At 38.3% G+C, this 72,089-nt stretch overlaps 4 protein-coding genes across 5 annotated transcripts; 2 read left to right on the top strand and 2 right to left on the bottom strand.

Moving 5' to 3' along the window:
- The first annotated feature begins 15,727 nt into the window (after positions 1–15,727).
- On the top strand, positions 15,728–20,919 carry LOC107832095 (O-methyltransferase 1, chloroplastic). The gene is made up of 7 exons (XM_075219174.1): positions 15,728–16,017; positions 16,887–17,038; positions 17,129–17,249; positions 19,055–19,179; positions 19,905–20,033; positions 20,124–20,297; positions 20,563–20,919. Exons 1-7 carry the CDS (start codon positions 15,840–15,842, stop codon positions 20,632–20,634), a joined length of 951 nt encoding a protein of 316 aa, XP_075075275.1. The 5' UTR covers positions 15,728–15,839; the 3' UTR covers positions 20,635–20,919.
- Positions 20,920–21,566: 647 nt separating this feature from the next.
- LOC107773703 (pentatricopeptide repeat-containing protein At4g20770-like) lies at positions 21,567–25,425 on the bottom strand. Of its 2 annotated transcripts, XR_012693921.1 has the most exons (3): positions 22,384–22,851; positions 22,202–22,269; positions 21,988–22,125 (listed from the first exon to the last, which is right to left on the bottom strand). XR_012693921.1 is itself a non-coding variant. In XM_016593120.2 (2 exons), exon 1 carries the CDS (start codon positions 25,281–25,283, stop codon positions 22,986–22,988), a length of 2,298 nt encoding a protein of 765 aa, XP_016448606.2. In that variant the 5' UTR covers positions 25,284–25,425; the 3' UTR covers positions 21,567–22,125; positions 22,202–22,985. The 2 variants fall into 2 exon arrangements, 1 of the variants encoding a protein (XP_016448606.2); XM_016593120.2 differs by having other exon boundaries at positions 21,567–22,125; positions 22,202–25,425.
- A 6,264-nt stretch (positions 25,426–31,689) lies between these two features.
- Positions 31,690–33,008, top strand: LOC107768264 (protein SENESCENCE-ASSOCIATED GENE 21, mitochondrial). Its single transcript, XM_016587378.2, has 2 exons — positions 31,690–31,909; positions 32,508–33,008. Exons 1-2 carry the CDS (start codon positions 31,836–31,838, stop codon positions 32,728–32,730), a joined length of 297 nt encoding a protein of 98 aa, XP_016442864.1. The 5' UTR covers positions 31,690–31,835; the 3' UTR covers positions 32,731–33,008.
- Positions 33,009–64,519: 31,511 nt separating this feature from the next.
- LOC107793045 (putative pectinesterase/pectinesterase inhibitor 7) lies at positions 64,520–67,095 on the bottom strand. The gene is made up of 2 exons (XM_016615324.2): positions 65,975–67,095; positions 64,520–65,882 (listed from the first exon to the last, which is right to left on the bottom strand). The coding sequence occupies exons 1-2, from the start codon at positions 66,993–66,995 to the stop codon at positions 65,191–65,193; spliced, it is 1,713 nt and encodes a 570-aa protein (XP_016470810.1). The 5' UTR covers positions 66,996–67,095; the 3' UTR covers positions 64,520–65,190.
- Positions 67,096–72,089: the final 4,994 nt, after the last annotated feature.

Genomic DNA, 72,089 nt, shown 5'->3' on the forward strand with positions numbered 1-72,089 from the left:
ATAGTACAACAATCATATTCTATAAAAGCTATACGATAAAGCAATTAGAAGAGTACCAGCCTCATAAGATGTTAATACGAAGCTCCCACTAGATTGTGTATGCACAAGGGTTGCAAGTATTATAGTAGAGCTTTAAGGTATGGATGTGAATTCCACCAATGTAGAAGGAAGGTTATGAAATCGATAGAAGATACGATACGAGATTTAAAGGTAAGTATGGTAAATGTGAGTGAGAAGGTGACAATAATAGGCAAGTCTCAAGATTAAACCCGTCAAAACAAGAGAGCTGATGCTTTCCATAAGCTATAGAAAGCTCGGTACACTCTGAATGAACTCAAAGGAGTCTAAGAACAGGAGCAATTAGAAGAGATGGAATACTGCCCGGGTAGTAGAATAAAGGTGTAATTGTGATAGTTAAGAGAATGATGTTTGGGCCTTCGATTGAGTAATGATTTAAAGAAAAGGGATTTCATGGATGACACAGTATTAGAATGCCCCCGTAAGATGAATACATTGGGATGTTATGAAAATGTAGTTATTGAAGTATAGTATCGTCCCTAGGTGCATCAAGAAAATCACTTCAGATGTTCCCAGATGAGATGCGAGCCTTAGTGACAATGTATTACATCTGAGGCGATGGTTGGACTTAGTGAAAGACTATGATGTTTATATTTTATATCATCTAGGGAAGAAGAATGTAGTAGTTCAACACCCTCAATCGTAGATCTATGTGTAGCCTATCATATTTACAGGCATAGAAGAGTGAGATAGCTTGTGAGATTCATCTGCTAGCTAATCTTGGAATTCGATTACTATATGCAGGTTGTACCAGAGTTACTACTTAGGATATGGAAACCTCCTTTTTAGTAACTGAAGTGAAGGAATGCCAGTATGAAGATCATGTGCTAGATCATTAAAGAGATACAACCCCTCAAAAGGAGAAGGCACTACTTAAGATTACATGAGATGGAGTCCTCAGATATCGAGGTCGATTATATGTTCCTAATATGGCAGGGTGAGATGGAGTACTCAGATATCGAGGTCGATTATATGTTCCTAATGTGGCAGGGTTGCGCCGACAGGTTATGGGACAAGCAATGAGAAAGTAACCTAGAGTTGTGTAGCACACCTCGGTAATAATACCAAGGCTATAAAATGAAATATAGCAATAGTCGTACATTCAGCAAAGTACCAAGCGAAGAGCTTAAATATATCTATATATGTCCAGAGGGACATCATGTCATAGTTCTATGTATGTATTCACAAAGTGAAGCCAAGAGATTGGCAAAAAGCTGGAGGAAAAAAAGAGAGAAGAGTCCTGCATAAAAGGACATAGTCATATAGGATACATCATAGAAGGTAGTCGAAGTTACGAGATTGGAAGAACTCCGGCCATAATTCGCGAGGTGAGAATAGGAGTAAAGAGGGGAATGCCCTGGTTTTTAAATTTATTCACAAACAATTGCCTAGATGACGAAGGACAATATTAAAGTATTCATAAGAGCCATATAGTATGAGAATGAGAAGTACATCAGTCAACATTCGAGGACAAATGTTCCAAAGGGGGGGAATAATGTTACAACCCATGTTTTTGTACCTGAAAGTACATCGTGAGTCAATTGATGTAAGCTCAAAAAGGATGAAATCCTTCTACGAGGATAAGAAAGGTTTGCCGAAGTGTTAAGCAAGTTAAGATGAATATGAGACTTATTAATCATAATTTAAATGATTTTAAAGCCATGATATGACTATATATGATGTTTGTATATGAACTATAAAGTTTGAGAAAAATCGGATTTAAGTTGCGGAAAAACCGACAAAGGATTTGCCTTGTAATGGAGCTTTTTGAGTAATAAATTTCATGTTCTATATGAGGTATTTTGGGACATATTATATAACAAATTGAAGGTCTTGAAATGTAGTTTCCAACGCTCTTAACCGTTTATTCATACAACATCCGGATAAAAAGATATGAGTGTTTAAAAAAAGGGCCAATGAAATGGTGCCAAGTAGCACCTTTTGACTTCTCAACAAAATGGAGATTATCTCCTTTATCTCGTCTCTTTCTGCATATTTCCAGAGAGCACGACCAAATAAGACCCCTAACATCACCCTTAATCTCTCTACAAGGGTTTCAAACACTACCATCATCCCGAGAACGAAATCAAGAAGCAATAACACTAGAATGATCCCTACAGCGTAAGTATTGCTATATTGCCTCTCTTTTTCTTTGTAGTTTGAGTTTTGGAAGGTATTTTGAAGTTAATAAAAATTCCTAATTTCTAGTTTTAAGATTTTAAATATCAAGTAAGGTTGATTAATTCATTTCATAATAGTTAGAACTCACGGGACGGCGATCGGAAGCCGTGAGTTCGAGTTATTTGATTTGTAATGGATTGTTTTGTGTAGCTTTTGGGATGTATATTTTTCTGCTATTTAATGGAGTTTTTGGAGATAAATTGTGTGGAGAAACACAATTTAATGGCAAAATAATGGATTAGTCACTCTTTATATAATATTTTCGGGGTGTTTGACACTACTATAGTTGTCATTTTGGGTATGAATCGATTGGGGTGTGTTGGGCTATTGTAAGCTAAATATAACATGGATTTAGACTTGCATCTACTGTAGGAGATAATTATATTTTGTTCCTACAGATGCTTAAGGTTATATTGACATCAGTTAAGTTAAATGGATGAACTAAACATGAACTAGTGAATAAAGTTGCTAATTAAGAATAATTGGAGTTGTGGATCATTTTCTTTGTTATGAATATATAGTATAAGGCTGATATTATTGATGAATGACTTCATTATCATGTTAATGATACTATTAAGTTAAAGTAAAAAGTCTATAAGGGATGATATGGGGTATACGAATTCCAATTGGAGCTTGTCGCTCGTCGTAAAATAGTTATGACTTGTTGTTGTTTTATGGTGTCTTGTTATTGATAATTATGTATTGCTGGATTTCTCTGGTAATTGTTGTTGGTATATGATATTGGAGGAGGCTCTTGTTACAGGGGAGATGCTGCCCGAATTTATATAAACGAGCTACAAGTTTAAGTTGCAGACTTAGCCTTTATTCAACACTGATTTTGAATCTCCTTATGCAATGGTAGATTGAGTTGAGTTGTTTGAAGAGTAGCTTGGGAGGTATTAAGGACTCACCATGGTTAAGGTATGTTAAGTTACTTCCCTCTTTCTTTTGGCATGATCTAAAGTGAAATGAATATTCTATTTCATAACAGATCTACTCCTAGAAACTAAGGTTGCCCATGTTGTTCTTTCCTTATTAAGTTATTTTAAGAAAGTATATATGATCCTTGAATCCTATAGAAGCTCATATCGATAGTATGATGCCCATAATGTTAATCAAAGGTGCAACGACCTTAAGTCACTCCAAAAGGTTTAGAACGTGATTCCATGAGTCTAGCATGCATTATATATAGTATATATTTTACTCTACCGAGCCGCGCTATAGTAGGCCGGGTACGACACCTATTGTGCAACCACTGATCAGTTGGATTTACTGAGCTCCACGTGGCCGGGTACGATTCTACCGAGCCTTATGATGGCTGAGTACGTTTTTATCGAGTCCTCTTTGAGGCCGGGTACGATATGATGATGATGATGATGCCTACAGAGGCTTATGTTTTTAAAGTTTATGTATATATATATATATATATATATATATATATATATATATATATATATATATTTATTATGCATTTCATGTTAGTAGCCCCTAGAGGCACTCATATGTTACAGGTTGTATCTCCTCTATCTCTCTTTACATTAATGTTCTTGTTTATGCTTTCCTGCTTTACATACTCGGTACTTTATTTGTACTGATGTTCCTTTTGCCTGGGGATGCTACGTTTCATGCCCGGAGGTCCCGATTGATAGGTTTGACAGTCTTCCTAGTAGGCTATCAGCTCAGCGGAGGTGTTGGTGCACTCTACTTGCTCCGGAGTTGCCTATTTGGTCAGTATGCTTTGGATATGTATTGATTGGTATGGCGGGCCCTGTCCCGACCTTTATGATTTTATGTACTCTTAGAGGTTTGTAGACTGATGTCGGGTTTATGGATACTTGTATGGCCTTGTTGGCCTATGTGTTGAGTTTACAAATGGTCATGTCAGCCTTATAGGCCCGTATGTTACATGTATAAGTTTGTATATCATGTTGGGTCGTCATATGTTGAGTATTCCCCTACATTTTATTCTTGTTATCTCATGACGGATTTTTAGCTCATTTACTCAAGATAGTATAATAATAAAGATATGTTATGTTGGTACTCGGTTGAGTAAGGCACCGGGTGCCCATCGCGGCCCTTCGGTTTGGGTCGTGACACACATAGAAGAGGTACACAATCAATGTATACACCAAAATCTTCCAATTGTTGCTTGACCCACAGTGATTGAGCACGAGGCAGCTGTAACATATTCTGCTTCAGCTGTTGAGAGAGCTATTGAGCTTTGTTTCCTTGTACCCCATGAGATAAAACATGATCCAAGGAAATGAGCCATTTTAGATGTGCTTTTCTTGTTCACCAGATAGTCTGCATATTCAGTGTCAGCATAACCAATAAGGTTAAAATTGTCACCTGACGAATAGTACAGAACCAGGTTCTGTGTCCCCTTAAAATATCTCAGAATTCTCTTAGCAGCCTTCAGATGAGATTCCTTAGAATTTGATTGGAACTTTCCATATAATCCCAAACTAAATACACTGTCTGACCTGTTGACAGTAAGATAGAGTAGAGATCCAATGATTCCCCTTTCATGCTTCCATATCAAAACTTTTCAAGAGTTCTTTGATGCATTTCTGCTGACTGATACACGTTCCCTTTATGGACTTCTTCACTTGAAGACCCAGGAAGACATTTAGTTCCCCCAACATACTCATTTCAAACTCACTTCCCATGAGTTTAGCAAATTCTTCACATAATGAGTCAGTTGTAGCTCCAGATATGATTCCATCAGCATAGATCTGCACAATGAGTAGGTTCCTTCCTGATTTCTTTCACACCAAGCACAGGGAGCCTCACTCCTATAACAATTTTGTCAGCTGGTCGTGGAACCAGGTTCCACACACTGTTCCTCTCAAGTTGACGGAGCTCTTCTTGCATAGTTGTAATCCAGTCAGCATCTTTCAATGCTTCCTTGATATTCTTAGGCTCTATTTGAGAGAGAAAGGCTGAGAAGGCAAGTGAGTTTCTTGTCTTTGATCTGGTTTGAATTTCTCAGCAGCTGGAGTTCCATGTACGACATCCATAACTCTGTTTTCTGCTTCAGATATTGTGATTAAGGAACCAGGTTCCTCTATGTCGGCTGGAGTCTCATCTTCAGTTCTAAGGAACAAGGTTCATGCAAATCTGGAGTAATCATCCATACTGAAGAGAATATGTACCTTTTTCCTCCTCTACTTGGCATCCTCATAGGTTCACATAGATCCATATGGAGGAGATCAATTGGCCTTGAGATACTAACTTCCTTTTTGGGCTTGAAAGAGGAACTGACTTGTATTCTTTTTACACATGCATCACACACCCTGTGATCCTTGAAGCTTGATTTGGCAGACCATGAACCAGGTCCTTCTTGACTAATTTGTCTAGCAGCGTGAAACTTGCATGACCTAGCCTTCTGTGCCATAGATCAGCATTATCATTAACAACACTTAGATATCCAAGATCCCTTTGTCACAGATTTGGGAAATACCCAGCAGAATCTCGTAGAGGACCAGGTACTCTACTGTTAAATGGACTCATATTGTTCCCGATCTCTCCATCTTCCAAAATGTATCCCTTCTTGCCATTTTCAAAGGATACACTCCTTCCTTGCAAGGCCTTCAGTGAAAGGAAATTATTTGTTCTTCCAGTCATGAGCTTCAAGCAGTCGCTATCCATATACCACTATTGACTGCTTCCTTTCACTGTTCCCTACACACTTATGTCAATGATTAGACTTAGGAACCCAAGCCAGCTTGGGTCCCTTATAATGATAGAATGGGCAAATCAAACTTCTTTTTGCCCATGCAGGCAACACCTATTTTCTTTTCAGGGAACCAAGTTCCTCATCAGTATGCCTCTTTTCAACAAAAACTCTGTTTTTCTATAAAGACTGAATTTTAACTTAACAACCAGTTTGACCACAATGAGTGCACAACCTATTATCAGCCATAGTTACATACTTCCTATGGGGATTATAGGAGGTTTTAGCCTTTGAGAACCTGATGCCTTGCCTGTTTCCACCATTACTCATGTATATAGATGTTATCACCTCAGAGGACCGAGTCCATTTTAGTGACTTATCAAGATCATTTTTAACCCTTTTGTAAATCCTCCTGAAGTTGTTTATTCTTTTCAAGCTCAGCAACAAGACATGTTTTAATTTTCTTAAGCTCACTCTCAAGCTCAAGTTGAGCCTTTCTAAGCACTTCCTCTCCCTCAGTGTTGTCCATCCATTTTTTTGTTTGTTTTTTCAACAAGTTGTGTTCTCTAGTTACTTCTTCCATTTATTCCCTTAAATCTTCAAAGGAAACTACGATACAATCCCTTTCTTGCTCAGTAGCTGCAATTTTTTCTACTAGAGTGTTCTTTTCTTTGCTAAGGTTCTCTATGGTTTCTTTCAAGTCATCAACCACTACCATCACATCATTTCTGGACTATTCATCATTTTCTAGCTCTATGATTAAGGCATATTTATCATTAACAAAACTATAATATGTATCAATTAGAACATTTGCTAATGACATCAATTCTTTCGAAGAGAAGGACTTCAGATTTCTATCCCTGAAAGTTACCTCATCATTGTCATCCTCTTCATCCTCATCGGACTGGGCCGTCAATGCAAACACTGAATCAAATTCCTTTGCTTCATTTTGCACTGCCATCATGGAGCTGATTTCTGTATGTGGTTCCTCTTCTGATTCACTGGAGGAGTCTCCCCATGCAGCGAGAGCTTGCTTCACAATATTGTCAGCTACACTTTTTTGGCTGAATCTTTTGTCAGGAACCAGGTTTCTTTTTGCTAATTTGTCAGAGTTGTGTTTGTGATGCTCTTGTTTTAGAAATGGGCAGTCTTTGATGAAGTGTCCAGGCTTTCCACACTTATGACAACAATCATTTCCTTTGGAATTCCTGCTGGAACTTCCTTTCTTTGGGATCCCACCATTTTTGTGAACCATCTTCTGAAATCTTTGTGGTCTATTGGTTGATTGACTTTCCTCAAGGTTTGGTGGAGCAGCCATGTAGATCCTTTCTAGGTGTTAACCTTTTAGAAAGAACCAGCTCTGATACCAATTATTAGAAACTATGCGTCCATCAGACTGTATAGAGAACCAGGTTCTCTATGAGTTTCCTCTAAAAATACTAATGAACCAAATTGTATAGCGATCTGGTCCTATATCAGTTTGGTACAGTGATAAATACTGAACAAGTATGTAAATGATACACAGGATAATTTCCCACTGTATAGAAAACCAGATTCTCTATAAGTTCTCATTGTAAGCAACAGATTGTAGAACCAACCAATATAGGGAATTAAGTTCTCTAATCATTTCCACAGTAGCTCGGCAGAAAGTAAAGAACACAGAGGATTTTTACGTGGAAAAATCCCAACTTAAGGGGACAAAAACCACGACCTACACTTGTAGGCTTTCAACTTCACTAACTTGTAAACACCTATTACAAGACACTTTGTAATGACTCTATTACAAAGAATTCAACTAACTTGTGGTACTCTTATCACAAGCCACTTTGTGACTCCCTAGTTACAAAGAATTTAACTAACTTGTTATGCTCTCACCACAAGCCACTTTGTCACTCTACAGTTATAAAGGCTTTTACACACTCTAACTTGTAATAACACTTATTACAAGCCACTTTGAAACTCTCTAGTTACAAAGACTTTAGCTTATGACTAAACCTAGTCACAACGTAAACTGAAGAGTTTACGGATTTTGGGTTTCCTAAAAACGGCTTCTAAGAAAGCAAGATAGGAGTTACAATGAAGAACAAATAACAAAGACTCAACAAACCTAAGGACTTAAGATATCTTCGATCTTGGATCAGGTCCTTGAGGTTGAAGCAACTTTGTTCTTGAGAGAGGTTGTTGCAAACACTTGAGAGAGAATTTTCGTTTCTGATTTTGCAAGTCTTGGAACCCGAATCTTGTGCCTTGCATGAGGTTTATACTACAAAAGACATCCTTAGTGATGTCCAATCTCAATAGGAAGTGACTGTTGTACTGTCTGCTGTAATGTTGCAGGCAGTCACTTTCTGCAGTTGCTTTCCAGTTGTACTGTTGACTTGTTCTTCTGTCAGGGGAACACCAATGTATCAGGTCCCTAATCTGGTTCCTGTGAATCTAAAGACACATTGCCCAGATTATCTTGAGTCGGCTAACTTGAATGATTGTACCAGGCATGCTTCAGGTCCTTCATCTAGTTCTCTCATAAAGTAAGATATTTTACCTTCCTTGATTGTGTTTATGTATGTGTGATATCACTTATAATGATGTAACCAAGGTAGGTAAAGAGCCTTCCACAGAAAGTTGATCGATGCACTGTTCCTGTGCAGTAGCGTATGCAGGCAGCAACTTTCCTGCTGGAGAGTTAACTTCATACAGTCTCCTCGGGAACTGGTAGGGACCTGTTACCTAAGCTGTTCCTTCTACTCTTCCTCACTTGAGTCATTGCTATCAGCTTTGAGTACCAGGTTCTTTTCTTTCTTTGGTTCTCCTTTTTCACTGTCTATCTTCCTCTTCATCTCGTAAGTCTTCAGATTTCCAACCAGCTCTTCTATAGTCATCTCCTGTAGGTCCTTTGATTTAGTAATAGCATTCACCTTGCTTTCCCAAGGGCTGGATCCAACCTGAAACTTTGTGATCTCAAGGTCTTGTAGATGTGTAGCAGGTTCCTTATCTGGTTGTGAATGGTAAGTTTGTTAGATCATCAAAACATAAAGTAAAATACTTGTGCCCAAGGAACTTGTAACCTATCAAAAGATGCATGACTGCCCAACTGGCCATAGCATGGTGTTAAATACATGACTGTCCGACCAACCGTAGCTCGATGGTAAATGCATATGCATGAAGATATATGTATTACTATATTATAAACGTTAATATCTTTATCATATGCCTTAATAGGAAACTATAAACATACTTAGATATGCTTGAATATCATTTTACAAGAATAAATAACGTAAACATCCTTAGTTGCTAAGAGTAGAACCATTTATGGAATAACATTACGTTTACGTATCGTTGCTTGGATCATGCCAAAAGAAACAAGGGATAGCCTTAACATACCTCGATTAGGAAAAAATCTGTGTGATATTCTTGCTCGAATTCTTGTTGAAGTAGAAATATCACGTTACTAAGTTGCCTACCATTTTAGAAGAAGATCAAGCCATTTTAATAAGTGTTATCTAGGAGTAGAGCTTTTGAGGCAGATGCCTTTATATTTATCATACTCTCTCACTGTTCACTGAAAAAGGCCAGTTCTAATACCTACACTTTCTAATTGGAAGTTTTGAAATATTATTTTAGCCATTTCTTACCCAAAAAGGAAGAAAATAAGAGGAAGAAGTTGAAAAGAAGGATAAAAATGACAATGGTCAAGTGTGGTCTAGCATTTCTATCACAACTTCTGTGTATGACTTGAGTTCAATAGTGAAATTTAATTTAATCTCCACTTTGCTAAACTAGCATCTTTTCTCTTTTTCTGTGTTAAAGAACTCCAAGAGCATTTTTGATATTGACGTAAAATATGTTAGAATTCCTATTAGAATTGTCTAAAGTGATGACTTAGGTATCAAACCCTCTCAAAGTGCGATCTTGCAAATTTTCATTTAAGAATCATCTAATAAGTATTATAAGGCTGCCACGTTGTGGGGGGGGGGGGGGGCTCTAGACTTATCCAAAATTTTATAATTAACTAACTAATCTTCCAGAAAAATTATTAATTAACCAATTATCCACATAATTAAGAATTATCTCAAACTACTTAAAATACTACTTGCTTTTAACACACTTTATATAACTTACTATCATGGTCATATGGTACCATATAAAATAAATACATACACTATTATTTCATTAAAACATCCATGTAAAAATACATATATTTTCTCAACTTATAATTTTCCTAATCTTATATAAAGAGTAAAATTTTCGTATGCTTAACTCTTAAAATGGTAAAAAGATAACCTTCTTTTCTTGTGAGAAAATAATTTCTATCTTTGCAATAAAGAAAATCTCATAAACATTCTCATATTTTCTGTATAATTTAGAGTAGTAATATTAATAACTATATAAAATCTTTTTTTTAACTGTTTTACAAAAATGTTCCACTCAAAATACCATGTCTATATATATATAACGGTATCAAAGTTGTTAAACTTACGGGGTCTTACAATAACATAGTCACAAATCATTTATAACCTCATGAATGGTCTTAATCCCTTCAAGCTCATATAGATTACTACGACTCATCCTAATATTAAAGTACGGGATGTAACATCACCCTCTTTATAAGACATCAAATGAGTAAACTCACTCTTCTCATAGTTTATGTTGATGACATAGTAATGACAGAAGATGACAAATATGAGTTGTCTTGATTGAAGAAGTTGTTAGCACATGAATTTGAGATCAAAGATCTAGGAAAATTATAGTACTTCTTGGGAATTGAGGATGTTAGATCCAAAAGAGGAATCTTTATTACTCAAAGGAAGTATATTCTGGATCTCTTGAAAGAAACCGGTATGATAGGTTGCATACCCACATAATCGTCCATTGAAAACAATCACGAGTTACAAAACAGAGTTGGAAAATCAATTGATAAGGAGATATATTTGAGGCCGGTTGGAAGACTCATTTATCTCTCCCACATTAGACCAGGCATAGCTTATTTTGTTATCCTGGTGAGTCAGTTCATGCATGATACTCGAGATCCTCATATGGAAGTTGTCTTTAATATTTTGCGGTATCTGAAGTCTGCTTTAGGGAAAGGTCTACTTTTCTCCAAACATGGTGACCTCCAAATAGAAGCCTTTATAGACGCGGGTTAGGCTGGATCTCTAGATGACAGAAGATCAACATCCGGTTATTGTACACTAGTAAGAGGAAACTTGGTTACTTGAAGAAGCAAGAAGCAAAGTGTAGTTGCTAAATAAGTACGGAGGTAGAATATAGAGCTATGGCCCAGGGTGTTTGCGAACTGCTTTGGATACAAAAGCTACTACAAGAATTGAGGCTGTCTGAAAAAGAAAAACTTTCCTTGTACCATAACAATAAGGCTGCAACCAGTATAGCTCATAATCCAATCTAGCATGACCAAACAAAGCATGTGAAAATTGATCAACACTTCATTAAAGAAAAAGTTACAACTGGTGTCTTGAGGTTGATTCATGTGTGATCAGAAAAACAGTTAGGTGATGTGTTTATCAAAGGTCTCAACAAGCAAACTTCTCATACTTTGAGTTGCAAGTTGGGCATGTGCGACATCTTTCCACCAACTTGATGGGGAGTGTTGATTAGCATGATTCAAGAAGACTTGATTTAGGAGTGTTGATTAGTATGATTTTAGGATATTTGATTATATTTAAGAGATCTAATTTTATTCTAATTTGATTTGATAGTTGGATTGATTGTATAGATTTATTTTATTTTCTTAATTATTATTAGGATTGTTGTATAAATTCTCTTGCTCATGTTGTATAAATTCATTTTCTCATGGATATAAACGCACAAAAATACAAAAAGCCTTTTCTTCATCTCAAAATCTACAAGTTGTTTATCATTTTTTAGCATTTTAGGACCGTAAAACAGGAATTCAACATGATTTTTGATTTTTCAAGTGCTAATGTCCATGTCATCTTCATGATTTCGGAGGACCAGCTCCTAATTGCCTAAAATTTCTTGGGCCTTTCAGAAACGACCTAATGATCAATAGTCATTGCTTTTCCATAACTATTCCTCATTTTTGTGTGTTTAGGGCCATAAAATAGGAATTCAATACGATTTTTGATTTTAGTGTGCTAATATCCACGCCATCTTCATGAATTCGGGCGATCGACCCCGAATGGACTTGCTTTTCCATAGGTGTTCCTCGTTTTTTGGCATTTTAGGACTATAAAACAAGAATTCAACACGATTTTTTATTTTTTATGTGTGAATTCCCACGCCAACATTATGAATTCGGGCGGTTGGTCCCGAATTACCTAAAATTTTATGAGCCTATTAGAAATGAGCTAATAAATAATAGTTATTGCTTCTGTATAACCGTTGCTCATTTTTTGACGTTTAGGGCCATAAAATAGAGATTCGACCCGATTTTTGATTTTTGATTTTTCACGTGCTAATGTCCATGTCATCTTCACTATATAGGGCGACTAGCTCCGAATCCCTTAAAATTTTGTGGTCCCATCAGGAATGACCTAATGAACAATGATCATTGATTCGTCATAAATGTTCCTTGTTTGTTGGCTTTTTAGGACCATAACACAGGAATTCATAATGGTTTTTAATTTTTTGTGTGCTCATGTCCACGCCATCTTTATGAATTTGGGCAACTGGTTCTGAATCGCCTAAAATTTTGTGGGCGCATCAGAAATAACCTAATAAATAATAGTCATCGCTTTGCCATGAACGTTCCTCCTTTTTGGTATTTTAGGGCCATAAAAATAGGAATTCAGGATGATTTTTAATTTACATGTGCTAATGTCCATGCCATCTTTATGAATTCGTGCGACGGGCTTCGAATCGCCTAAAATTTTGTTGTCTCATCAGAAATGACCTAATGAATAATAGTCATAGCTTCGCTTTGACCGTTCCTCCTTTTTTGGCATTTTAAGGCTATAAAACAGAAATTCAAGATGATTTTCAAATTTTCGTGTGCTAGTGTCCTTCATGAATTTAGGCGACGGACTCTGAATCGCCTAAAATTTTATGGCCCATTAGATATGACCTAACTAATTATATCGCTTCACCATGATCATTCCTCATTTTTTGGCATTTTAGTACCATAAAATAGGGATTCGAGACAACTTCTAATTTTTCGTGTGCTAATGTCTACGCCATCTTTATGAACTCGGCGACGGGCTCCGATTTACCTAAAAATTTATGGCGCATCAAAAATGACCTAATGATCATTTTTTGGTGTCTTATGGCCACAACACAGGAATTCAGGATGATTTTAATTTTATTGTATGCTAATGTCCACGTAATCTTCATGAATTCGGGCGACGAGCTACGATTCGCTTAAAATTTTATGGGTCCATCAGAAATGACCTAATAAATAATAGATAGACAAAAAAATAGAAGAAATTATAAAAACTCCACCTCCAAATGTGAGTTCCCACTAAATTGTTCCTACCAATAAGAATTTATAAAATATTTGATGCAAACTAAACAATTCATATTTGGCAAACATAAAAGATTGTCAAAAGTTGTTGCACAAAAGAATGTCAAAAGTATATTTAGGTACTATTTTAAATACGGAAAAGGGCTTAAATACCCCTATGATTTGATAAATGGTTTACAAATACCCCCCCCGTCCACCTATTCGTACGAAAAAGCACACGCTGTTAATTCTATTAATAAAAATACCCTCGCATTTAACGGCAGAATTTATGGGTCTTTCATTTAATGACCTGACAATTTTTAACTGGGCCACATGACATTATTGACCAAAATCAAACATGGATCTTATTTTTACCCATTTACCTGGTCCGACCCTATGGTTTGTTACCCGGGTCAAAAAATGCCCCATTTTCCCTTTTCTTCTTCCAATCTTAAAATGATAATTAACAACAATGGTAGCTTCCTTAAATTCACTATCCTTCTTTATTATTTTCAGTTCACTTCTCTCATTTCTCACTTCACAAACCACCTTCCTACCAACACTGTCACCGTTGTGATCCCTCTTTTCTCTCTTCCCTTCAATCCCTCCCTTTCCTCCAAAATTCCTACTCTCCCCTTCCAGCTCCCTTTACATCAAAAGCTCAGCTACCGATTTCTAAATTTTTAATAAATAACATCAAAATTTTCGGGTCTTCTATTTATGATGACGAGTATGTCATCGTTTTTGCAATAAAAAAATTCTTCAACCAAAATTTCACCCACCAGAATTCAAATTGAAACTTGAATTTCATATCGAGTCCTCAATGTATCACCAACAATTATTTTTGAGGCATTAAGTGTCGTGTGTGTTTTACTGAAGTGATTTGAATGAGTTGAATAAGAATCGGACCGAGTTTGGGAATTACGTAATGGGCTTAGTTTGAATATTATAAAGGTTAATGTTGTTGGGTTTGTTAATGGGATTGAAATTACTATCCAGATTTTTTGTCTTATAATGAATGGCTTGTGGTTCATAGGTTTCAGAGTGTGATTCTATTGTCCGATGAGATTGATGACGAAATGGGTGAGAATTTTAGGAAAGTTTGAGAGTAATAATGCAATGAAATTTGATGTTTCTATGGTTTGTTTTTCGGGTCATAAAGGTTACATTAGCCCAGCTAATTATTACTTTATGTCATAGGGTCGGATCAGGTAAATGTAGGGGTGTCAATGGTTCGGTTTAACCGATTATTTTATAAAATTTGTATCATACCAATTTTTCGGTTATTCTATTATATATAACCAAAATTAGACAACCGTCCCAATCATGTTGGTTTCTCTTCGGTATCGGTACGGTTCAGTTAATTTTCGGTATTTTTTTTATATCATGTAAAATTCACCAGTAGAAGTAGAATGCAATAACATACGTTCTTTTATAGGACTTAGCAAAACTCTCTAGACACTTTTACTGTTTAAAGGATGATGAATTAAAAAAAAGAGATGGCTAGAGAGTAGATCTATCAACTATTCTACAACAGCGTAAAAGAAATCAAACAAAGGCAAAGAAAATATAAATCAGACGAGTTGAAAGATATACCAAGCTGGGACTCAAGAATAAAGTCTATAGAAGATTAAATATTCAAAAAGATAAATCCAAATTATATGAAAGGAAACATATTTAGTACATTGTAGTTTGCTACTCATAATCGCTAGAATACTTTGTGTCTTGCTAATAAAGATACTTAAAATAACTTAGTTTAAGTAGAAGTAGCAGGTTTTAGGAATTGGTATTTTGAGTTTAATTACTTGTTGCTTGTAGTAGTTTTCATAATTTCAAGGCCCAAAGAAAATTCAATACATTATTACTTTTAAACTTACTAAATAAATATATTTTTTACATGTAAAATTTATTCGTTATGGTTCGGTATTTTTTCGATTTATTTTTATAAAATAAAAAACCTACCCTAATTATCGGTGCAATTATAGATTTATATAAAAACCTACGGTTTCTTAAAAAGAAACCTAAAAATCGGTTCGGTACGGTACGGTTCGGTCGGTTTAGTCAGTTTCAAATATCCATTAACACCCCTAGGTAAATGGGTAAAAATAAGACCCATATTTGATTCTTGGTCAATAATGTCACGTGGCCCGATTAAAAATTGTCACGTCATTAAATGAAAGATCCACAAAATCTGCCGTTAGACCGGAGGTATTTTTATTAATAAAATTAACGTCGTGTGCTTTTTTGAACGGATAGGTGGACGGAGAATATTTGTAAACCATCTAGCAAACTAAAGGGGTAGTTTAGTCCCTTTTCCGTTTTAAATATATCCCAAAGATAAGTGACCTTTTTGTTAATTTCTCCACCATATATAAACACAGAGAAGTGTGGGACAGGTAAGGAGAGACTGTATTGTTGACTATCTAATGAAGTGAAAAAGGACTGAGGATATCGGATTAGTTTTACCGGCGGCTTCTGTGGGACGGGATGGAAGTCTTATTGGGCTTGAGACCAAGTATTCTTTGTTGCCCGTTATCGACATGCCAATCCAAGAGGAGATATTTTAACCTTAGACCTCGAGCTAGCCTCAATGAAGGAAATGACTCTTTTTACCAGGCCGCCATTGAACGAGCTTCCCTTCGTCTCCGGGAGTCTCACTCTCCAGGCAAATTCCCTCCATTTTACTCTATTCTTGTGCATACCGTACATGTATTCGTATATGCATTACCTTTACTTCTATTTCGCCTGCTATCCTTTGAGCTTCTTCAATGGCTGGGGTGATTTTTCCTTATTGTCGAATTGTTTCTATGAAGCCTAGTTATCATTTTATTTGCTAACTGATCACTCGCCTAAGTGATGCCAGTGTAGAAATAGTCACACTTTAATGAATGCTCTCAACATTCGTTGGGACAAGCTTACTTAGGCATGCGCTTTATTGAGTAAAGGTTTGTTGAAACTAGCTTGAATAAATAAAGAGGACTCGTATAACAGACTCCGCTAATTTGGGAGTGAAGTGTACTTGGTTGTTGATTGAATCACTTGTAGGAGTGCTTGTAAATCAGAAAATTCAAAAAACTTGTATCTCTCGCCAAATGCCAACTATGATGAAGCACGCTGAGCTGAAAGGTGCTATGTATTAAAATTTGATTGGAAAAGTACAGTCAGCTTCGAAACGTAACACCAGTCAGCTTTCTTTCTTGTCATATTGTGAGGCTTCTACTTCCCGTTCTTCATCGTCTTATACTGTAAAGTGCTTTTATCTTCAACTAGAATTCATAATCCTTTTATCAGCATAGCATATACGCGTAAATCAGGAACTTAGAAACTTTTGCGAAATGTGCCAAACATAACTCACTGACAGGGTAAGATAATAAGATAGTTTTTATGCATACAACTCAATGCACTCCAAGTTGAATTTCCTCACAGACATCTTCTATGACAGATATTGACTCCAAATCCTGCTTATTGTTTGTTCAAAAGTGGTTAATATTAGGCACCAGTTCTCTGAAGGATGTCTACCTCTTGCTTTTGCAGATCCTCTCCTCGTTGACCCATATGTTGGCTGCCTTCTTCCTTCTAACAGTCTGAAAGACATGAACCAACAGCTGCATCCCTACTGTCTTGCAACTAAGTTTATTGATGACAAGTTGCTAGAGACAATACAATCTTCTGATGGGCTGAAACAGGTATGAAACCATTGCTTACTAGGATCTAATTGATCAGTTCTCACAACATCTTTGAGTTAGATGGGCAACTACTCTACTGACATGCTGCAGGTTGTTTTGTTAACAGATGGCCTGGATACACGGTCTTACAGGCTCAATTGGCCAACATCAACCCTAATATTTGACATATGCCCTACACAAGTATTCAGAGGAGCGGTTCAGAAGCTTCAAGGTATTAACATCCTTCTCCCTTTTTGTGTTGTTCTCTCCCTTATTTATGGAAGTTGCGTCTGGGGACAAGTAAGTCCAGGGGAACCCATGCACGGCTTACACCATTCTCCATGTCCTCTAGATTGCTATTTATGAGATAAGGTTTACCATTCTATATTAACTGTGCTGATATTTGGTTCTAATCCTGCAAATGAAGCTTTCCAAAAGTTTAGACCAGCTATAGAATTTGTTCTTCGTTTTTCTTATTTGCATTAGGGGTTTGTGGGAGGGGGGTGGGGGGGGAGGGGGGTTATGTTTGTTTAGAATCTTGGACCTGATAGTTTATAGTCAAACCAGACAGACAATGGTATCCTGTTTGCCTTTCAAAGCTACCTTTTGGTGGTAGAGCAGAGATGTGTTCTTTATCTAGTTTCGTTGCCTGTAGATTCAATTCCATAACAGCAGTAGATGAAAATTTCATCATCCAGCTCTAATTTTATTCCGTTTTTTCCAGTTTCCTCCAGCTGAATGCTTTAAAAGAACTCTTTTGTTTTCGTTTTCGTTTTTTCATTTTGGTAGAAATTATATCCTTATGTTGATCAGTGTTTCCTTCTTTATCTTTACTCTTTAAAATAATTACATGCTCATTGGGTGTGCCATGATATCCAATTTGAAAAATTACCTTGCAGCACACAATGATATCATGGGGGAATGGGAGGTGTAAATAGAAAGATTGGTCATTTGTCTCAAAGGAGCATGTGGATGAGATCTCATTGTCCTGCAAGGTGAAAATCAAAAACAAAATATAGTAGAAAGAAACTCAGAGATTGCTTATTCGCTCTAAGTAATGGAATTAGAACAAGGAAAGTTTAATTTCAGGTCTTGTCAAGAAATATTCTTTTTTTCTGGCTTCAAATAGACATGGATGTAGTTCATAAAAGATATTATTATCACTATTTCCTATCCTCATCTGCGCTTTGGTTTTTATTTTATTTATGTTGTTGCTTCTGGTTAGAAATCAATTAATCACTCAATCATCTCAATTCCAAATTGGCTGACGCAGTCTTCTAGTTAGATATGATAAGGAAAACAGTGATAGTGATACCTCTAATGAACTCTAGTACTCTGTTTGGAAGAGTGGAAATCAATCAATCAATCAATCAATCATCTCAATTCCAAATTGGCTGACGCCGTCTTCTAGTTAGATATGATAAGGAAAACAGTGATAATGATACCTCTAATGAACTCTAGTACTCTGTTTGGAAGAGGGGAATTCTTTTGTATTTACATGAGAACTGTAAACGGTTGATATTTCTCTTCTCAAGAGTAAAGGTGACAAGCAAAATTATGATGTCGAGATAGTGGGTTCGTGCTTAACGTTTTTCTTACAAGTGATGCTAGTACATTTGTGAATGTATTACACTGAGAAGTAATTATTTCTATGAACCATGCCAACCATTGGCATCTCTTAAGTTGGCCAACTATCATGCTATCCATTCTTTATACCAAAAATACAAGATAATAGGAAGGATCTTTCAATACCCTCAATGATTTCTCACTATTTTGGAAAAATGATATAGTTCCTTCATTCCACAAGCATCAAAGTAGACATAGTGAGCTGAAATATTTCTGAGCTCAGTGAACTCTTTATTAGATTTTCATGTTTTTTCATGATATCTGAGACTTGTGTTGATTACATTGGTTCTGTTTGAAGAGAAATGTTTTTACTCCTTGATGTTCCTTATGTCATTTTGTCTTTATTCATAAATGTATTAGTTTGTATGAGCACCTGAAGCATATCTAATGGTATTGCTATGGATGACATAGATGCTGGGGCTAAGATTCCAAGAGGATGCATGTCTTTTCATATCCCGTCAGAGTCTTTTGACATAGAAAATGTACTTCGCAGTAAAGGATTTAGTGGTACCAGACCAAGTATATGGGTTTTTCAGGTGAATATATGGTTTCTGGGTATTTTCTTTGACCTTCATGAAGTTTTGCATTCATTTATGGTGCTTACATAGTTGGAGTTCTTACCCCTGTTGATGTTTTACCCTTACGAACTATGGGAAAGAGGAGTTTTTACCACCTCCATCCACAGAAAAAAGACAAGAAAAAGAAAAGAAAACAAAGAGCTTGGGCTGCAAGTCATACACTGATTGTAAATTTTAGATAGAGATTTGACATGACAGAGAGCTAGCCTTTTACTTGAGTAGAGTTGTTTTTATGGTTCCTACTTGGTGCTCCAAAATTGTAGCAGTTTTTCTCATTAATGGTGAATTTTTTTCAATCTTTGGCTTTATTTGTCTTGATTACTGGCTTCACCGAAACATAATCACAATCAGCACATTTTCACCTTTCCTGCCCCCTCTCCTTTCTCAACCTTCGTTCCCCATAGAACATAAATGTTTTTGGAGGCTTACCTACTCACTGAAAGAGGGAGGTACTTTTATTTTGGCATCCGCTACATGTAATGGGTGTTGGTGTAGTTCACATTCCTAAATGTTTCTGACGTTATTGGCAGTATCATGACAGATTTTTTGAAGTTCACCTAGTGTTCAAGGACCGCTGTTATTGTCATCTGCGGTTGAACTTTAATCATTTGGTCAACAGTATTCATTTGATGTGGAATTCTGATACATGTACCTTATCAGTAACAGGAGTACCTCATTTGTAGGGATTTCCTGTTGTGAACTTGGCAAGTTTTAAAGATATCTTGTCCATTGTCAGTAATTTAGCCATGAAGGGATGTCTTTTCTTGGGGGAAATTCCTGTCTGGCTGGCTGAAACTGAGGTTGCAGACCTGGTGAGCTTGTACATTGAGCAGGCTTTTTTTATTCAATTAAATCCTCAAAAACTGCAAATTCCAGCAATCTAACTCTTGGTCTATGTTCAGTCTGCCACAAAGACATGGCTTGACAACCTCTTTATGAGCTATGGCTTCCGGGTGAAGGCGATTGAATATGATGAAGTTGCGCGAAACCTCAGCAAAGATTCTGCAAGACGAGCATCAGGAGTCGGCACGAGCATAATTTTTGTTGCAGAGCATCTGCGTTTCTCTGATGATCAGGTAGATTTACTGTGTGCCATAATGTTGTCCAATTCTATTCTTATTCTCTTACATTCACCACCATAGTAGAGAAGCACCCCCTCCCCCCACCAAAAAAAAAAGGAAAAGAAAAGAAACCCGTTTATATTTGTCCGTTGGAGGTTCCTTCTACTCATATCTCAAGAGGAAGGAAATAAATTAAAAAGGAAAAAGAAAGAAAGAAAAAGAAAAAACGTTGTCCTTATATAAAGATTCCTAGTCTCTGAACTTATTGGTATCCATACAGATGGAAACCTGGAGGAGCGAATTTCAGAGAATAGAGGAAGAAGGGGATGAAGAAGGCTTTGAGGAGCTCTAGTAAAGTTGCAGAATTTATTGCTTCCATCTCCTCTTATGTTTGCTTTGTAGAGGTTTTGAGATCAGTATTTATTTGCTTTTGAAATGCCCATCCCTAATGTTTGTCTTGTTAGCTTGTTGTTGTAACCTAGCAGCTATTATGGTTCTTGGCAGCTGTTTCAACTTGAAAATGATAGTCTAATGGTTATCACAGTTGGACGTTCATTTTGCTAGTGTTTTGTTTAAAGATTATCAGGTCGCCAAGTTGCAAATGTAAATCAAAATTTTCTTAGATTCATGATTCTGCTATTTTGTCTGTCATTGTTAAAATTAGCAATCTTATCATCGTGTTGCCTTATTACATACAAAACTTTGAAAATGCATGAAGACACAGGCGGAGCCAGGATTTCAACATTATGAGTTCTTAATTTTGGAACGCCGATTTGAAATGCTAATGACTGAATTCTAAATTTGATTTTTGTTTGTATGTAATAAATCTTTTTAACATAGATATGTTGTTTGAACAAAAGCTATTGGGTTCGACCGAATCTGTAGCTCGACTTCTGCCTCCGCCCCTGCATGAAGAGACATAATATCTGTTGGTTGACCATAATTCTACTGTTTTATATTAAGGAAAAAGGAAACAAAGTTGTTTAAGTCTATTGGGGCTTCAAGCGCAAAGCAAAGATAAAATGGCGGGCTTTAACAAAAGGTGTAGTTGAATGTAAAAACAAATTTTACGTGTAGTTCATGAAAATAGTAACTATAAACTATATAAAGAAAAGAATTGAAAAACACAAAAGTTAGTTCAGTTATGCGTTGTTTAGAGTGGCTCTCCTCAAGGCAAAGCCCCAGGCCGTTGTGAATATCTTTTGATATTTCTCTCTCGAATAGGCTCCACGAATAGAACTTGGTTGTTATGGCTAGTTACGTATGGACACATGCAAAAACAGATTTAGGAAAGGGGCAGAAATTTACTAACTTAGCGTAGAGATCTCTTAAGACTTCCACACAACTATCCTAACCGACAAGCTTGGGAGAAGAGAGTTTAAAATAACCATAAGTTATCTTTAAATATTCCTAAATTTTTCTAGTATGTCGAAATGAGACTGCCACTTCTCAAATATCCGACAACTGTAGGAAGGGAGCATGAGGAGAAATGGTGCCCCTGACATTCCCCTCAGATGAATGGATGGAAGGCTATTGCACAACAATTACATGGGTAATCATAAGCCTAAAGTTGCAGCTGGGCTACATGCAACTGGCGGCAGCATTTAGGTTCAATTTTAGTTTGCTGAAACACAGATATTGTCCATTTACTTCTTTGCGTACGTAGTCAGCATATGATTCTTGGCAGTAATTCTGATCCTTGAAGACTATGCATGACAACAGTTTATTGCATATCCCATATTCTAGAAAGCAAGTACGCCTTTTGCTTCAACCATCCCAACTTCCTTTGAAGCCACAGTATCGGCAGAAGAGCATTTGCAGCGTCATTAGAGAAGACTGATGCCTACAAAGACCTTTATTCTTAAGATATGCTAGAGTACGGCACAATTTGCATAAAGGAATCTATACATGCTTCATACCTTCCATTTGATCTCCCTTCAGCAGCAGTTTGTATCTCACTGACTCTCTGCAATCCGAGTCTTTTTGACTTCCATAAATAAGGTTCATACAGTTAGTCAGTATTTGTTAGTAACATAGCAAACAACATAGACCCCTATTTTCGTCATTTCTTTTTTTGGATAAGTCATATATAACAACTTACACCATCTTCACCGACTGGTGTTGGAACCTTAGCACTTGTTGCAATGTAACAGCAAACCGCTATGCACATTCTCCATGCAAAAGCTACTGGATATGGAAGCAACAGATCAGCAGTGATAACTGGAATCGAATGAAGAAACATGACATGTTCACAGTCTGAGGTAGAGCAGTTGACAATGACTCAGAGCCTCTTGTCCCAGTTAATCATATTTTCCTGGCGCAGGAAATGATACAAGCACAGCAGTGAAAAGCATTAATGTCGTTAGTCAGTAGAACAAAGAAGAATATCCAAAAGAAATTCTCAATTTGGGGAAACGAGAAGCCAGTACACGTAAGAGTTCTGTGATCCGCCTGTGACATTTGTCAAGCAATAGTGCTTTCTCCTTGGCACTAGACTTGACTTGTAAAAATATCTAAAGAAAAGTCCGTTTTGAGAAACGTGAGCTAGAACCGAAATTGCTTCAAGCAGAACATATCAACTATCTATGAGTGGTGGAAACGTTTGCTCTAATTTCATACCGTTAACAAACCGAGCATCTTTCATTTAGTCGTCTGTCAAATTTTTAACAGCCAGCTACCACTTACTATTTCTCCTTCAAGAATTCACCCCCAGCTAAAACCAGGTTCCTTGGTTACCTGCCTTTCTGACATAGCTGCTCTAATTTCCTCTGTCTCACCCCATCTACCTAACGATGTATACATATTTGCTAGAAGCACATAAGGAGCAGAATTCTGTGGGTTGAGACGGATTAGCTCCTCTGCTGCCCGCCTTGCTAAGGTTACATTTCCATGAAGCCGACAAGAACTGAGCAAAACCTCCCACACAATAGAGTCATCTTTGCATGGCATCTTATCGACTAGCTCTTCCATTTCACTAAACCGGGCAGCACGACCCAGACAATCAATTATGCAAGTGTAATGATCAACAAGTGGCTCCAACCCATATTGCAGCTGCATCGAGTTGAGTATCTTAAGCCCCAGATCTACCAGCCCAGAGTGACTACAAGCAGTTAAAGCAGCAATAAAGGTTATAGTATCAGGTTTTCCTCCTGAACAAATCATGTCTTCATACAAGAAAATAGCTTCATCTCCGCGACCATTTTGTGCATAGCCATGTATCATCTCATTCCATGTAATTGTATTCTTATAAGGCATCATGTCAAAGTGCACCCTGGCCCCATTTACATCACCACATTTGGAATACATGTCAATTAGAGTACTTCCAACTACAACATCATTAGCATATCCACCTTTGACTATCAGACCATGAACCTGTCTCCCCTGTGATAATGAGGATAGCTTTGTACAGCTACTCAGTGTAGTAGCATATGAAAACTCATTAGGCAACATCCCCATCTGTAGCATTTGCTTAAAGAAAGCAAAAGCTTCTTTGTCCAATGAATTATAGGATAAACCGGTAATTAAAGAATTCCAACAGACTATATCTGCTTGAGAGAGTCCATTAAAAATACATAGAGCTGCTTCTGCTCTACCACACTTTAGGTACATTAAAATAAGACTACTAGCTATGTATATATCTCCAGGAAAGACACACTTCAACGAAGTAGCATGGACCTGTTCCCCACATTCTAGTACACCAATCTCAGAACATGAACTAAGTATGATAGCCAAAGTGGTCCGATCAGGTTGCTGATTTCGAAACTGCATTTCTCTGAACAGCTTTAGTGCCTCGAGATGGTCCTCATTCTGGGAATAGCCTGAAAGTAGAGCATTCCATGAAATCAAGCTTGGGCAAGCCATGCTATCAAATATCAAACGGCCATTTTCAACATCCCCTGATTTAACACAAGCCGTGAGCATATTTATGTAAGTAACCTCATCTGGCTCAACACCAACACCCCGCATCATTTCCATGTACTCCATCGCTCTTTTTTTATCATGATTCTGTCCAAACCCACTTATCATAACATTCCAAGAAACAGTACTAGTTTCTGAAAGGTTTCCAAACAATCCTTCAGCACTTTCCATGTCACCATTTTTTGCATACATATCAAGCAAGGAGTTACATACGTGAAGCTCTCCTTCAAATCCAAGTTTAATTGTCAAACCGTGGACTTGCTTCCCCTGTGTGTTAGGTAGATCGTTATCAGTCTCACCATTACAACCAAAATTTGAACCCCCACCTTTAGCACAAACCCTCAGTACACTAGACAATGAAACAGAGTCAATCCTAATTCCACTCCTTTGCATTAACCTAAACATTTCAAACGCCTCTTCCACTTGGTCAGTTTCAACCAGTCCACACATCATTGCCGTTAAGGAAACCTCATTAGGCTCATCCAACTCCCTAAACGCCTTCAATGCATCCGGAGGGCACCTACATTTTACATAAAGGCTCAACAAAGCATTCCCAACGTACACATTCTTGTGAAGCCCATACTTCACAGCAGCACAGTGAGACACCCTGCCGCACTCCAGTTCACCCAACCCGCCACAGGCGCTTAAAACGCTAGCCAATGTGATATGTGTCGGTGAGAAACCTTGTGAATTCATCAGAGAATAAACCTCCAAGGCCTTTCTTTCATGACCATTTCGAGCAAATGCACTAATTATAGTGTTCCAGGATACACTATTTCTCTCGGGCATTTTCAGAAATAGTTTATGCGCATTTTCAAGCTGACCTTCCTTACAATAAGCACTTAACAGCGAATGCCAAGAATATAAGTTTCGTTCAACCATTTGATCGAACAGGTGCCGTGCGGTCTGAATACGACCACATTTTGAATACAATTCAATTAGGCGGTTTACGAGGAATGTATCAGCGGAAAGGCCAACTCGGAGTATATAGGCGTGGAGAAGTTTGCCTGCAATGCATGCTTTATTGTCTATGGAAGTTTGAAAGAGATTTGCCAAGTACGTAGTATTGGTCCTGGCATGCATTGTAATAAAACGAAGTGTGAGGTCAATTTTACGATCACTGTGAAAAATATACAGTTAGACAGTTTGACCTACTTAGGCGGGTAGCAGGAAAATGAAACACAACGCGAGTAGCAGAAAGTATTAGGTAAGTCCAAAACCATTCTTTTTCGTTAATTTTTCATAAAACACTATCTTTTAGTAGTAATTAGTCATTTATAGATACCATTTGCTATATTACGGATTATAGACACCTTTTATGTGATTATAAAATATATTTGATGTATTTAAATTATTGTATTCATGAATACAGTAGCAAAAAGTAGACGTGGATCAGGGAAGTCCAGCTAATCAGTTGTTGTATTCGACTGTATTCACGGAGTGAAACATGGGATTACAGCTGGACAAATTATTGTATTCGACTGTATTCACGGCGTGAAATAGAGGATGACACTGTTTTTAAAAGGGAAAGTGAATCAATTAACATAATAGACTCCTAATATAACTTAACAAACTCAATTATAACACACAAAATTTGTATTTTCAGTTATAAAAAAGATTCTCAACCGAAAAAATACCCAAAAAACATAGCAATCTTCAGAGAAATTATATAATATATATGAATACATAAATTATATTAATTAAAAAGAACTTATGAATACATTCATGTCATATAGCGAGATAGTGAATACAATGAAATACATACAATACAACGGGATACATTGAAATACAATGAGAAAAAAAGACAATGAATACAATGAATACATGGAATACAACGAGATACATTGAATTACAATGAAAAAAAAGACAATGAATACAATGAAATACATGAAAAATACATCAGCAAGAACAACATTAGAAGCAGGAAAACGACAGTGACGGTCGCCGTCTAACCCCACTTTCTTGCTCCAAAACGGTGGCTCCAGCGGCAGCGTTCCTCCTCCTCTACCCAATAAATGTACGATCGCCGTCTAACCGGTGGCGCTCGAACAAAACAAAATCACCAGCGTCTAATTTTTTCTCCTTTCACAAAACGACTCCATCCTTTAGTTAATACATAACTTTGACTACTATTCCAATATGAATATCTAAAAGTCCATAATTTCCCTAACAAGTCCTCGAAATTCAGTAAAAATCCCTTTTCGCACGAGTCATTATGGGTCCCGGAAGTGTTTGATTTTTGATCCGGAAGTGTTTGATTTTCGATTCGGAAGTGAAAACGTACCGTAGGAATATGCCGTTGCAGTCGTCGGATGCGAGAGCCGGAGTAATTTCTGAAGTGGGCTTTGCAAAAATTCGGTGGGAGGAGGAGGAGATCGGAAATTTTGATGGTATGGAGAATAGAATGAGATGTATCAAAGTAGAGAGAGAAAGAAAATAGTGTAACTAATTAGCGTATTTAGTGGCTTAGGGCTAGGAGGTAACCAAAATTAAATATTTTGATATAAACCTTAAAGGTATCTATAGAATATACTTTTTTTAAATGGTATTTATTTAAATAAATAAGGTGTTAACCTTTGCTGTAGGAGATAAAAATTCCTTCTCTTTTCTTTAGAAATGTTCAGGGACAAATATGACTTCTAAATTGGTTTCAGAGCTACGATATTGGGCTTCAGTAGTGTCATAACAATTGGGTTAAAAGAGCACGGTATAGCCAGTTTTCGGATTGATCATTTAAAAATAGCCACCGTTTACGAAGTTAATGAAAAATAGCCACTATTTTGCTGCAACAGAGACCGGTCCTGCATAATATACGGGAGTTCGGTGCATCTGTGTACGAACTCCAGCATATTATGCTGGACCAGTATACTTTGCTGACTCCTGTATAATATACGGGAGACTTGAGCATCGGTGCTCCAAACTCCAGTATATTATACTGGACATTTATACTTGCTGGAACTCCAGTATATTATGCTCGAGTTCTAGTGTATTTATGCTGAAACTCCAATATATTATGCTGGAGTTCCAGCATAGTTATCCTGGAACTCCCGTATAATATGCTGGAGTTCAAGCATACTTATGCTGGAACTCCAGTATAATATACGAGCGTATTTTCCGGGTTTTGAACAGTGTTTTTGCTCAGATTTATCTTTACATGAAAAGTGACTAAATTTCGATTACTTTTGAAATTGGGCTATTTTTGAATGACCAGTCGTAAATCTGGCTATTTTTAAATTTCTCCGAACAATTGGTCTTTGTGTTATGCAGTTAGGATCCACATATCTACGTCGGCCCAATTTAATTCAACGTATTTGCATATGGAATTAGAACAACTGGTCGGAGTAATGCCATGACTTAGGATAATCTGGAGACTTAATCACTGTCATTGGTTAGTTTCAGAAAATCAAACACACAAGATATCTGACTTTGTTTTTCCTAGCAATCAATCATTTATTTATTATTATTTGTTCCCACCAGCGGGAAGAATCAATATGAAATTGCTATTCGCTTTCATTCTACTTTACGTTTTTCTTTTTCCTCTAAATAAATGTGGGAAATAAAATAAAGATGGGGTTACCTTTTGAATTGCCCATAAGCTGTATGAACCATATGTAAATATAAAAGAAATAAAAGTCGATTAAAACTACAACAATTTAATCTACCTTTCCATAAAAATGTCAGATTGATTATAGTTGACGTTACACTTGTGCCATTTATAAGAGGAAGAGACATAATGAATTAGAAAACTTGTTAGGGCTCGCTGGGTTGGAAAGAAGTTATCTTAGGATTAATTATTCCGGGATTAGTTAGTCTATTTTTCCATGGGGATAAAAAAATACTACAATCTCGGAATAACTAATTCCGATATTAATTATACAACAATCTTCTACCAACTAAATATGAGATAAACTCTTCTTAAATTTAAGCCCGAAATTAATTATTCCTTATCCCTCGTAGCAAACGAGCCCTTAATACTTTTTCTTTTACAAAGAGTCCTTATATATAGATAGATGTGTTCATAAAAATCCGAAAAATCGAATCAAATCGAAAACCGAATAAAAAAACTCACTATTTGATTCAATTATCATCAATATATCTTAGTAAATGATAGATTTCTTAAAGAGCAATTGGTTTGATAGTGTTATGTTGAAAATATAGTCGTCGGAATATGTGTTTGGTAATGTATGTCTCATACTTAAGGGAAAAAAACCGATAATTAACCGAAAAAACCAAAAAACTGACAAAAACCGAATCGATAAAAAACCGATTTAATTTTTTTAATTTGGTTTGGTTCCAATATTTAAAGAACCAACTTACTTAATTTGGTTCCAATATATAAAAAGCCGATCAAAACCGAACCATAAACACCCCTGTATAAAGATATCACATATACTAGTAGCCAAAAGGGATGATAAGGATGAAGCAGGGTATCTTGAGCATGGAAGTTTGTTGTCTCTTGGTAGCATAAAAGAGCCAAAGCCAACCATTTAATCTATTAAAAAGAAAATGTATCTATATTTGACAAATTTCAATGTTTACAACTGATACTTATCTACAGACTTTATTCATGAATAATTAATTGGGGAGAAGAATTGATTAAATTGATGTAGATACAGAATCACAAGTTACTAACATGTATATGCTGGCCTTTTGCATAGCAAGGGACCAACAACATGCAATATCCTATAGCCCCTGCCTACCTTCTTGCTTTGTTATTCTAAGCTGCAACTAACAAACGCTTTCCTTCCTTCACGTTATGGACCCTAAATTCTCTGACACATTATTGAAGGGGGATACACTAGAAAATTATACAGATTCTCAATAAATATATTTTAAGTTACCTTCAATAATTAGTTATCTTATCACTTCAACATTTATTTATCTGTTATCTGCCTTATTCGCATAGTTTTGATCCAAAGCAAGTACTTTCTTTTTTAATGATGGTATTGCGTGAAAAAAGAGATGTGATTGGCATTATAACTTTGGTGTCATAAACTTGATAATAAACATAAAAATTCACTCAACGCTTGTTAACTAAACACAAACATTGAAGTACGCAAACTTTATTCCTCGCCAGAAGGCTATTTTAGTAATTTATATGACTAAATTGTTATTTATTCAGTAATCGCACTAGGAGCATCCTGTAATCGAATCGATAAAGATGATGCCCGAAAGCAAGTAAGCCAAGAAGACGTATCGAATTTTTATGGCAGCTAGCAACTAGCTGGACTTTACCTGGCCTAGTACTACTTTAAGAATGAGATATTTTTCATATATTTAATTACAAGGAATTGTAATTTATATTTGGGAAATTATTAGCTATGTCCATTTATAAGTAGCTTATTATAAAAATTGATCAATTGATAAAATATTATTAATATTAGCCAAATTAGAGAATCAGCTATTTGGAGCAAAAAAAAGAAATCAAATATTTGCTTTGTTTTGAATGGTTGTTATTAGAATAGATTGGGCATAACTTAAGGAGCTTGAATCTCAGTTTTGGAATGATTTTGTGAAATTTTGAAGTGGTTTGAATTGAAAATTCGAAGTAAAAGTTGAATAGAAAAAAATATGATATGTGTATCACACTGTGTATCATTTATGTATCACATATGTATCATATTTGTATCAATTATGTATCATATGTATATCCATGTATACCTGTGTGCGCGATACATGCGTGATACATGTGTCGCAGAAGACTTTTTTGAACTCGATTTAATTATGAATTTTGATCAAAACCAGTCCAAATCACCTCCAATCTTCCTCAAATTTTGTATATTGACTTATCCATATATTTTCAATAAATTCAACTATACCCATTGAAAAAGTTCCTTTTTTGTTTAGATTTTTGGAATTTGTATAGATTTTTGTATTTCATCACCTTATTTGCTACCCCGTTCATGAAATTTCCTTTCCGTCTTGTATTTAGTATTGCTAATCACGCTTAAAAATATGGAAGATAATTTTGCATGTGATTCTTTGATAGAAAGAACCCTATTATTTGGTTTTTCAGTTGGCTAGTTTTAATAAATCTATGACTAATGGCTAGAGATTAGTAAGTTGAGATTTATTTGGGACATTTGTGTAAGTTTCCCTTTATATTTTATACTAATAGCCTATTTTTATGTAGCTTTAATTATATAAAATAATTCTAAAAAATTAAATTTGGAGTTGAGATCAAAATTTAAAAAGTTTGGACATCTTACTCCTAATTTCATCGGGAGTACTACTCCTTTTCTTTTTGAAACAAAACAAAAAAATTAATTAAACAAGGCAAAAAGAGAAGATCACGAGACAACTTCAAGAATCTGTAAAATTAAGGAAAAGTCCCCGCGTCAACTGGTCAGCTTTTATAGGACCTCTGACGCGTGGTTGCAGATTCACGTGTCCACTTATGCTGATTGATTCAACTGCAATGCAAAGTCCTTCACTCAATCTCTTGCGCCGTCTCCAAGCCTTAGATTTTTTTCTGACTACATATTTATTTTTAGAAATATTTTTAATCGCTTCTAAAATAACATGATAATATATATATATATATATATATATATATATATATATATATATATATATTATTTTGACTAGCAAATACAATTAATTTCATCCGATTGATCAATTTTATATTTTGCCCCTTTTTTTCTCTTTCCAATATTTTTGTAATTTGTAGTTAATTTTTGGATTTAAATGTAATCTCATGTTTGAATTTGTTCATATAACTAAGTAAAAGTTGTTGAAGATATAATTAAGTAAAGAAAAATATACTCTCTCTGATAGTTCAAGCTTTTAAATGAGATGGTTGTACACTTTATTATAATATCAGAGTAGGTAAAAGTCTTGCATTAGAGTCTCACCATTATTCAATATAAAAAAGAATTTTTACGTGCTTAACTCATAAATTAGTATCAAGCCCGCACTTGAGGGCGCGTATTAAAGATATATTAAATAAATAAAAATAAAAATATACTTTTTGTAACAATTTAAACTTTTAGATTAGATGGTCACGCAATATTTTATTAAAATATAATTAGACTCATATCTTAAAGTTTAATTTAAACAAAAGAAAGATATCGAACATAACTGATTCTAGTTAACATGATACACAGACATGATTAATTGATTCTTGGATTGAAAGAAAATGTAATTTCAGATGTTTACTTTTTAGTATATTTAAAAAAACATTTTAATTTTTACCCGATAAGACGTAAACTTCCTGTACACTTATCGTCGAGCAAATAAAGGATCTATATTGAATTTGAGGTGACTTTTATAATTAGGAGTATTATTGTTGTGGCCTTAATTGTCTCCCGCTGATATTTATTATACGTGAAATTGGCTCTTAGTGGCATCGACCAGGTGTCATTCAATGAGAGGACCTTTGCGTCTGAATAGAGGCCGACCTATCACGTGGACCCACTTATACACCCCCCCCCCCCAAGTGGGTGCTCTGTTTTCCTTCGTCTCAGTCCTCCTCCTCCATGTCTATATATACATCTCACTTCCCCTTCCTATGTATCTGCTCCCAACTATTGTAGTTGAAGCGAAGTGTTTCAGTTCGCCGCCGTGGAAGTTTTATAAATAAATAGCTTCCGCCGCAGCGTTCCCTTGAAATTCTTTCGCTTCAACTCAAGCAAAATGGCTCGCTCTTTCTCTAACTCCAAACTCATCTCTGCTTTCGTCGTTGATACTGTGTCTTCCTTTGTTAGCAGGTAAATATAACCATACTTTTCCAACTTTTGTTGGGAAACATCTAACATCTCCCCCTTTCTTCAAAAAGAAACTCAAATTAGTCGACGTCGTTGAATTTTCTTTAACTATATATTACTCTAGTCAGGTTTATTTATGTCTATACACTGTATATTTCACTCCGTTCGGGTTTAACTTTGTTTTCTGTTTATGTTGAGTTTGTGTAACCGATTATAAGGGTCGGATAATAAAAGAAAGTTTAAAATAAGTATGATGATGCAAAGAGCAAGAGTTTAAGTTAAGATGACACATTTTGGTTATTAAGAGTTTGGTCAATATGTGAAGTTTGACCAATACTTTAAAATGCAGTCATATTGATAGTAGTTTTTGAATATCTAAATTATAATTTTAAAATATTGAGTTAGAACTAATCAGATCTAGATTGACGAAATATGTCATTTAAATTGAAATAGAAACAGATGATCGATGGAGTAGTTAACATCAAGGAAAACATGGGAGATAAGCTGTGTGATTTCTGATTAAATTAGTGATTTTGTTGATGGGACTTTCTGAGTTAAAATGTTGACTACTAATGTGTACATATGAATGAATGTTGTGCAGGCGTGGGTATGCGGCTGCATCATCAGCTAGTGTGCCAGGTGGAGTGAGAGGATCAGGGGTTAATATTATGATGAAGAAAGGTGGGGAAGAATCAAGCAAGAAGACAACATCATGGGTGCCAGACCCAGTAACTGGTTACTACAGGCCAGAGAGTCATGCTAAAGAGATTGACGCTGCTGAGCTCCGCCAGATGCTCTTGAACCACAAACCTAGACAGCACTGAATCCATGGTATGGATCAAATCATCAAATACTCTGTCTTGAATCTGGGGTTTTGGTTACCATACCACGTCCCATAGCGCATCGGATCTAACCATATGATCGAACCCAACAAGAGCGAGAGATATTACTATGACTTACTGCGTTTGTTAGAAAATATGGAGCGTCCTAGCTCGTCAATGCTTCCTGTCGTTATAGCTGAATTAATGTTTTATTCCTGTCAGGCATCTGTGTGTTCTTGTTTATCTATGGGTGACCTTCTAATAAAGTTAAATTTGTGGTATCTTTTGGTTCCTGTGCTGTCTAATTTGTGGTATATTATATTTCTGATTCCGACTACTTTCCACCCTCTCGTCCTAATTCCCTTTTCATGTCTTTCCTTATTCTCCATGCCCAGCCAGGGAAATCAGTTGCTAGAAGGAAAGAATAACGAAAAGAAAAAGGAAAAAATATATGAAGATTGAATATAAACGAATGTAATAATATTTTTTTTTGTGTTAGAGCTGGTAACTGGTAAATGCATCGAAAAAAGAAAAAAGAAAAAGATCAAGCATAACGTGAGCATTCGTCTAAACTTCAATGTTTGGCTACTACTATTCTAATTCCACTTATTTTATTTTATGGTGGATGGCTGCATCTTCAACTTCAGAAAATGGCGGTGATGTTTTATATTATTGTATACCTATTAATCTAATTAAGGCTGTGACAATGGAATTGGAGCACTTTTATGAAAAGCAAACGGCTGGAATGTTACCGTTGCTTAAAGGTGAAGGCTGTAGGGAACAAGGAAATATCCTTTTTGTTATGTTGGTCCAATTATATGTCAACCACAAGGACTGCAACTCTGTTGAAATTGGTCCTCATTTGGTTCCAGAAAGAATTAGTAAAGAATGATGAAAAGCATTTCTTGTGGAGAGAACTGCACGAGCGTATTTGGACGAGCAATAAGTGAAAAGGAAGAGGAATTAAGTGGGTCATACTGGATCCGGTATTTTGGCTAACACCAGACTTGTAAGCTTAAAACAGAAGGATCTAAACTGAGGCAAAATTCAAACGGTTGAGGATTATTTCATTTTTGGCTGGTTGAACATATTCTACTAACTAATAAGAGGGACTTAGCACACACCTGGACGACATGCCTGCCTTGCACTTCGATGGTAATATTTTCTTTTTGTTTAATATTTTTTTTGGGCTTCATTTGGATTATATCGACCAGTTTGGGAAATTTTTTACTTTGCCTTCTGTTTCTCACTCTTCTTGTTCTTATCGGTACCGGGCAGATGATGGGACTGCCACTCTTTTTGCTTCCATATAGTAACAAAATTGAGACATCTTAAATTGAGGATGCCCTGCTAAAGATATGTAGATACAGGATTGGAAGTTATAACAAATACTCCTATGTCGGAAAGGTATTTAACTTTCATATTATGTACATTGTTAGTCATCTTTACCTATTGTAGTAGTTAACGGTTAACCTGTTGATAAGGGATGAAAAATAGATATTTTGAGTGTGTTTGTGTATTATTTCGCGTCTGTATAGGCCAAAATCTGCCCTAAGAAAATTTAGCATAAAGTGGCATTAAGTAAAAAGATGCAGTCGAGGTCGACCAGGAAATAGTGGGATTCGTGGTCGGGCAGTCAACAATGATCGAGGTCGAGCACCAAGAATATTACACTTGTACTATTAGGGTTGATTAGGGATATATCTCATATAAATAGAAAGAGAAACAATAATGTAGGGAATGTAATTTTCATTGGATAAGAACACTTTTTGAGGAGAAGATTTTCTCTCTAACAAAAATACAAACTCTACCTTTTCATCAACAATGATCGAGGTCGAGCACCAAGGACATAACACTTGTACTATTAGGGTTGATTAGAGATATATCTCATATAAATAGAAAGAGAAACAATAGTGTAGGGCATGTAGTTTTTCATTGGATAAGAACACTTTTTGAGGAGAAGATTTTCTCTCTAACAAAAATACAAACTCTACCTTTTCATCAAGATTCTATTATTCCATACTTTTCCATCAGATCCGAGAATAGTTCAAATATTCTAGGATTTGCCTGCCTTTCATCATTACCAGAAGGAAGAATCATCCACCTCATTCATTATTGGGTGAATCATTCCCCTTATTTATATAAATACCATTTATTACTATTTATTGCTTGATATTCCTCCATTATTACTTACATCCTTTGGAATATTAAATGTGCACTACTTTCAGTTCCTCATTAACGTCATCTCATATTACTTGTGTTGTCAAGTTCTAAATCTAGAGATATTATCACTAATTAGGTTTAACCCTTCGTTACATTAAACTTAATAGTTTAACCGAAAGTATATATTATTTTTTGGTCAAACAATTTGGCACCGTCTGTGTGGATTTTCTAGTTAAATTTTTAGTTTCTTCTAGATCTACAATTAGTACAGATTTCTAACCAAAAAAAAAAACAAGAACAAAATTCCTTTTCCATGTACGCACAGATCTGACATGGCAAGTAACAGAGAAGAAAGAATGAGGATAACGGGCGACCTCACAACCAATCTCTTGAACACCATCAATGAGGTTTGTGAGACAGAAGGTGAGGATATAACGCCTAATGCCTCTCCCAGGCGAGGCGGCTCACCTCTCCCTTACGACAACATCGCAACGTCTCGAGGTAAAGAGCTTCCACGTCTATGACGGAAGAGACGCCACCAGCAGTAAAAAATCTCCTTGAAGCTTGGCTAATTGATACGCTAACCAGCATCCCCCACAAGCCCACTCAGGATACGGTCATAGAAAACGCAAGGACTTGTGTTACACCAACAATGGTCGAGAAGCATGGCCCTTTCCCCCAACAATAATAGGTAATACTCACAACACTGTTAATAGTGCAGGTGATGACACCCTCACAACCATTGTAAAAGAAAATAGAGGAAATGGAGAACGAGAACAGGGTGCTTCGGGACCAAATGAGAGAACACCAAGAAAAGTTGACAAAATATCGGGTGCCCCAAAGCTCTTGCCAAAGAGAGATGGTGGTCGGTTTGTCGAGCAACCATACAATGATGAAGCCGCCCCGCATGCCATACCAAAGACCTTCAAAACGCTGCCCTACCTGAAAATATATGATGGTACGATCGATCCCGAAGACCATGTAACTCACTATGTCACCGCTGTGAAAGACAATGACCTCACCAAAGAACAATTATCCTCTATTTTGTTGAAAAAATTCGGCGAGACCCTCACTGGAGGAGCATTGACTTGGTATTCACAGCTACCCCCGTGTTCCATTGAAACATTCGAAGAAATGACCGACAAGTTCATAACGGCCCATGCGGGGGTCAAAAAGGCAGAGGCAAGAATGAATGACATATTCGCTATCAAACGATCACTGGGAGAAAGATTGAGGGACTTTCTCGCCCGGTTCAACCGGGTAAGAATGACCTTATCAAACATATCAGAAGGAATGACCGTGGCAGCTTTTCAGAACGGGTTAAATAGAAATAGTTCGAGGGTGACAAGAAAGTCGTTAAGTCGGCATATGAAGTACCCCCCAAATACTTAGGATGAAATTCACAATGCCTATTATGCCGAGGTTAGAGCAGACGCGGATGACCTCAATGGGCCAACTCACCGATTGACCTCGGTACAAGCCGAGTCCAGGAAAGATCAAAGAAATGATGCCATAATAGATCTACAGCTCCACGGTCCAACCGGGAACGACATCTACCATATGTCAGAAGCGTCATTGCACCCCCTTCCCACCACAAAGAGGGCCCACCCAGACCGAGGACATGGACTCACCAGAACGAGAGAGGTATGCCCCATTTGTTATCTGCTCACAATTTTTGTGTGTCACCTTTAGAAATAGTCTACGCATTGGAGAAACTCGGATTGAAGGTAAAGTGGCCACAAAAGATAAGATCGGATCTAAGCACTAGAAAGTCAGATGCACTTTGCGAGTTCCACCAAGAATGAGGGCACAAAACCGAGGACTGCATCGCCCTAAGACAGGAGGTCGTAAATATGCTTCGACAAGGAAACCTCAAGGAGTACTGAGCGACCGGTGAAGGACCAACTTTGCCAGAGGATGCGAATAGTATCAGGGACTACCGAAGCTGCCCTCACCAACCCGCACCATCCAAATGATCATCGGTGGCGGTGACGATGCTTCTATCAACAACGTAAAGTTCACCACAACCCATAAGCTCAAACGGTTGATCACTCACGAACGGTATGACGAACTAGAAGAAAGTATCATCTTCGATAAGTCAGATACCCACGGTTTGGTTCCCTCACTACGATGACCTTGTTATCACTTTAAGAATTTCAGATACAGATGTGAGACATATTATGGTAGACGATGGGAGCGACGCGTGCATTATCCACCCTCGGGTACTTGCACAAAGGAAACTCGAGGATAAGATAGTGCAGTGTTGCATCACACTAACAGGTTTTAACAATGCAGTTGATCGAACATCTAGAGGAATCACACTTCCCGTCCTAGCCGGTGGCGTCACTCTGGAAACCATATTCCACATCATGGACCAAGACACGACATACAACACCATAATAGGGCGACCATCAATACGTGCCATGTGAGCCATATCCTCCAGCTTGTACCAAGTCATCAAATTTCCAGCTCCATGGGGAATATTCAGCATACGAGGAGAACAACGCACATCTCGGGAATGCTACCAGATCGCCCTGGATTTTACAACAACTCAACAAATGAAGGGAAAAGAAAAAGAGGCATAGCAATTAACAGGTCCGAGGTCAAGCTGTGATGAGAGAGAAGACGTCATCAGAGACACTGATAAGGTAAAAGCCGCGGAATCGACCATAGAAGATCTCGACCCCGTCCAACTCGACGGCAGCGACCATAGCAAGAAAGCTTACATCGGCCGCAAACTTCAAGAAATAAGTAAATTCCGTAAATTCTTAACTACTAATGCAGACTTGTTTGCTTTTAGCCACGCAAATATGCCTGGTATCCCGAAGGAAATCGCTACACACAAATTGAACGTCGACCCATTTCACTCCCCGGTGAAGCAAATTAGGCGTAAGTTCAACTCCGCGATAAACGATGTAGTACACGAGGAAGTCGAAAAGTTATTAGAAAATGGCTCCGTCAGAGAGTCAAAATACTCTCAATGGGTCGCCAATATGGTCATGGTGAAAAAAATAGGAATTAGAGAATGTGCGTAGACTTTGTAAATTTAAATAAAGCATGCCCCAAAGATTCATTTCCATTACCTCATATCGATCAGCTCATCGACGTAATAACCGGGCACGAACTGCTGAGTTTTTTGGACGGCTACTCAGGCTACAATTAGATCCTTATGGAAGAGGAGGATCAGTAAAAAAAACCACTTTCATCACCCATCTAGGAACGTACTGCTACAGAGTCAAGCCTTTCGGACTGAAAGACGCAGGGGCGGCGTGCCAAAGGTTGGTAACAAAAATGTTCAAGGACCAATTCGACAAGATAATGAAAGTCTACATAGATGACATGCTGGTCAAGTCCAAAAGAAAAGAAGAACATATCGACCACTTGAGAGAAACCTTCTACATACTCAGGCAGTACGAACTGAAACTAAACCCCGAAAAATGTGCATTCGGTGTGGCATTGGGAAAATTCTTGGGTTTCCTAGTGTCACAGCGAGGCATCGAGGTCAACCCCGACCAGATCAAATCTATCGAAGGGATACTAGAGCACTTAACCGCCAAAAAACAAGTTCAGAGGTTGACCGACCATATCGTCTCCCTTTCGAGGTTCATCTCGCGATCATCTGATAGGTGCCACAAATTCTTCTGTCTCAATAAGGATAACGACCTCCAATGGACCTCCGAGTGTGCCCAAGCCCTAAAGGAGTTGAAGTCTTACTTGTCGTCGCCACCATTGCTTTCAAAACTAGAAACTGAGGAGTGCCTCATTGTTTACCTCGCTGTGTCCGAAATAGCTGTGAGTGCAGTCCTAGTCCGAAAAATAAAGGTACGCAATCTCCCATCTATTAAATTAGCAAAACACTAGTCGACGCCGAGACGAGGTATCCTCACCTCAAAAAATTGGCCCTGGCCTTAGTCGTAGCTTTGCAAAAGCTTAGACCTTAGTTCCAGTGCCACCCCATCTTAGTAGTCACGATTTTTCCCTGGAGAAATATTTTGCATAAACCCGAGCTATCAGACAGGTTAACCAAATGGGCCATAAAATTAAGCGAGCATGATATCACAAATCAACCGTGAACGGCGATAAAGTCACAAGTCCTTGCCGACTTTGTCCCGACTTCAGTGCAAAAATAATGCCCGAAGTTGAAAAAGAAGCCGCCCGCGCTTCTCCCCAAACAGAAGATCTATGGATTTTGTACACCGACGACGCTCTAACGTGCCAGGGTCCGGACTGGGACTCATTCTCGAAATCCCAACAGGCGAAGTGATTTGCTAGTCCATAAGGTGCCCGGATATAACTAACAACGAGGCCGAGTATGAGGTCGTGATTGCAAGATTAAGGCTAGCACTCAAGTATGCGGTAAGACAGGTAAGACTTTGCTGCGATTCTCAGCTCGTCGTCAACCAAGTCATAGGGACTTTCTAGATCAAAGAGCAAAGGTTACAAAAATACCAAACCGAGATCTGTAAGCTGCTACTTGAGTTTGATGAGTGTCAGCTCGATTAGATTCCCCAAGCACAAAGCATCGAAGCAGACGGCCTCGCCAACTTAGTAGCGGCCAACAAAAACATTACAATCGGAGAAAGAAACATGGTCACCCTCCTCCACTCATCGATAGATCAAATCGAGGTAGGGACCATAGACCTAACTTGGGATTGGCGCAACCGTATTGTCACATATTTGGAGGATGACGAACTCCAAGATGATAAAAAAGAAGCCAAGAAACTTTAAATGCAAGCAGCTAGGTACACCATCATTCATAATGACCTATACAAGAGGACGTATGTCGACCCCCTAGTGAAATGCTTAGGCCCAAATCAGACGCGGCGCATCCCTGAAGAAGTCCATGAAGGCCATTGCGGAGCTCATTCCGACAATCGAGCTCTAGTCAGATGCCTCATAGGGGCAGGTTACTACTGACCCACCATGAAAAAAGAGGCTGCAAATTTCGTACAAAAATGCGAGCAATGCCAAAAATACGCCCCAATGATCCACCAAGCGGGCGAGCACCTCCACTCAGTCACTTTCCCTTGGCCGTTCATCAAGTGAGGAATGGACTTCGTTGGCCCCCTCCCCGCGGGGCGAGGTAACGTATAATTTCTTTTGGTTTTAATTGACTATTTTTCTAAATGGGTAGAAACAGGAGCATTCGCCCAAATACACGAATAGGAAGTGATCGCCTTTATATGGAAAAATATCGTATACCGCTTCGGCCTCCCCAAAGAGATCGATTGCGACAACGGACCCTAATTTACAGGAAAAAAGGTCGCTAAATTTTTTGAGAACTGGCATATCAAAATAATACTCTTGACACTGTATCACCCCGCGGGCAATGGAGGAGTGGAATCCTCCAACAAATCAATACTGAACATCATGAAGAAAAGCTAGAAGACGCCAAGGGACTGTGGCCGGTGTTACTGCCAAAAGTACTCAGGTCTACCGAACAACGCCAAAGACAAGTACAGGAGAGACGCCATACTCATTAGTCCATAGGACTGATGCGGTAATACCGGTCGAAGTCGGAGAGCGCAGTCTGAGATGCTCCGACGAGAGCGGGCCGAGGAATGACAAAAGAGAAAGCAAGAGCTCGACGAAGCCGAGGAACGAAGAGATATGGCTTACATAAGGATGATCTCCCAAAACCAACAGGCAGAACGTTATTACAACAAAAAGGCAAAGGTCAAACCACTCAAAGTCGGGGACTACGTGGTCAAAGCTAAAACACAAGCAAGCAAAGACTTTCGAGAAGGCAAACCAGGAACAAATTGGGATGGCCCATAGAAAATCATGGCAACAGCAAACAAAGGGTCATTCCAACTAGAAACGATGGAAGGAAAACTACTACTAAACAACTAGAATGTTACCCACCTCAAGTACTTCAATTTTAAAGAAAAAACGTTCTCCAAGTTGTACTCTTTTTTCCCTCACTTGAGTGTTGTCCCAGTTGGGTTTTCTCAAGGAGGTTTTTAACGAGGCGATAAGGGGGACACTTCGAGATGAAGTACGAACGGACGGAGGCACATGACGACTAGTTTATTGCTCAATCTCTCAACATACCTCTCCAGGTCGACCACTAAAGGGACTAGATATATTGGGATTGGAATGCCAACCCAGAAAATATGTAAATTTCTCCAAGTGTATGAACAAAGCTCAAATGCATGAAGTGCACACCAACACCAAATAGACTGGGACTGGAATGCCAGCCCGGAAAACATATAAGTTTCTCCAAGTGTATGAACAAAGCACAAATGCATGAAGTGCACCCATATTTTCGCCAAATCGACGTTGCCTCAATACCTATTCGGCCCTCAGCCATAATTAAGTATAGGTTACATTTGACTTCGCTCGAATTAACACCTATTCGGCCTTCGACCATAATTAAATAAAGGTGACATTTGACCTCGCTCTAATTAACACCTATTCGGCCCTCGGCCATAATTAAATAAAATTTACATTCGATCCTATTCGAATTAACTAAGTAAAGGTTATATTCAACCTCGTTCGAATTGACTAAGTAAAGATTACATTCGACCTCATTCGAATTTACAAAGGCTAGAAAATATGCTCACAAAAATATGTACACAAAGTCTACAAACAAAAAGAAGGAAAAACAACTAATCGCCGCCTAACCCAACAGCGCCATCCGCCTCTCCACCATCGCCATCGCCATCGCCATCGCGATATTCATCCTCATACCAGGCACCTTCTTCAATTCGATCCATGCCCGCATCCTCCTCGTCATCATCGACCTCTGGTGTAGTGGGGTCATAGCCACAAGCAACACGAGAAGTATGTGCCTTAGCACGAACGTCCTCTAAGTCGGCCTCAAAAACTTTCCCTGCCCCTATCAAATCTCTAAATATATCCAGTTGGGCCTCGACATGGATCCACTTCTCATACAGATCCCGCGGAACATCAGGAAAAGCAAAAGTATGAGAAGAAGACGGTTGAGCCAATAATTGGGCCTTGTAGACCTCGAGAGAAGCAACTCGATCATTAAGGCCTGAAGCCTCTTTTTCCAGCTCCCCTATCTGCTCATCAAGCCACTCCTCTCTGAGCCTGGCCGTCTCCAGATCACTCTCCCGCTCAGAATGAAGAATGCAGATTATGGCCTCCAAAGCCTCCGCTTCTTGAAGCCCCTAACCGAGCCAATTCCACCTTCTCCTACTCCGCTGCCTTCCTAGTGACCTCGCCACTCAGAGTGTCCACTTTAACTTGGCACTCCTCGAGCTCGGCGTGCAACGATACCACTTGGGCTTGAAGGTCGGCACATTAGACCTCGACCCCTTTGCTCACTTCGAGCTCCTCTTCTCTATCCCTTAACGCTTCCTTGAGGATGCTGCATTTTCCAATGACTCTTACCAACTCATCATCCTTCTCCTTAAGTTCATCTCGGAGAGCCTGGAAATTGCCGCTCTCACCAAACCGCCTGTAGATCTCGCGGTGCTTGTTATGTTACTCGCGATACTTTCGCTCCATCTTCTGAAAAATAGCATTGTGCCTCGCCTCTCGCTGGGAACTCTAAATCTCCAAAACTACAGTATAAAAAAAAAAGACGAAGAGAAAATAGAAAATGAGAACGAAGCAGAAAATGTTGAACTTGAAAAATGAAGGTCAAGAAGCTTACCATGAGTGCGAGTCCGGCTATACTCCTCGACAAGGTAGCATTGTCCAATTTCTCAAGGGTTTTACCCTCCACATCGGAGTAGAGGGGACCCAGGGAAGAGACTACGTTCTCCGTGTTCACTAGCAAGTCTCGATCCATGGGGATCGCAATGGTTTGGACCCCTCCAATCTTACCTTAACACGGGCAAACCCCTCCCTCATCATTCTCACCTCATCCGCATCGAGGTCGGAGCTTGTTTCATAACCATTATCGGTGACTCCCTTCTCTCTCTAATCGACTGACGAAATAGGATCATCGGCTGGTCGCGAGGACGAGGGCTCATCCCGTCGTGAAGCATCAAAATCTCTCATAGACGGCCCTCCAGCTCCAATCTCGGTATTATAAAAAGATACGCCCTCTACAGCCTCAGTTGAGGGCGGGTTCTCACATGGCAAATCGTCCTCATCAAGCACTACAGTCGCCGTTTCATGATCGCCCCTTACTGAATCTACGGCATGGACGGTCCCATCACTGACGTCCACGCGATGACTCCTCTTCCTCGTCTATTAGATGACGCAAGGGAGAAGTTGGAAGTGTCGCTGCAGATGCGGTCGACGACTGAGTGGACCTAGCCGCAGCAGAAGGGGGAATAGATGCAGTCGGCAACCGGGCAGGCTTGGCCACAGTCACGGCGGGAGCTGACTCCGAAGTGGTCTTCCTCTTACGAAATGTAAGGGAGGAGCCCTCAGTTTTTTCGAAGGACGAGCTAAAAAGAAGAGTTCACTTCCTGAATGCTATAACAAGAAAGAGACCACAAAGTCAAAACAGTTTTAAGTAAAATAGACGAACTCACTGGCCGCAGAAGAGGACAGACCGAATCTCTTGAGAAAGGCCGGCCACTCGCGGATCCGCACCATATAAGGCAGAACCTGGCTAACCCAGTCTTGAATATCCTCGACCAAAGGAGGAGGCTTAGTCTCGGCTGCATGAAGAAAGAATGAAATATCAAAACACGGCTAAAACCGGCAAAGCAAACGCTTGATAAAAAGGAGGAAGGAAGAGAAAAAGAGAGAAATACTTACGGGCATAATTCCACGCCTCAGGAAACCCATTCGCGTTGGCCACTATGTCCTCGATTTTGACGTAGAAGTAGTTGAGCCAAAACTGACAATTTGCCTTATCATCCATCTTTACCACCAAACACTTGGTCCCTCGGTAGCGAAGATGCAGCATCGTCCCCTATGGAAACAGCGGGCGAAGAGATGCATCAAATGATGAAGCGACACCCCGACCCCAGCTAATTTCGCATATTTCGTGAGCATGCGGATAAGCTTTTAGATATATGGAGAAAGTTGGGTCGGGCAAACGCCGTAATAACGGTAGAACTCCTTAGCCAATGGGAGAATGGGGGAAGGAGTAGCCGACATAGAAAGGGTACACATAGAAAGCACAATACGCAGGGCGATGTATTTGTATCACATTGCGTTCAGCTAGAATTAAATCGATGAGGGCATGAATTTTGAACTGCGCCCTAAACTCAGCAATTTCAGCCTCTTTCATCAATTTCAGCCTCTTTCTCATCTTCGACGGCAACAGGAACACTACATAATGGCGAGGCATACACACCGCCAAAGGAACAAGATCGCTTGCCCTCCTAGAACTAGAAGATACGTTAACCATTTTTGAATATATAGAAAGGATATAAGTGCAGAAAAGTCATGAGCAGACAGTATCAAAACAAATATTGTTTTGGAAAAACGATACAATACGATACAATGAGAAACAACCATCCAAACAAACGATTACTCCGTTCTCTGTGAGATTCGACTCCGGACTTTTAGACCGGATTATATTTGCAACGTCGTTTATCATTTTTAGGACTATAATTGAGCGTGATCACCTGTCTTTATTTTAAAATTATAAATCTCACATTTTAAGAAGGTTTACGTATAGATATACTTTGGACTTGATAGTATAAAATAATTTTTTTACTAATATTAATTACTACTATAACTTAAGCTCCGAGAATTTTTCTACTTGGAATTGTATATCCAACTTCAATTTTAACCTTTATTACAACAAGAGGGAAGCTAGCTTATAGTCATTGTGCCATCTGAGCTAACAAGATTAAACTGAACAGCAATAAACAATACAATAGAATGGGATTACTAATTAATTTAAGAGGAATAAACAAGTTGCGTGAACTTGCCGGTACTTTTTCCTCCTGAATTCACACAGTCAAACCCGCATCCACACTGGGGGGACTCATAGAAGTTATCAATGGGAAAATCAGCAGAAATAATCCCAACGGTGAAATCAAGCTCGTCTTCCACACGAGCGACTTCCCCAATGTTGACCCAGAAGAAAAGAAGCTTCACTTGAACGCCACTCAAGTTGCTGAGCTTATCCTCCGAAAGTGTTCCAGTTATTTTGGACTTGTACTGGAGGCTGTAGCTCTCGATTTCGAAGCTGCATGTCTTGTTGAAGTAGACGGCGAACTTGCCGGTGCTACTGTTAAATTCATAGCTAGTCACGCCCTTCGGGAGTATTCCCACCGGAAAGTCGTACTCCTCCAGAATTTCATATGCTGTTGGCAAATCGTCGCTGCCCACTGACGCTGAAGCTGCAGAGAAGAGGACCAAGAAGAAAATGCATAAGCGATGAACTGATGAAGACGACATATTAGATTAGCTATAAGCTCTCGATCGATATGATTATATGTGAAATAATTTACTTTGACAAAGAGGAGGATGTCGTTTAAGGATATGAGATAGTGGTAGTTGGAGAGTTATATTTGGGAGCAGAGGCTTTTGACCGTTCGGTTTTCTTTATGAGTTTCTGTACTCTCCTTTTAGGTTATTGTGGGGATACACCCGTTCGGTTTAATTTTATTTTCATACTATCAGTTAAATCATTGTTTAAGACAAACGAATTTGAGTATGAACTCAAGCTTTAAAGTACTAATTCTTCCCTGTTATTGTTTGACTCAAAAGATATTGGAACTTTTTTGAATAAATCAATCAAAGAAAGTGAAGGGGTAAATATTAGTCAAACATAATAAATTCCAAATCAATGAGCTAACAGAATAAATAGTATATAAGATGAAATAGATACAATAGATCTTATTGAAACTTTCGTTGTGTCTCCCATTAATCAATGGAGGAGGTTGTTCTACATATCCTTCTTTGGAGATTGCTAAATTGTTCCTTTTGTTTTTAGGAAGATTGTAGCAGAGGGAAGTAAGGAGAGAAGGAGAAGCTCCCCCCGATCCCCTTTAACCGAAGGTTTTCCCTTACTATATATAGGCATGGGACCTTTGCTATCTACTTGGTCCGATGCTCTTACATTATGTCTGTCTTGGTCGTCCTCTAAACATCGTTTCTTCTGGCTCGACGGGTATCGAGAATGCTTGATATGGAATAGGCCATGTCGTCTTTCACCGCCTTGCCGCCTGGACGGGACGTTGGTCGGCTTGATGGCAACAGTCAGATTTTGACCAATACAGTTAGTCCCTCCGTCTGTCGGGATCGTCCCCTGTCGGGCCAGACAGACGAATCATGATTGCTACGAATTCGAGAGAAATCTGACTGCTTGTTCCTTGGTTATGCTTTTTAGGTTTCAAGTGGGATGATGGCGTTCTTTCGATATCCTTGGACCGTTGCGGCTGTTTCGGAACCGAAACGTTGTTTGGCATTGAAGGGTTGTTTCGTGGCTGCCGCCATTATGACACGCGTTCCTGGGGAACTGAAACGTTTCGTGCCCGATCAGATTCGATTGGCGACTCTTGGGTTTCGTGCTTAGGGGATTTATGTCTCTTATAAATAGAAGGAACTCATCATTCGATTGACACACTTCTTTGCCTTTTGCTTGAAAGAATTCAGCAGATATACTTTCTTCCTGATACTCCGAGTTTCGTTTGTCCTCAGTTAACTAAAAACTTTCATCCTTTCTTTTCATTGTCTTTTTGCCGCATCATCTTGACAAAATGTCTAGTGATTCCTCTCGAACGATCTCCCTGTCACAATTCCGGCACCGGAAAATGTTACTCAGGCCACTGGAGGGGCAGAAGTGGTGGAAGACGAGAAGGTCACGTCGGTAGTTGAGATTTGCCTCATCTTGGGAGAGAATTGACCGACTTCAGCAGTCGCGCCGGGGCGGAGCCAGTACCTGTCCCTTCTGTTATGAGAGAAGAAGACATTGCAGAGTTGAAAGCTAGGTGGGGGATCCCCGGTTACGTTGACATGAGACCGACGATAGGGAATGACATAGTTCATTTTGACCGTCCTGGGTACTGCGTGTTTTACGCCTACCCCTTTCTTATTGGATACACACTTCCTCTCCCTCTCCTGGTGGTAGATTTCTGCCATTTTTATGAGGTATGCCCCACCCAACTTTCGTCGTACCTGTACAAGTTGTTCCTTATGTTGCTCAAGTTTGAAAGACTCGCCAGCCGTGAGATCACTTTGGATCACATGCTCAATATCTTCGCCCCTCAGCTTATCCGCAACACGATGCTTCACATGCGTTTTCGGGGGTCGAAGCGTCTGGTGGTGAAAATGGACAATAGGGCTAACCTTCGTTTCTACGAGAATTATTTCTATGTGCGGACCGAGCACATTGTAGCGGATCCAATGGGGTTCCTTGAGAAGTGGAACTTTGCACGTAAGTTTCTTATGTTTTTAGTCGGAGATATATCCGACCACTTTCTATTACAGTACTAAGCCCTGTTATGTTTCCGTAACCGAGAAATTGCCTCCTCCATCTGTCGAAGGTATCCGCAAGTGGGTGAGCGCCATCCTTCCCCATACGGAGGGGGTTCTCACATGGTCGGCCTTTTATGAAAAATTTGGACGCAGACCCCTTACAGGTGAGATGTCGTTTCTGTTTGCTATTTTTCCTCTCTTTTTACTTAGTTTCTCATGTGCTGTTTGTCGATGCCAGGGAGAGTGCAGAGAGTGAGGGCTCCTTCATTGGCTTTTCGTCAGCTGACCTCGTCTGCTTGCCCCATTGCAGCACCTTCGCTCGGCCTTCATCGAGGGCTGCTTTAGTCGAGTCGGCGGCTATGGTTATTCCTGCGGAGGCCACTTCTCAGACTGAGGTCCCGACTCCTGTTTCTCATCAGACGAGTGAATCTCCCCGCGCTGAGGAAGAAGAAGGGCCGTCTAAGAGGCGGCGAGTGGAATTCGAGGCAGCCCCTTCGACTGTAATTCACTTGGATGATTCTTCCTTGACAGAATCTAGGGCGGGGGTTGATACCGCTTCGCCCGTAGAGAAAGAGACATTCGTCATAACTGCCCCGTCGATGGAGATTCCTACTGCTGTTGTTGATCAGCAACCTGTCGTGATGGGGGGCCAGATTTTCGAAGTTGCCGTTGTTGTTTCGGACGTACCCTTATCCTCCGTATCTGGTCATGCTTCGTCCTCAATTGCTGAAAAATGAAAAGGAGTTGTGGTCGACGATTATGAATCTGAGTCAGACATCGATCCCGATGATGTTAGGATGTTTGAGGAGGGTATTACCCACTCGGTGGTTTGTGTAGGAGGGCCGACCCGTATTCTTGAGATTTCTTCAGATGTTAATCTCCCGGGGGACACGGAGGATCTGGTGCCACAGTTTGACATTTTATGTTCTGCTACCGAGAACGAGGCTCTCCGGAATGTTCCTGATGTCGATTTGATGAATGAGGTGGCCGCTTTGGGTTTGAGGGTACGTTGCACTTTCTTTTATACTTCTCCTATTTTTCTTGTTTATATGGCTTTAACCCATCTTCTCGTTTTTCAGACGTACATGGTGGAAGTGGAGAGTATGCGCAGGGCCGACATTCGGGCCAAGTTTTTCTTGAAGATGTTGGAAAAGTATCGATGCTATCGCAACAAGTGCCGTGAGATGCACGAACGACTGAGGGAGAATCCTGGTGCTCGATCCCTCGGCGAAGAATTGGAGAAGAGAGATCTGCAGTTGATGGAGGCCATTCGCAAGAATAGTGTGCTCGAAGAGCAACTTTGCATGAAGGATGAAGAGCTCGAGGTGGAAAGGGGGTGGCTGCAGAGTGTGACTATCTGCAGGGGAGGCTAAGGTCAATGCATGCCGAAATGGAAGAACCTTATCAAGGTCGAGACGACAAGTGCAGAGTGGATGGGAAAGATGGCCGAGTTGGAGAGGAAGGTCGACGGGCTGTAGAGTATCGAGAGTGCCTGATCTATGGCTTTAGCACAGGAGGCGGCCCTGGAGAACACTATCCGCGTCCTCCAGTCTGAGCAGGAGTTGTAGAGAGCGACGACAATGGTAATGGAGGCGAGGCTTGAGGAGCGCATTGGTGAGATCGATCGGAGAGCTTCGACCTTAGAAGATCGGGTCGCCGCTCTTGAGGCTGAAAAGGAATGACTGTTGGCTCAAATTGAGTCTTCCTCCGTCGATGTTCCCCGCCTTCTACACGAGCTTTGGGTTCTTGGTGAAGCTTAGCGGGATATATACAAGAGCCTGTGGGAGGCAGGTAATATTACTGAGGCCGCATATGAAGGACCACGAGCAAAGGAGCGAGAGACCCGTGTCAGCTGTGGTTATGACTCTGCGACTCCGGAGGCCGAAGAGGGCGTAGATGATGAGGGAAAGCTTCTTGGAGATGATGGTGGCGGTGATGACGCCGAGTGAAAAAATGCTGTCTTAGTCTGTTTTCTATTTTTTTTATATTCATCATCGATTGTCGTTGTTCCTTTCTCTTTTTTTTTATTATTGGATTGGGACATATGTAATCTGCGACCGTTAGCGCGGTGACCTTGTATAAAGAAGAATTTTTTCGTTGTTATCTACCCCGTAATTTATCTTTGTTTTCGCTTTTTGTGACTTTGGCGTAAGATGGATTCCCGTATGGCGAGTCCCGATCTTTTCTTCCCTTTTTGTTTGCTGACGGCCCTTGGCCTTAGATATATTTCGAACTTTTCCCTTTGGCGATGGCCCGCGGACTTGAGGGTGTGATTTCGAACTTCTGTCGAAATATCGACCCGTCGTTGTTTGATTAAGGTCGAATTACTTCTTTTTGGAGAAGGCACTTGGCCTTAAAGGGTGTTATTTCGAACTTATCGAAATAGCAACCCATCGTCGTTCGATCGAGGTCGAACTCTTCTTTTTGGCGAAGGCCCTTGGCCTTAAAGGGTGTTATTTCGAACTTATCGAAATAGTAATCCGTCATCGTTCGACCGAGGTTGAACTCTTCTGTTTGGCGAAGGCCATTGGCCTTAAAGGTGTTATTTCGAACTTATCGAAATAGTAACCCATCGTCGTTCGATCAAGGTCGAACTCTTCTTTTTGGCGAAGGCCCTTGGCCTTATAGGGTGTTATTTCGAACTTATCGAAATAGTAACCCGTCATCGTTCGATCGAGGTCGAACTCTTCTTTTTGGCGAAGTCCCTTGGCCTTAAAGGGTGTTATATCGAACTTATCGAAATAGTAACCCATCATCGTTCGATAGAGGTCGAACTCTTCTTTTGGCAAAGGCCCTTGGCCTTAAAGGGTATTATTTCGAACTTATCTAAATAGTAACCCATCGTCGTTCGATCGAGGTCGAACTCTTCTTTTTGGTGAAGGCCCTTGGCCTTAAAGGGTGTTATTTCGAACTTATCGAAATAATAACCCGCTGTTGTGCGATCGAGGTCGAACTCTTCTTTTTGGCGAAGGCCCTTGGCCTTAAAGGGTGTTATTTTGAACTTATCGAAATAGTAACCCGTTGTCGTTCGATCGAGGTCAAACTCTTTTTTTGGCGAAGGCCCTTGGCCTTAAAGGGTGTTACTTCGAACTTATCGAAATAGTAACCCGTCGTCATTCAATCGAGGTCGAACTCTTCTTTTTGGCGAAGGCCCTTGGCCTTAAAGGGTGTTATTTCGAACTTATCGAAATAGTAACCCGTCGTCGTTCGATCGCGGTCGAACTCTTCTTTTTGGAAAATACCCTTGGCCTTAAAGGGTATTATTTCGAACTTATCGAAATAGTAACCCGTCGTCGTTCGATCGAGGTCGAACTCTTCTTTTTGGCGAAGGCCCTTGGCCTTAAAGGGTGTTATTTTGAACTTATCGAAATAGTAACCCGTCGCTATTCGATCGAGATCGAACTCTTCTTTTTGACGAAGGCCCTTGGCCTTAAAGGGTATTATTTCGAACTTATCAAAATAGTAACCCGTCGTCGTTCGATCGAGGTCGAACTCTTTTTTTGGCGAAGGCCCTTAGCCTTAAAGGGTATTATTTCAAACTTATCTAAATAGTAACCCGTCGTCGTTCGATCGAGGTCGAACTCTTCTTTTTGGCGAAGGCCCTTGGCCTTAAAGGGTGTTATTTCAAACTTATCGAAATAGTAACCCGTCGTCGTTCGATCGAGGTCGAACTCTTCTTTTTGGCGAAGGCCCTTGGCCTTAAAGGGTGTTATTTCGAACTTATCGAAATAGTAACCCGTCGTCAGTCCTAGTTTTTGGAGAATCAGACATCCTTTGGGGGAGTCCCAGTGCCTTAAAGGGTGTTATTTTGAACTTTTCGAAATAGTAACTCGTCGTTGTTTGATTGAGGTCGAACTCTTCTTTTGGCGAAGGCCCTTGGCCTTAAAGGGTGTTATTTCGAACTTATCGAAATAGTAACCCGTCGTCGTTCGATCGAGGTCGAACTCTTCTTTTTGGCGAAGCCCCTTGGCCTTATAAGGTGTTATTTTGAACTTATCAAAATAGTAACCCGTCGCCGTTCGATCGACCTCGAACTCTTCTTTTTGGCGAAGGCCCTTGGCCTTAAAGGGTGTTATTTTGAACTAATCGAAATGGTAACTTGTCGCCGTGCGATCGAGGTCGAACTCTTCTTTTTGGCGAAGGCCCTTGGTCTTAAAGGGTGTTATTTCGAACTTATCGAAATAGTAACCCGTTGTCGTTCGATCGAGGTCGAACTCTTCTTTTTGGCGAAGGCCCTTGGCCTTAAAGGGTGTTATTTCGATCTTATCGAAATAGTAACCCCTCGTCATTCGATCGAGGTCGAACTCTTCTTTTTGGCGAAGTCCCTTGGCCTTAAAGGGTGTTATTTTGAACTTATCGAAATAATAACCTGTCGTCGTTCGATCGAGGTCGAACTCTTCTTTTAGGCAAAGGCCCTTGGCCTTAAAGGATGTTATTTCGAACTTATCAAAATAGTAACCCGTCGTCGTTCGATCGAGGTCGAACTCTTCTTTTTGGCGAAGGCCCTTGGACTTAAAGGGTGTTATTTCGAACTTATCGAAATAGTAACCCGTCGTCGTTTGATCAAGGTCGAACTCTTCTTTTTGGTGAAGGCCCTTGGCCTTAAATGGTCTCATTGAAATAGTAACCTGTCGTCAGTCCAGTTTTTGGAGAATCAAACATCCTCTGGGGCAGTCCCAGTTCATTTGACATTATTTGCATCAGAGAGTGCAATTTCGGAGAGTACGAAACCTTGCTATTTTGCTTAGGTTCGTTCTGCACACACATTGTAGTTTCCTTGTCTGATTCCTACCTTCCGGCTTAGAGGTGTCATCGGCGAGCGGTATTTCGGTTGTCTTGTAGTAGTTTCTCATTCTTTAATTGAGATGTTTCTTTTCTTGCTCGCCCGCACGACATTTGTGTTCCTGCTTGAGCAAAGAGAAGAAGGTGAGTTAAAATGATACTTTCCTTACCCCCATCCGATGGACCGGTGAATGAGAGCAGGTTTGTAACGTTGCTCGTTTTGTTTGGCATTTTGACGGTTGATGGGGTGGGGATTTCTAAATTTGGTGACTCTACTCGGCTCTCCTTCCCCTTCTGTGTTGCGCCTTTGTCCCGCGTGGGTTGGGTTTTGCCTCAGCGCTCTTTTCGGTGGGTAATCATATTTCTTGTCTTTGATATGGAAGAGACTAGGAAATTTCACTATGAAATTCCCACAGACGGCGCCAAATTGTTTGACTCAAAAGATATTGGAACCTTTTTGAACAAATCAATCAAAGAAAGTGAATGGGTAAATCTTAGTCAAACATAATAAATTCCAGATCAATGAGCTAACATAATAAATAGTATATAAGATGAAATAGATACAATCGATCTTATTGAAACTTTCGTTGTGTCTCCTATTAATCAACGGGGGAGGTTGTTTTCAATATCCTTCTTTGGAGATTGCTAAATTGTTCCTTTTGTTTTTAGGAAGATTGTAGAAGAGGGAAGTAAGGAGAGAAGGAGAAGCCATCCTGATTCCCTTTAACCGAAGGTTTTTCCTTACTATATATAGTCATGGGACCTTTGCTATCTACTTGGTCCGACGCTCTTACATTATGTCTGTCTTGGTCGTCCTCTAAACATCGTTTCTTCTGGTTCGACGGGTATCGAGAATGTTGGATATGGAATAGGCAATGTCGTCTTTCACCTTCTTGCCGCCTGGACGGGACGTTGGTTGGCTTTACAACAGCGGTTAGATTTTGACTAATACAATTACCACCATATGTTGATTACATTGGGCTCAGTATTTCAGTTTGTTTAGAAAAAGGTAATGGTACTGTGAATTCCTAAATTGGACTCCAACAGCCTGGAGAATATTGTGACATAGTTGTTGTTGTTGTAATTATTCCTTCCGGAAAAAGAATGGATGGATTGTTGCCATGCGATTAAAATATACTCCTCCCTTTCAATTTAGACGAGGGAGTTTGATTTGTCACAAAGTTTAAAAAAAAAAGAATGACTTTTTAAATACTTGATGCTATAAGCTTAAGGGGCAAAATTTTAGTAGGGCCACAAAATTTGTGTAACTATAAAAACATCTCATTAAGGGTAATTTAGGTAAAATAAAAAAAGTTTACAATTAAATTATTTTTAAATATAGAAATATGTCATTCTTTTTGAAACAGACTAATAAATAAAGTGTGTCATCTAGATTGAAACAGAAGGAGTATGGAGTAAATTTTTTGATGTAATGACTAGAATTTCACCACTAACGTTTCTTAAAATCTCTAAGTCATGACATTTGAAATCGCAATCAAGGAAGAAATTAATGTAATATAAAATAGGAGAAAATTAATTTAGTTATAACTCTAACGGAAAGGCTTTTGTTCCGAGTTATCGAACAACAAAGTTTGGAGTTTGGAAGCTACGTAGTGGATCATGGTCGGCTGGTGAAGAAAGACAACTTCGATGCTATATATGCTAAAGCTGCCCATCTTGCGTGGTATTTGGCTAACAAAGAAAAGGGATTTTCTTTTCCCTTAGGCCTAATTTGTTTGCACTTAATGAAGGTGTGAATCTTAATCATTCAGATCTCACACATTAAATGCATTTCTTTTTAAAGTTTGAATCTTAATTATTCAGATCTTAATCATTAAGCGTATTTGTTTTTTTTACTTCACAACCACTTAATGAGTTTGGATAGGTTTGTATGATTAAGATCTATAACAGAGACTTAATTTCATTAAGATGCTATCACATATTCATTATTAATTGCCGCCACCGCCTACCATTATCAACTACCACCATGCCACCACCACCACCACCACTCCCCACCGCCACCTCCACCTCCACCACCACCACACCACCATCATCCTCAATCATAGCCGCCACCATTATCCACTATCACCACCCACTATCCCCACCACTTCGACCACCATCATTCTCACCTACAATCAACACTCATCCACCTCAACTACCACAATTGACTACCCCATCACCCTCAACAACCACAGTCGGCACTGCCCATCATTGTAACCTACCACCACCCACCACCTTCCTCAGTCACAACTACTACTACCACCCGCCATTATAAACTATCACCACCACCCACCACCATCCTCAATCATAATTGCCATAAATGCCAATCATTACTAGCCACTAGCATGAACTGCCATCATCAGCCAAAACTACCACCATCCACCGCCTCTAGTCGGCATTCACCCGTTAGCCATTACACCCAACAACTATCATAATTTAAAAATCTATATATTTTGTTGATAGAAGATTAGATTAGTTGTTTATTAATTTTCAAATAAAAATAAATTTTATACATTCAAATGTTAAAAATCAAGCAGTCTTAATTATTTAGTATTCAGATCTTAATACATATCTTAATATATTTAGATGTGTATTCAGATTTAGATGTCTTAATCTTAATAAACATCTTTATATTCAAATGTGTATTCAGATTCAGACGTCTTAATCTTAAAAAAAATTTTAGATGGTGGAGGCTCTTTTAAATTTTGGATTAATTTATGGCGTATCTTTTTTGATCAATAAAAACGATAGCAACCCCCCCCCCCCCAAAAAAAAAGAGCAAAAGAGTGCGCCAACCATTGACACATTATCATCAAAGATATAAGCGTTTAGTTAATCTGAAGCATGTTTATGTACATGAGCTTTGTATGGGTAAACCGAGCCCTTTGGTACGCAATAAGTGCAGTCCTGATTTGAGAAACCAAAGCTACGCAATCTCCTATTTATTACATTAGCAAAACACTCGTCAGCGCCGAGACAAGGTAACCACACCTCGAGAAGCTGTCCCTAGCACTAGTCATAGCTTCACGAAAGCCACATTAAAGTGTTTCAAAACAAATGGGCGCAATCTAGAATCACCGAGCATGATTTAACTTGAATTAAAAATTTGAGTTTGAGAAATGAGAAATGAGTGAAGACTTGAAGACTTGAATACATCAATTTGAGTTTGAGAAATGAGAGAGATTGATGATTTTGTGAGAAAAATGAAAGAATGAGGGGGTATTTATAGTTGAAAATAAGGAAAAGTGTAATTATAAAAAGTTTGGGGTTAAAACAAAGTTGGGGAGGGTTAAATGGCTATTTTACAAAGCTCAAACTGCTATTTTTGCAGGCCAACAACCATTTTTTAAATGTTGCAACAGCTAAAAAAAAATTTTGGATTTTTTTTAAAAGTAGCCGTTGGGCCCGTTTGAGCCCGTTTAGGACCGGTTGAACCGACCCACTTAGGACCCGGCCCGGACCCAAAACGATCCTGGTCCTAACGGGCTTCTTCAATGAACCAACCCACTTAGGACCCGATCTCGGGCCCAAACGGTCCCGGTCCTAACGGGCTTCTTCAATGAACCGGCCCACTTGGGCCTCAAGCCCCCTGGTCCGGGCTTAAACGAGTAGGCCCGTTTAGGCCCACTATCTATATGGGCTCGTGGGCCTGAGCCGGGCCTAACCGGCCCACTTGCCACCCTTATTTATTACTGTCATATATATTATATTTTTGGATCATTGAATAGTGTTATCATTGCTTGTATTCATTGCTATCTAGACAAAATATAGTAGTTAATTATTTGGTCTTGACACTGGTAGCTTTATCTCTAGGATATTATTTTTAACTAAAATTAATTCTTCTTTTACATAAATTTAATTGGTCGAACTAAGATTTATATTTTTATTAAACAGCTAGCTTGTTATGAGATTATTTAAAGCAGTTGGGAGATAAGTGATGATTATATTAAAGTAATGCAATTCATCATCATATCGTGATTGCCAATTTATGGGGATGCTATATAGGAGTAGACAATATCTATTTGATCCAGAATCTGGACTCAGATTACCAGCTAGAGTAACTATAATTGGGTGTTTTTCATTACCTTGCCAAATTGCTAGGTGAGATGTTCGCTGGTGATTTCAAGGCGAAAGGAGTGGCGCTGGAACCGGACTCTCGCTTCAACATTATGAAATCGTGAACAGTGGAAAAAGATAAAGTAGGAGTATTGTGGATGGCCAAATGAACAACCAATGGTGTACTACTTCTGATCCGGTTCATACAAACTTTTAATATCATGTACTACATGTTAGTCCCTGAAGGAATCCTAGTACTCTTGACCTATGAAAGATAAGGTCAGAGAGTAAAGCACAATTGACTAAAGAAAGTCACAATAAATATGCTATTTCTGTTCTCTACTCTTATTCCTAGCAGATATTGTTACGCCAGAGTTCTCTCTTATCCAAAAATAAGATGGAAAAAGAAGAAGGTTATGTTGCGGAAGCCAAATGTATATAGTGTGAATGAGTCACAACTACTATATCAAAAATTATAACAGCCATCAAATAATAAATAAGACAATAAAACAACAATAAAAGAAACACCAGAATTTACGAGGTTCGGCCAATTTTGCCTACTTCCTCGGACACATCAATATTTTATTTCACTCCAAAAATACAAGTGAAATAATACTAAAGATAGAAGATACAAATGCCTTAAGAAGATAAGAAGGCAAATGAGAGGTGTGTTTAAATCCTAAATATTAGACCTTCTTTTATAGGGAGAAATTCTTCCCAAATTAAGTTTTCCACCGATGTGGGAGTTTGCCATTTTCAACAAATCTCCACCTTGGCAAATTTTCACATCTTCAATTTTCTCTCGGTAACAAATTTTGGTTGTATCTTCATCTTCAATCTTCAGTGTTCAATAATGTTGATCAAATCCAAACAATGTTGAAACTTGATCGCAGTAACCATTTTTGTCAGCATATCAGCAGGATTCTCTGTAGTATGAATTTTCTTCACTGTGACTCCACCTTCTTCTATGATTTCTCGTACGAAATGATACCGAACATCAATGTGCTTCGTCCTTGCATGATAAACTTGGTTCTTCGCTAATTGAATAGCACTTTGACTATCACAAAAAATTGTGATACGTTTTTGTTCAACACCAAGCTCTTTTAGCAACCCCTGAAGCCAAATTGCCTCTTTCACAACCTCTGTAATAGCCATGTACTCCTCCTCTGTTGTAGACAAAGCAACTGTTGACTGCAAAGTAGACTTCCAACTAACTGGTGCCTTTGCAAAAGTAAATACATAACCAGTAGTTGATCTTCGTTTGTCCAGATCACCCGCAAAATCTGAGTCACAATATCCAACTACAGACTGATTGCCTTCCTTCTCAAAAACTAACCCAACATCTACAATATTGTGAATATACCGTAAAATCCACTTCACAGCTTGCCAATGCTCCTTTCCTGGATTATACATATATCTGCTAATAACTCCAACAGCTTGTGAAATGTCAGGTCTCATACAGACCATTGCATACATCAAGCTACCAACAACATTTGCATATGGTACCCTTGACATATACTCCTGTTCAGCTTCATCTTTTGGCGACATAGTAGTACTTAGCTTAAAATGGGGAGCAAGTAGAGTACTAACCGACTTAGTCTTCTCATCTATGCCAAAACGATGCAATACTCTCTTCAAATATTCTTTCCGAGATAAACAGAGTTTCTTTGAACGTCTATCTCTTATTATCTCCACGCCAAGAATTTTCTTTGCCTCACCTAGTTCCTTCATCTCGAACTCCTTCTTCAGTTGAATCTTCAACTTATCAATTTCTTCCGAATTCTCGGAAGCTATCAACATATCATCAACATATAGTAGAAGATATACAAAGGAACCATCTTTAAGCTTGCGCAAATACACACAATAATCGTATTTGCTTCTCTTGTACCCTTGCCGCAACATAAACTCGTCAAATCGCTTGTACCATTGTCTAGAAGATTGTTTCAATCCGTACAATGATTTTTCAAGTTTGCACACCATATTTTCTTTTCCAGCAACTTTGAATCCTTCTGGTTGAGTCATGTAGATTTCCTCCTCCAAGTTTCCATGTAAAAACGCAGTTTTTACATCCATTTGAACTAGTTCCAAATCCAACTGTGCTACCAAAGCAAACATAATTCTAATGGAGGAATGTTTTACAACTGGAAAAAATACTTCATTGTAATCAATTCCCTCATTTTGAGCATATCCTTTGGCCACCAATCTTGCTTTGTAGAGAACATCTTCTTGGTTAGGAAATCCTTCTTTCTTTGCAAATACCCATTTGCACCCAATTGATTTCTTTCCCTTCGGGAGATTGGCCAATCTCCATGTATGATTCTGATGAAGGGATTGTATTTCATCAATCATGGCAATCCTCCACTTATCTTCTTCTAAACTTTGGACTGTGTCTTTATAAGTGGTAGGAACATCATCAGCTACAATTGAGGCGGCACAAACAATCGTCTCTATAAAACGAATAGGTTTTGTTATTGTCCTTTTTGGCCCGCTAGTTGCAATTGATTCAAGTTGTTGTTGAGGTTCCTGAGTTGGAATCTCCCTCTCTACTGGCTCTTCTTCCAGAGGATAATCTTCATTTGTTTCCTCCTCTGCTTCTTGTGTAGAAAAAATAAATTTTTCCTCAAACTCCACCTGCTTAGAAACACCCTTATTTTGTTTGGTATCTTCTATTACCTTATTTACCATAACAGATTCATCAAAGGTAACATCCCTGCTGAATATTACTTTCTTTGTCATAGGACACCATAAGCGATATCCTTTGACTCCAGAAGTAATCCCCATAAAAATAGCCTTCTTTGCCCTTGGATCCAATTTTGACTCTGTCACATGATAATATGCAGTTGATCCAAATACGTGCAACAAGTCATAATCTACAGCAGGCTTTCCATACCATTTTTCAAATGGTGTCTTGCCATCAATAGCAGCAGATGGTAGACGATTAATGAGGTGACATGCATATGTAACTGCCTCAGCCCAAAACTCTTTGCCCAAGCCAGCATTGTACAACATACACCGTACCTTCTCCAGTAAGGTCCGGTTCATACGTTCTGCCACTCCATTCTGTTGTGGTGTATGTCTGACAGTGAAGTGTCGGACGATGCCATCATTTTCACAGACCTTATTGAAATGATCATTTTTGTATTCATCTCCATTGTCCGTGCGAATACACTTGATCCTCCTGCCTGTTTGATTCTCCACCATCGTCTTCCATTTGAGAAAAATTCCCAGCGCTTCATCTTTGCTCTTCATTGTATACACCCACACTCTTCGGGAAAAATCATCAACAAAGGTTACAAAATAGTGTTTCCCACCCAATGAAGGTGTTTTGGAAGGACCCCAAACATCAGAGTGTACATAATCCAAAATACCTTTAGTATTATGGATCGCTGTACCAAATTTAACCCTTGTCTATTTTCCTTTGACACAATGCTCGCAAAACTCCAAGTTGCAAGCCTCTACTCCTTTTAACAATCCTTGATCTAATAAAGTTTTCAAGGATTTTCCTCCAGCATGTCCCAAGCGCATGTGCCATAGCCTGGTTGCTTCTGCCTCTCTTTCGTCACTGAATGTTACTGTCGCTTTCCCAATAACTGTACTACCGCAATAACGATATATGTTATTGTTCTTCCGATTGGCCTTCATTACCACTAGTGCACCGGAGCATACTTTCATCACTCCATTTTCTGCAATGATTTTGAACCCTTTTGATTCTAGGGCTCCCACAGAGATGAGATTTTTCTTCAAACCCGGTACATGTTGAACATCTATTAATGTTCTGATCATTCCATCATGGTTCCTTAATCGTATTGAACCAATGCCATATGAGGTAAGAGGGCTGTTATCCGCTGTGTGGACGACTCCATATTCTCCTTCTTGAAAATCCACGAACCAGTCCCTGTTGGGACACATATGATAGCTACAAGCTGAGTCCATCAACCATATGTCTGATAATGTTGATGGCTCTGTTGTAACTAATGAGAAGTCTGAATCATCACCATCAGCTACATTTGAATCCATAATGACCTTTCCATTATTATGTTTGGCCTTATTCTTCAACTTCGGACAGTCTTTCTTCCAGTGCCCCTTTTCTCGACAAAAGACACATTCATCTTTGTTGGGTCTAAATTTTGACTTGGATCTTCCTTTCTTTGTCCTCGTTTGATTTTGAGGACGACCCCTCACAACCAGTGCTTCTCCTTCTCCGCCCTTCTGTTTTTCTCCCTTTCTTTGTTCATAGCTGTACAAAGCTGAACAAACTTCTCTGAGAGAAATTTCGTCATTTCCATAGAGTAGAGTAGTTTCAAGGTGCTCGTACTCATTAGGAAGTGACCCCAACAACATCAAGGCCAAGTCACCATCATCAAAAGTTGCATCCATATTTTGCAAATATGTGACCAACTTATTGAAACTGGTGATATGTTCATTCATCGTGGTACCGGGAACATAGGTGAAGCGAAACAGTCTCTTCTTCATGTACAATTTATTTTGACTGTTTTTCTTCAAAAATTTATCCTCCAGTGCTTTCCATAATTTACTTGCAGAAGTTTCCTTTGTGTATGAATATTTCTGCTCTCTAGAAAGGTAGGATCGAATGGTACCGCAAGCAATACGGTTGATAATTCTCCAATCTTCTTCTCCAATAACATCTGGTCTTTTTTCTTCAATGGCAAGATCTAGCCCTTGTTGAAAAAGGACATCTAGAACCTCGCCTTGCCACATCCCAAAATGTCCTGACCCGTCAAAAATTTCTACCGCAAATTTTGCATTTGACACAATTCTTGTCATAAGCGAAGATTCCAATGATGATGTATTGTTGACACTTGATGTAGATTCTTCTTGTTTATTGTCTCCCATCTTTGACATAAATATTATTTAATAGCTGACGACACAAATCAAGATTATTTCCTTTCTGGTGTGGAAGATCAGACTAAGTTGCAACCACAGAGCATACTCAGACAGAACCTTGACTCAGATACCAAGATAAATCTTTTCTGATGTGGAAGATCAGGCTATGCTGCAACCACAGAGCATACTTAGACAGTACCTTGGCTCTGATACCAATTGTTGCGGAAGCCAAATGTATATAGTGTGAATGAGTCACAACTACTATACCAAAAATTATGACAGCCACCAAATAATAAATAAGACAATAAAGCAACAATAAAAGGAACACCAGAATTTACGAGGTTCGGCCAATTTTGCCTACTTCCTCGGACACAACCAATATTTTATTCCACTCCAAAAATACAAGTGAAATAATACTAAAGAGAGAAGATATAAATGCCTTAAGAAGATAAGAATGCAAATGAGAGGTGTGTTTAAATTTTAAACATTAGGCCTTCTTTTATAGGGAGAAATTCTTCCCAAATTAAGTCTCCCACCGATGTGAGAGTTTGCGATTTTCAATAGGTTAAACTAGTTACATGCTTGTTAATCAAATTCTCGAATGGTTCAAGTCTTTTGTCAAGCCTTGAGAAAGAGCAATACCAAATGGCTGAAAATTGTAGATGTAACAGATATGTAATGTGCAGGAAAAAATAAGATATCAACAAATGACAAGAATGTCCTCGTACTAAAAAGTCATACCTGCATGGCAAAAGAATTTGACAACTTATCAACAGAAAGAAAGAATATGATAGTAACAAGGCTAAGATTATTAACTGAATCTGAAGAATGAATATGGCAGTCTATGAGGAATTATGAGAGTCAAATGTATAAAAACGGAATACCAATTTACTGAAAGAAAAGCTATGATGCCGTTCGACCAAAAAAGTGTTAAACCTTTTAGTTAAACTAATTAATAGAGAGATAGGAGGGTAAATCTTAGCCAAACATAATTAACTCTAGATCCAAACATATTGAGTACAAAATCGAAGAAGACCAAGCTTGTATAATATTTCTTAAGATGATTAACAGACATCAGATGTAAATGATAAGCTTACATCTTTAACATGTTTGCACCATATCGTAAGAGCACAAAAGGAAAAGAGGGAAAGTTGTTGATAACTAAGATATCTATTTTTCTTGATTCTATAATGATGATTATAAAAAGTTGCAGCCAAATCTGGGCGGGGGTTTGTTGTTGGTGATCTCCTCTTGTTCTCATCTTTGATACATTGCTCCTCTCTTTTCTTAAATGGGATCGGATCCCCCGATCAGCGACATTATCCTTTCATATATATATATATATATATATATATATATATATATATATATATATATATATATATATTATCAACCTTCCCTTTTATCCAACGGTCTTTACCCAATGGACCCTTGCATGACTACACTCTTTCTTACTTGCCCCGGTAGTATGACGTATGCATTGTCGTGCAGGCCTTCTGATGGCTCAATCTAGACAGTGGCCGAGATGGTCGCCGCTGTACGACTACGACTTGATCGACCCCTTATCGTTCCTTTTAAAAACAACCATCTTGTGGTCAGATTTTGACCCATACAGATATGATAACAAGTTATCAACATACCTATAGCAGAGGTATCCTAAGAAGTATAACAAACAGAGGTTTACTTTGCTGACTCAGTTCACATCCTTGAGTCTTTTTATTGATGCATCAAGAGAGGTTTTCTTCTATGTATTTTGCTCGAACCCCCTTGCGCCAAAGGAGCCAAAGAGCCGATCCAATTGATCCCTTAACTTCTCCGAAATGGTTACAACTTTGCGGTAGTACAAAGTTGAATCTAGTGATATTGGAACAACTCTTGTCAATTCAATTGAGTTGCATTCATCTCCATAATTAGCTCTTGCAAGAGAGGAGAACAGGTGAATCAAGGACATGAGAATAACAATCACTATTAAAACATTGAAATTAGTTACGAATTTCGTTGCTAATATTTTGTTAAATTGCTCGTAGCTAACAGAATATTTTGAATAATTAGTCGCTAAATAGGATTAGCGAGGAATTTTGCTATTTAACTATAGAATTTGTCCGTTACTAATTCATTTTTTTTAGTAGTGAATAGTTAGAGTCAAATTTATTTTGTGATAGGTTAGTGAAAGTGTCATTCATATTTTACATTTTGTTTGTTCATTAATTTCATTTCTTAGTAGCAAGTATACCGATCGTCAATTCCTTTCAAGCAGATTAGTACATAGTGTTTTAGATATCTCAACTCGTTTCTCTCCCAAAGTCGATGAACAAAACAAAAGATGAATAACAGGTGAAACGAGAATTCTTCTCAAGCAGATTAATATTTCCAATTTTTTATAATTAATTGTGTTAGCCTGATGATAGATGCGTATTAAAATATCTTATCTTCTAGCTCACAATAAGTGACCAATTTGTTTTTGGCATACCCATTAAGAAAATAATAAATTCTAGACGAAAATAGTTAGTGTGACTAAGCTATCATTCATTAAATGTTGCACCATAGTTATAGTACTCCCTCCGGTCCACAATAAATGACTAATTTGCTTTGGGCACACCCATTAAGAAAATGAATTTTTACCTCATATACCAAAGGTTAACACCTTATTTATTTTAAATAAATATCATTTAAATAAATTATATTCTATTGATACCTTTTAAGGTTTATAGCAAAATATTTAATTTTGGTTACCTCCTTGCCCTAAGCCACTAAATACGCTAATCAGTTACAATATTTTCTTTCTCTTTCTATTTTGATACATCCCATTCTATTCCCCCATCCCATTAAAATTTCCGATTGTCTTCCTCTTCTCTGTCTAGCCAACGATTCTTTCCCTTTCATAAAACAACCAAATTCCTTACGAAATATTCGAAGACCAAGAGGAGTAAACGAAGCTGTTCAACTGAAGCTATTCAAGCCTCAGTTGGTTATCTTTCTTCGTTGATTTGGGAATACAGACGTGAGACAAGGCAAGGAAAACCCTACATCTGAACTTGAATTAGAATTGAAAGGCTTAAGGCTAGGGCACAAATGAGTAGAAATAGTGATTTTCTCCATTTTGGAGTAGAAATTGAGATGAAAAGAGGGAATCTAGGGAAAAGGGACCTTTTCTTTTTTGGGTTCTTGATTTGGTTCTACTTATCCTCTAGCTCGACGAGACGACATTAGGGTTGTTCTTGAACAAAGACGGCGGAGTTTGGGGCTGAGCAACTTGAATTTTCTGTTAATATATTTCAATGTATCTCGTTGTATTTCCATGTATTTCACTGTATTCATTGTCTTTTTTTCATTGTATTTCAATGTATCCCGTTGTATTCTATGTATTTCATTGTATTCACTATCTCGCTATATGCCATGAATGTATTCATAAGTTTTTTTTAATTAATATAATTTATGTATTCAGATGTATTATATTATTTCTCTGAAGATTGCTATGTTTTTGAGATATTTTCCGTTGAGAATCTTTTTTAACTGAAAATACAAAATTTATGTGTTATAATTGAGTTTGTTGAGTTATATTAGGAGTCTATTATATTAATTGATTCACTTTCCGTTTAAAAATAATGTAATCCCTTATTTCACGCCGTAAATACAGTCGAATACAATAAATTTGTCCAGCTGTAATCCCATGTTTCACTCCATGAATACAGTCGAATACAACAACTGATTAACTGGACTTCCCTGATTCACGCCTATTTTTGCTACTGTATTCATGAATATAATAGCTTAAATACATCAAATACATCTTATAACCACAGTAAAAATATCTATAATCCGTAATATAGCAAATGGTATCTATAGATGGCTAATTACTACTAAAAGAAGGTGCTTTATGAAAATTTCTCTTAAGAAAATACTAAATTCTAGACAAAATTAGTTAGTGTAACTAAACTACCCTTAATTAAATATTGCAGCATAGTTAATGTGAGGAGTAAAAGACTTTTTAGGGATACGTACATAAAGGTAATTTTGGAAAAACAAATTGAATTTTTTCTTGACTATATAAATGGACACTTATTTTGGACTAAAATAAAAAAGCAAATTGATCACTTATTGTGAACCGGAGGGAGTAATAGTCCTGAAATATTCATTAGTTCATCAATTCAGGTATTTGACTTAGCACAGTACGTAATGAAGATAAGTTTGCAAGAATATTATATTTGTAGTAACCTGAGAAGATTCTCTTTAGAATGCTTATTAATTCTGTTAAAACAATTTGTAAGATAATGAAAGAATAAAAAAATCTGAAAGGGAAATGGCTAGTCATGGTTAGAGTAAGGTATTAAAGTATGGCACTCCAGTCTGAGGCAACCAATCATCTCCTAGTAAGAAGCCAGATACTGTTAAGTTAGCAGCATCAGTAGCGTTAATAATGTGGACACCAGGCCACGTTACTCTGCCAGCACTGTCCGATCCTGGTCCAGTGTTATTGAACTCACCATAGTAAGATGTATTGAGCGCAAAATCTCCTGACCATTCTCGCCAACCTAATTGATGGACGAAACCATCTATAAAAGATTGCATGTAAATAGTCCTCGAGTATTCTTTCCATGGCCTACCAAGATATGTTTGGGTGCTACTGTTGCTGAATGCCAAGTCATCTGCTGCCTTGATTGTGCAGTTTTGGATGGATATACCTGTGTTTTGGTTTGGATCTGTTCTGCCTTGTGCTGTTATTGCGTTGAACTGATTACCCAATGGCAGCCGCGGGTATAAGTTGCAATTCTGAAAAACGGCAGCAGCATTACCGAATATGAAATCCACAGTACCATAGATGTCACACTCTCTGTAGAATTGCCTAAGAGAGTGTACGTATAGTGTATCTTGGTAACCCTCGAAGCTGCAGCTGTAGAAGGTGGATAAGTCTGCTCCATTCCGAACTGCAACTGCTTGGTGCTTGATTGCTCCTGCTGTGTTACGAAAAGTAATGTTCACTGCAACAAATCCTAGACCAACCACAGCTGTAGAAGAAGTCAATTATTGTGAGCTCTAGCTACAACCATGTTAATTACATGGATTGAACAAGGAAAAAATTAAGGAGCTAGGTACTCACAAAACGTAGAAGAATTAAATGTTGTCCATCCATCAACAAAGCTATGATTGCCGGTGATAATGGTCTGGTTGATGCCATCACCAATCATCATTAAATACTTCTTGTTCTTAGCGATGGAGACATACTCCTCGTATACACCAGCGGTAATGTATATTAAAAAGTAGCCAGAGGTGGACATGGAATTGTTTGGAGCAGCAGCAACAGCATCAGTTATGGTGCTGAAATTCCCACTTCCGTCCTGGTTTACTATCACAACGTCTCTCACCAGAACCTGGTCATCATCTTGCTGCTGGAGCAGCTTTCTCCTGCCAACAGTCTCCAAAATTGCTTGGTTTTGTGCAGACATTTTTAATGGCAAGTGACCATTTTGGACCAGTTGTTTTTGGCTTGGGTGAGTTTTAGATCCCTTTTTCTTCTTAGGAACCCATCCCTTTGTGAACAAAGCTAATGAAACACTGTAAAGTTTTGTGTCATTAGATAGAGGTTTAATAAGACCATTCCTCATACTCCAAGCAGAAGACGTCGCCTCGAGTCCATCCAAACAAGTTTGCGTGTTTGTTAGAATGGCACTGAGCATGGTTTGCACGTCGTCAGCTTCCAAGTTTGGTAGAATTTTGGAAGTCCCATTAACAGTTCTGAAAGAAGTTGAAAGATAGTCCATGTTTAGCGCAGCTAGGAACTGGCAATCCTCGAGAGCACGAACAGCACTGGTTGTTAGATGTTTGGATTTGCGAAGGTATTTATGGATGTGGGACAGGAATTTACGAGCTGAAGATAAGGATTTACGAACTGAAAAACGACCATAGTCATAGACATTGGCGTCTATGTTTCCTGTGATCGGAAGCACGGATCTGCAGAAGGAAGGGTAGGGAGTGGACATGCAAATGGTGGAGGGAGAGACAGAGATGTTTGTAGGAACATCAGCGGCAGAAGATTGAGAAAACAAGATCATAGCTAGGAGCATAAGAATGCAACTAAGTGTGACATAATGAGTCAAGAAAAGCTTAGACTTGTTAGCCATAGCTTTAAGTGTCCACAGGAAATGGTGAATGCATGTGAGCTTAGCTTAGTGAATGCTTATATATATATTGCACAATTGCAGTCTTACAGAGGAGCTTAGAGGAAAGATGGTGATAATTAGTTCCTTTTGCACATGAAGGATTGTGTATAGGTTTTGGAACGGTGCAAAGTCAACAAATTATTTGCGTGGCCATTTGCCAGAAACCGCGTCGGTTTTGAATATGATGCAGTATTCATTGATTAGGCTCAAACAGAGAGACAAATTTCGTGTCTGGTGCAGTATGATTACTCCTGCATATTACTGACATATTATCCGTATTTAGTATATGCAGTTAATTAGCTGCGTCTGTTTGAGAGTATATATTGTCAACGAAATGGGCACATGCCAACTGGGTTTCCTAACATACTTATATACGACAACATCGCAAGAAATGAAAATCTAAATCTTGTAATTTGAAAATTACTAGCATACTTATATGCATTTCCATTTTTGTTCTCTATCTATAAATAGAAGTCGGTGGCCACAAGCCCTCTTTCCAACTGAAATGCGAGGGGCGGGAATAATTAATTTGCATGATCGGAAACCAGTGATAATAGGAATTCATGATTCTGTGCTTGGGTCTGCAAGAAACGTGGATTATATTATTCCGTGGAGAGAAACTAGAAAGCATTATAAATATATATTATTATGGAGGTTCATTTAGTACTCCATTGTAAATAAGTTTCATGGAGAAGCAGATTCCGCCGTAAATATGTTTATTTATTTGGTACTCTATTGGAAATAAGCCTCTTGAAGAAGCTTATCATTCCACAGTGGCGGACCCAGACTTTTATATAAGCGGGTTCAGACGTATACCGAAGTCCTTAAAAATAATCGACCGTAAAAGAGATATTGAGTAAACAAATAAACATGGTTTAACTAGTGCTCTTTATTTTGGCTATAACAAAACCTTAAAAAAAATTTGCCTATAAGTTTATCTATTTACCTTTACAATTTGACAAGTTATTAAACTTCAGAAAATTTTACAAATTTTGCTGTACCAATAAGTTTGATCTATATTTATAATACTAGACTTTATTTATTCATTTTAATTAAACACTAACTGTTATAAAAAAGAAGAAGAGCTAAGCTAAAATAATAATTTCATATAGAAAGAGATTAAACTAAAATTAACAATAAATGAAGACTAAGAAGAAGTGCTGGTAACGAGGAGGGCCAGAAAGTAAAAAGATTCCAAATGATGTTGAACCTGGTTTCGAACACACAACCAATTGAAGAACAGAATCCGCTTGCCCATCCCAGCAAGGCACAGCTTTGGTTAATCGGCTTCAACTGTTCTGATTTTATACCATCGTTTTTCTTCAAAAAATAATTTCCACACATAAATAGTAAAAAATATTATGTACTCCGTTATGGATAAATATTATCCCCAGTAGAAGATTATCTATATCTGGTGCAGTAGCAACTTACAAGCAGCTTACACAACAGCTTGCAATAGCAGCTTACACATCGGCTTCCTTTCTTCTATAAATAGAGGAGATTTCAGTTCATTATTGGCATGAGTTTGAAGTTGAATAATACATCAATCTCTCTCTCTCTCTCTCTCTCTATATATATATATATATATATATATATATATATATATATATATATATATATATTGTCTTCGATTTATTTACTTTACAGTTTTTATTTTATAACACGTTATCAGCACGAGACTCTGTCATTTTGAGCATTTACTTTGAATTTATTTTCTATTTCAATGTTCATCTCCGATGTAAGGCGACGCTCTTACCACCGTAGTTAGATCTTGTTCATTTCGAGCATCATAAGACAGATTATATCCTTCAGGTGGTGAGTTTTTCTTCTTGACGGTAGTGATGAAGATATCACTTACATCTGGAGTGGCCAAATTTGCGTAAATTAATTGAGCCTTTTGCTTATTTTTTAATATCTTTATCATCGCTTGCTTGGTTATATGCTACCTACGTATACAGTACCTATTTTGGTATTTGTTTTCGTACTAATTATCTTAATGAAGGAGTACAAAGTGGATAACATTGTTAGATCCACTTAAACTCTAGTAGAGTTTACAAAAAATATACAACCACCAGAAGCGGTTATGTTTCCATATATCTCATTGTAACTAAATTTTATGAACCACCAGAAGTGGTATATGCTGCCTATGACCACCAGAAGTGACAATTTAGGCTTTCTATGGTTATAATTGAAGATAAGCTAGATAAATATTCTCTATATTATATGCACGTCTCGATTTACTTCCGAAGTAGTAAATATTTTAAAAGAGGTTGAAGCATCACAATTTGATGTGATTAATGCGCGTTTAGATAATTATATTTGATTTCCTGAAGGATGAGAATCTTTGATAAATATTAATTTATTCCCTGAAGCTATGTGATAATATTAATAAAGCTCGTAAATATGAACGCACTCTTGATGTAAATATATTACAATTCACCTCCAGAAGAGGTAATTTAATTGAGAGAATATATACTCAATTTGTTGTATTTTAAGTTTGCTTCTGAAGAAGTAACGTAATTGAAATTTTCTCCTGAAGTAGGAAAATATTATGAAAAGGTGTTTTCTTGTGCTTAAACAATTATTTTATATTGTTTAATTATGATTTTCTCTCATGATACCAGAAGTGTCTGAGCAATATTTGATAGTACAAAATATATCAACAACTCCTGAAGAGCTAACTGTTTGTCTAGAAGACATATGACACCAGTAGTGTCTGATAAATATTAGATTGTGGATAATAAATGAAGGCCCTCGAATAGATTATATACAAATATGACATTCATATTATATGATTATGGTCAAAACATATGTTGTAGTAAATTTGAAGTTTACTAATACAAATGGCTATCATATTGAAACTACAAATGGCTGAAAGATTGAAAATCTTCATGTTTCCACAACCATAGGAGTAAAATAATATGTATGTGAAATGTTACCGACCTTATTCTTCAATTGTACTACATCATGTATCGCAGTAAACCAGTAGTTTATTAATGCAAAAGCAGTCTCAGTAAAAAAGTTTTACTGAGGAAAAAGTAGCTATAGTAAATCAGAAATTCCCTAATATAAAAGTAGCCACAGTAAATCAAAAGTTTACTAATGCGAAAGTTTATGCCCTAGTAAACCAGAAGCTTACTAAGAGATAGCACATGCAATGGTAAACTTGAAATTTTCATTTGCCATTTTTAAATGAGCTATTTGAGAATTCAGATAAGCATATACTGACGAACTAGAAGATTCTTCAAGAATTCTCTTGTGTTGCTTGTTCTCATAATAAATTTATTATACCATCTAAAGTTGGGACTAAGATCCCTGAATTCTGGAATATATAAAAGGTGAATATGGGCCCATTCACCTATCATGTGAGCCAATTATAGATGCATATATGAGATGGTTACATGTGTGTTTATTGTCAACCTGCAGTTTGACATTTGAAATTGCTTTTCTCAATTAAGAGCATAACTTTCAGATTATGAAATCAAGACAGTTCATCTTTAAGATGCTGGTTTATATCCAAGCTAGTTTAGCATTGAATACCTCCTATTAATGACTAAACTATTGCTTATGAGAACAAAATTTCATATGTTGGTCTAAGATTTTTTAAATTGCATACATCAACACTTGTATGCATTAGACCAACAATATATGATAAGTCTTCCCCTAACAATTGGTTTAGGATCAGAAATCAAATATTTTACTATCTAATAACTTTTGATGCGTAGTATATGATTAATTTCTCTTCCACAAAGCACACAGATAGGTTTTCCAAAGAGGATTTGGGATATACGTTAGTTTTTCTAACATTTGGGGGATGAAAGAAACATATGACAAATATGTTTTATGAATCGAATTATCATTAATATGATCCTCACTTAGAAGTTAATTCAAGTCAAATGCCAGAAGCATTTGATGATCCAAAACTAAATATCATATTTCAGCTGCAAATGCTACTATTAAAATTAAAAGTCCCTGAAAGATAAAGTTTACTACACGTATGAAGCGTAGTAAATCGATTGGTTCCGATGGTAACAATCCTTGAAAAATTATAGGAGCAAATAATCAAAATGATCATATTGGGGAGGAAATGAGCTCTAGAAGAGCCCACGATATAACATTTCATGAAACTCCAGAAGAAGTTCAGGTACCTGAAAATAAAAAAAAGTGATGAGATATCAACATGTTATGTTGCTTAGGAACCGATATAAAATAATAGTCGACGATATATTTGATACAATATAGTGCATAATATTATAAAAGATTATGAGGATTAGACTTATAGTCCAGACACCTGAAGATGTCATGCCATTTAGATACAAATCATAACCTATATGACTCATTTGATTAAATCTATATGAAGATCCCTGAAGGATTTAAAATGCCTGAAGCATATAGTTCAAAGTCTCGAGAAATATACTCGATCAGATTACAAAGGTCTTTGTACGGTTTAAAGCAGTCTGGGTGCATGTGCTATAATCGCCTTAGTGAATATTTGCTGAAAGAGAGTTACATAAATGATGTTATTTTTTCATGTATTTTTATGAAGAAAATGACATCAGAATTTGTTTTTTCGTACTTGGTTTTACTGCTTTATGACTTGCGGGGATGGTTAGTTCGGGATTTAGAAGAGTTCGGGTTGAAATTGGAACACTTGATTCTTAAAGGTTGGCCTAAAAGGTCAAATTTGACATCGGTCAATATTTTGAGTAAACGGCCTCGTAATCGGGATTTGAGGGTTCCAATAGGTTCGTATGATGATTTTGGACTTGGGCGTATGTTCAGATCGGGTTTTGGATAACCCGGGAGCGCTTTGGCGCCTAATAAGAAAACTTGGTTCTTTAAGGTTTTAGAAGTTCTGGGTCACATGAAGAGGACCTGCCCCAGACTTCGGGGCAAGGCAGTACAACAGGTTCATTAGCCCATAATTGTAGCACCAGCCGCTCAATCACCCAAAGGTGGGGGACAGGCTGGTAGAGGCCATTCTAGAGGTGGAGGCTAGGCAGGGGGAGGTCAGCCAGCTATTTTTCAGTGAGATGAAGGCCAGCCAGCCGGCAC

This window comes from Nicotiana tabacum, chromosome 8, assembly GCF_000715075.1.
Source record: "Nicotiana tabacum cultivar K326 chromosome 8, ASM71507v2, whole genome shotgun sequence".
Lineage (NCBI taxonomy): Eukaryota > Viridiplantae > Streptophyta > Magnoliopsida > Solanales > Solanaceae > Nicotiana > Nicotiana tabacum.

Excerpts from the sequence above, each read along its gene's own strand:
- LOC107832095 (XM_075219174.1), top strand. The coding sequence starts at position 15,840 with ATGGAAGTCTTATTGGGCTTGAGACCAAGTATTCTTTGTTGCCCGTTA. Across the intron at positions 16,018-16,886 it reads CCGGGAGTCTCACTCTCCAG|ATCCTCTCCTCGTTGACCCA; the intron begins GCAAATTCCCTC and ends TTGCTTTTGCAG. Across the intron at positions 17,250-19,054 it reads AGCGGTTCAGAAGCTTCAAG|ATGCTGGGGCTAAGATTCCA; the intron begins GTATTAACATCC and ends TGGATGACATAG.
- LOC107773703 (XM_016593120.2), bottom strand. The coding sequence starts at position 25,283 with ATGCATGCCAGGACCAATACTACGTACTTGGCAAATCTCTTTCAAACT.
- LOC107768264 (XM_016587378.2), top strand. The coding sequence starts at position 31,836 with ATGGCTCGCTCTTTCTCTAACTCCAAACTCATCTCTGCTTTCGTCGTT. Across the intron at positions 31,910-32,507 it reads GTGTCTTCCTTTGTTAGCAG|GCGTGGGTATGCGGCTGCAT; the intron begins GTAAATATAACC and ends AATGTTGTGCAG.
- LOC107793045 (XM_016615324.2), bottom strand. The coding sequence starts at position 66,995 with ATGGCTAACAAGTCTAAGCTTTTCTTGACTCATTATGTCACACTTAGT. Across the intron at positions 65,883-65,974 it reads ATTTAATTCTTCTACGTTTT|CTGTGGTTGGTCTAGGATTT; the intron begins GTGAGTACCTAG and ends CTTCTTCTACAG.